This window comes from Salvelinus fontinalis, chromosome 10 (genome assembly GCF_029448725.1).
Source record: "Salvelinus fontinalis isolate EN_2023a chromosome 10, ASM2944872v1, whole genome shotgun sequence".
Lineage (NCBI taxonomy): Eukaryota > Metazoa > Chordata > Actinopteri > Salmoniformes > Salmonidae > Salvelinus > Salvelinus fontinalis.
The window spans coordinates 3,430,927-3,502,082 of NC_074674.1; the positions used below are offsets into that span (position 1 = coordinate 3,430,927).

A 71,156-nucleotide genomic window follows, 5' to 3' on the forward strand; every position below is an offset into this window, starting at 1 on the left:
TGTGTTGAGTTATTTTGAGGGGACAGCAAATGTACACTGTTATACAAGCTGTACACTCACTACTTTACATTGTAGCAAAGTGTCATTTCTTCAGTGTTGTCACATGAAAAGATATACTCAAATATTTACAAAAATGTGAGGGGTGTACTCACTTTTGTGATATACTGTATATTGTGAATCGTCCAAATTTCTGAAATAAAATATGGATATTACTTTTAGGCCATATCGCCCAGCCCTAGGTTACATGTAACTTTAGTACACTTCAATCCCTATCCATTGACACATTCCTATCAAAAGATAAATATTGATCATTCAGTGTGATTGACAGGAGAGATGATCAGAGGCAGAGTTTTTACCATCATTATTCATGTAAGGGCTAAGGTATGGATAGAGTTTCTCAGTGAAGGTGCAGCCAGTGATAGAGTAGATATGAGCCCTGGCCTCCATATCATAAAAGGAGACCTGACCCTCATAATCCATGAACACCACAACCTTTTGTGGCTTCTCTCAGGGAGAGAGTGACACATGGCACAAGCTGTGTATTCACTCCCATCCCTCAGGAACACAGTCCAATATTTTAAAACACTTTTTAAACATTTTATTTAACCTTTATTTAACTAGGCAAGTCAGTTAAGATCAAATTCTTATTTACGACGGCCTACTATGGCCAAACCCGGACGACGCTGGGCCAATTGTTCGCCGCCCTATGGTACTCCCAATCACGGCCGGATGTGATACAACCTGGATTCTTATGGGTCAGTGAGATATTCCCCTTCCTGTTGATGGACTTTATGTCCACTTCTACATCCCACTCAGTCTTACCCTTAACCTTCACCTCATAGGAAAATCTCCCTGACGAGAAGCCCTCCTTTCCCAATACAATGACAACATGATCAAACCTTTCTGGGTTGTCAGGAAGATCCTGTCTGATGCCTCCAACTCTCACTTGTTTCCGATCCTCAGACAGGATGACAGAAGGGTGTGCTGCATGAGGGTCCAGAGTCACATCCACTGCATACTGCCGAATCCTCTTCAGTTTGAATTCAGGCAGCTTCTTCATTTCTTTATTCAGTGTCTCTTCCAGCTGATACATGGCTCTCCTCACGGTTTCCACACACAGATCACTGTGAACACTGGTATCAGACCAGTCCTTGGTGGATGGAGGAGCACACAGGAATGGGGAGCTTTGGAGGTGGAGGTGGTCTTCAGTGTTTGAGAGCTGTATCAGCTCGGTGCTTCTCTTTAGCTCAGTGATTTCTTGCTCCAGCTTTAATGAACCCTTCAGCCTGCCTCTCTGTTGCTTTCCGCTTCTTTTCAATCACCTCAATGAGCTCAGCGTGGCTTCGCTCAATGGAGCGCACCAGATCAATAAAGACCTGCACACTTTTTGATATCTCGCTCTCTGCAACTCTCTTGCTGAGCTTTACTGATTGTTTGACCTCTATAACCTTCTGCAGTCGCTCCTGGATCATGTGCTGAACTTCTGCCTCAGTCCTTCCCAGCTGAGCCTTCCTCTCTCCACACTCTTCCTCTAGAGGGACAGTGTCATGAGTAATTTTATTTTATTTTTATTTTACCGTTATTTTACCAGGTAAGTTGACTGAGAACACGTTCTCATTTGCAGCAACGACCTGGGGAATAGTTACAGGGGAGAGGAGGGGGATGAATGAGCCAATTGTGTGGTCTGTTTTCAAGCACAAGACACAAAGACACATTTGGTCAGTGCTACAGAGCAGCTCCAGGAGTCTGTCATGCTTCTTACACATCATGTCTTCCAGGTTCTCAGCTTGTGGCTCTTTAAGGCTGCAACTCTCTGATGAGGCTCCAGGTGAGTGTCACAGTAAGAGGTCTGACACAGCATGCAGGACTTCAGGGCCTTGAGCTTCGTCTCAGCGCAGACATCACAGGGGATGTGTAGGAGTTGAGAAGGGCATTGTTCTAGGCTTTTGATAGCTTTAACTTGAACTGACTTCCTGAACTGAGCAACCAGCTCAGAAATGAAAGTATTGATGCAAAACTCAGGCCTCCTGTAGAATGTCTCCATACACATTGGACACTGGCATAAGTCATTACTATCCCAGTACTTTGTGATACAGGCCATGCAGAAGTTGTGCCCACATGAAGTAGAGACTGGCTCACTGAACACATCCAGACAGAGAGCACATCAAATTGTATTGGTCAAATACACATGGTTAGCAGATGTTATTGGGAGTGTAGCAAAATGCTTGTGCTAGTTCTGACAATGCAGCAGTATCTAACATGTAATCTAACAATTACAAAACTACCTAATACACACAAATCTAAGTAAAGGAATGGAATAAGAATATACAGTTGAAGTCAGAAGTTTACATACACCTTAGCCAAATACATTTAAACTCAGTTTTTCACAATTCCTGACATTTAATCCTTGTAAAAAAAATCCCTGTCTTAGGTCAGTTAGCATCACCGCTTTATTTTAAGAATGTGAAATGTCAGAATAATAGAGAGATTTATTTATTTCAGCTTATATTTCTTTCATCACATTCCCAGTAGGTCAGAAGTTTACATACACTCAATTAGTATTTGATAGCATTGCCTTTTAAATTATTTAACTTGGGTCAAACGTTTCAGGTAGCCTTCCACAAGCTTCCCACAATAAGTTGGGTGAATTTTGGCCCATTCCTCCTGACAGAGCTGGTGTAACTGAGTCAGGTTGGTAGGCTTCCTTGGTCGCACACGCTTTTTCAGTTCAGCCCACAACTTTTCTATAGGGTTGAGGTCAGGGCCTTGTGATGGCCACTCCAATACCTTGACTTGGTTATCTTTAAGCCATTTTGCCACAACTTTGTAAGTATGCTTGGGGTCATTGTCCATTTGGAAGACCCATTTGCGGCCAAGCTTTAAGCTTTAACTTCCTGACTGATATCTTGAGATGTTGCTTCATTATATCCACCTAATTTTCCTCCCTCATGATGCCATCTATTTTTAGAAGTGCACCAGTACCTCCTGCAGCAAAGCACCCACATAATATGATGCTGCCACCCCCGTGTTTCACGGTTGGGATGGTGTTCTTCAGCTTGCAATTATCCCCCTTTTTCCTCCAAACATAACGATGGTCATTATGGCCAAATAGTTCTATTTTTGTTTCATCAGACCAGAGGACATTTCTCCAAAAAGTACAATCTTTGTCCCCATGTGCAGTTGCAAACCATAGTCTGGCTTTTTTATGGCGGCTTTGGAGCAGTGGCTTCTTCTTAGCTGAGCGGTCTTTCAGGTTATGTCGATATAGGACTCGATTTACTGTGGATATAGATACTTTTATACCTGTTTCCTCCAGCATCTTCACAAGGTCCTTTGCTTTGTTCTGGGATTGATTTGCACGTTTTGCACAAAAGTACGTTCATCTCTAGGAGACAGAATGCGTCTCCTTCCTGAGCGGTAGGATGGTCCCATGGTGTATATACTTGCGTACTATTGTTTGTACAGATGAACGTGGTACCTTCAGGCATTTGGAAGTCGCTCCCAAGGATGAAACAGACTTGTGGAGGTCTACAATTTTTTTTCAGAGGTCTTGGCTGATTTCTTTTGATTTTCCCATGATGTCAAGCAGAGAGGCACTGAGTTTGAAGGTAGGCCTTGAAATACATCCACAGGTACACCTCCAATTGACTCAAATTATGTCAATTAGCCTATCAGAAGCTTCTAAAGCCATGACATACTTTTCTGGAATTTTCCAAGCTGTTTAAAGGCACAGTCAACTTAGTGTATGTAAACTTCTGACGCACTGGAATTGTGATAGTGAATTATAAGTGAAATAATCTGTCTGTAAACATTTGTCGGACAAATTACTTGTGTCATGCACAAAGTAGATGTCCTAACTGACTTGCCAAAACTATAGTTTGTTTACAAGAAATGTGTGGAGTGGTTGAAAAACAAGTTTTAATGACTAACATAAGTGCATGTAAACTTCCGACTTCAACTGTATACATATAAATATATGGATGAGCAATGACAGAGCGGCACAGGAAAGATGCAGTAAATGGTATAAAAAAAACAGTATATACATATAAGATGAGTAATGCAAGATATGTAAACATTATTAAAGTGGCATTATTAAAGTGACTCATGATCCATTTATTAAAGTGGCCGATGATTTCAAGTCTGTATGTAGGCAGCAGTGATGGCTGATTAATAGTCTGATGGCCTTGAGATAGAAGCTGTTTTTCAGTCTCTTGGTCCCAGCTTTGATGCACCTGTACTGACCTCGCCTTCTGGATGGTAGCAAGGTGAACAGGCAGTGGCTCGGGTGGTTGTTGTCCTTGATGATCTTTTTGGCCTTCCTGTGACATCGTGTGCTGTAGGTGTCCTGAAGGGCAGGTAGTTTGCTCCCGGTGATGCGTTGTGCAGACCAGGTGACAAGATGACAAGCCAAATTTATTCAGCCTCCTGGGGTTGAAGAGGCGTTGTTGCGCCTTTTTCACCACACTGTCTGTGTGGGTGGACCATTTCAGTTTGTCCGTGATGTGTGCGCCGAGGAACTTAAAACTTTTCACCTTCTCCACTGATGTCCCGTCGATGTGGATACGAAGGTGCTCACTCTGCTGTTTCCTGAAGTCACCTCCTCCCTGTAGGCTGTCTCGGCATTGTTGGTAATAAAGCCTACTACTGTTGTGCCGTCTGCAAACTTGATGATTGAGTTGGAGGCATGCATGGCCACGCAGTCAAGGGTGAACAGGGAGTACAGGAGGGGGCTGAGCACACACCCTTGGTGGGCCCCAGTGTTGAGGGACAGCGAAGTGGAGAGGTTGTTTCCTACCTTCACGACCTGGGGGCGGCCCGTCAGGAAGTCCTGGACCCAATTGCACAGGGCGGGGTTGAGACCTAGGGCCTCCAGCTTAATGAGGAGCTTGGAGAGTACTATGGTGTTGAGTGCTGATAGTCAATGAACAGCATTTATTTTAAATTGCACCTTTATTTAACCAGGTAGGCCAGATGAGAACAAGTTCTCATTTACATCTGCGACCTGGCCAAGATAAAGCAAAGCAGTGTGACAAAAACAACACAGATTACATTTAAACAAATGTACAGTCAATAACACAATAGAAAAATATATGTACAGTGTGTGCAAATGTAGAAGAGTAGGGAGTAAAAAGGCAATAAATAGGCGATAGAGGCGAAATAATTACAATTTAGCATTAACTCTGGAGTGAAAGATGTACAGATGATGATGTGCAAGTAGAGATACTGGGGTGCAAAAGAGCAAAAGGACAAGTAACAATATGGGGATGAGGTAGTTGGGTGTGCTATTTACAGATTGGCTGTGTACAGGTACAGTGATTGGTAAGCTGCTCTGACAGCTGATGCTTAAAGTTAGTGAGGGAGATATAAGGCTTCAGTGATTTTTGCAATTAGTTCCAGTCATTGGCAGCAGAGAACTAGAAGGAAAGGCGGTCAAAGGGAGTGTTGGCTTGGGGGATGACCAGTGAAATATACCTGCTGGAGCGTGTGCTACGGGTGGGTGTTGCTATGGTGACCAGTGAGCTGAGATAAGGTGGGGCTTTACCTAGCAAAGACTTATAGATGACCTGGAGCCAGTGGGATATGTAGTGAGGGCCAGCCAACGAGATCATATAGGTCGCAGTGGTGGATAGTATATGGGGCTTTGGTGACAAAACGGATGGCACTGTGAAAGACTACATCCAGTTTGCTGAGTAGAGTGTTGGAGGCTATTTTGTAAATGACATCGCCGAAGTCAAGGATCGGTAGGATAGTCAGTTTTACGAGGGTATGTTTGGCAGCATGAGTGAAGAAGGCTTTGTTGCGAAATAGGAAGCCAATTCTAGATTTAATTTTGGATTGGAGATGCTTAATGTGAGTCTGGAAGGAGAGTTTACAGTCTAACCAGACAACTAGGTATTTGTAGTTGTCCACATATTCTAAGTCAGAACTGTCCAGAGTAGTGATGCTGGACGGGCGGGCAGGTGTGGGCAGCAATCGGTTGAAGAGCATGGACTTAGTTTTACTAGCATTTAAAAGCAGTTGGAGGCCACGGAAGGAGTGTTGAATGGCATTGAAGCTTGTTTGGACGTTTGTTAGCACAGTGTCCAAAAAAGGGCCAGATGTATACAGAATGGTGTCGTCTGCGTAGAGGTGGATCAGAGAATCAACAGCAGCAAAAGCGACATCATTGATATATATAGCATTCTCACATGGGTATTTCTCTTGTCCAGATGGGATAGGGCAGTGTGATGGTGATTGCATCGTCTGTGGACTTATTGGGGCGGTAAGCAAATTGAAGTGGGTCTAGGGTGACCGGTAAGGTAGAGGTGATATGATCCTTGACTAGCCTCTCCTCAGAGAGGAGACTGGTGGAGGTGGCAAAAGCCAGAGCCTGAGACCAGCCTGAGACCAAAGTTGAAACCATATCAGTTATAGTTCTTGATCATTTCAGTTTTCGAATTATCATGGCAGTATTTGACAATTCTAACTTATCTTAAAACATGGTTTTACCTTTATGGATGACATAGCTACCCTCAACATTAAAGCTGCAATATGCTACTTTTTGGTAGACCTGCAAAATGCATGTAATAATGTGGGTTATAGATCTGTCATTCTCATTGAATCCAAGTCTAAGAAGCAGTAGATCTGTTCTGTGTGCACTATTTCTATGCTTCCCATTTTTAAGTTGAGTTTTTGCCTATTTTACTCTAGGTTTTGTACACCAGCTTCAAACAGATGAAAAGACAATATTTTGGGTTAAGGGAAACATGTTTCACAGCGGTTTAGATGGTACAATTATTCTCTACACAATGGCTGAAATTAGGCAAACTTAGAATTTTAGCAACCAGGAAATGGCAGAGCGATTTCTGCATAGTGCATCTTTACATTTTTGGGTGACATTTTGTCTACTATTGCAGATACCATAAGAGGACATAAACAAGATAAATTGTCATTGTCCTCTGTAATCACATGCAAACATGTGATTATGAATCAATGTTTTCTGTTCCTGGTGCCAAGCAAGTTGAGATTATTTTAAGTTTGAAAGACTGCAAGGTTAATGTCTTTCGTTTCACCATTGAGGAATGTTTGTTTCACTTCAGCAAGTGAGTTAAAATCTTCCTCTCCTCTGGTAATACTGCCATGAGCTTTCTTAGTGTCCAACAACCTTTATCTGCCCTTAACCTTGTTCCGAGCACCTCCAAAATAAAGGTCATGTGGCTTGGTAAGAAGAATGCCCCTCTCCCCACCTGTGTAATTACTACCTCTGAGGGTTTAGAGCTTGAGGTAGTCACCTCATACAAGTACTTGGGAGAATGGCTAGACGGTACACTGTCCTTCTCTCAGCACATATCAAAGCTGAAGGCTAAAGTTAAATCTAGACTTGGTTTCCACTATCGTAATCACTCCTCTTTCACCCCAGCTGCCAAACTAACCCTGATTCAGATGACCATCCTACTCATGCTAGATTATGGAGACGTAATTTATAGATCAGCAGGTGAGGGTGCTCTCGAGTGGCTAGATGTTCTTTACCATTCGGCCGAATGGTAAAGACGGACAATTTTTATATATATATATACTGCTCAAAAAAATAAAGGGAACACTTAAACAACACAATGTAACTCCAAGTCAATCACACTTCTGTGAAATCAAACTGTCCACTTAGGAAGCAACACTGATTGACAATAAATTTCACATGCTGTTGTGCAAATGGAATAGACAAAAGGTGGAAATTATAGGCAATTTGCAAGACACCCCCCAAAACAGGAGTGATTCTGCAGGTGGTGACCACAGACCACTTCTCAGCTCCTATGCTTCCTGGCTGATGTTTTGGTCACTTTTGAATGCTGGCGGTGCTCTCACTCTAGTGGTAGCATGAGACGGAGTCTACAACCCACACAAGTGGCTCAGGTAGTGCAGTTCATCCAGGATGGCACATCAATGCGAACTGTGGCAAAAAGGTTTGCTGTGTCTGTCAGCGTAGTGTCCAGAGCATGCAGGCGCTACCAGGAGACAGGCCAGTACATCAGGAGACGTGGAGGAGGCCGTAGGAGGGCAACAACCCAGCAGCAGGACCGCTACCTCCGCCTTTGTGCAAGGAGGTGCACTGCCAGAGTCCTGCAAAATGACCTCCAGCAGGCCACAAATGTGGACCTACAAAGCTACAGTTTTCTAACGTGAAGAGAAGACCGCTTCAGAAGATCTCTGATTGCGCCGTAACACCAGCTTGCCATTTGTCCTCAGGCCACGACGTGTTGAGTTGCCAGGAAGGTTCTCCTTGCTAAGACCAAGCAGCTCCACCACACTGCTCACCTCTACCACACTGCTCACCTCTGACCACAGAGAGAGTCAAGTCACCTTGAGACAGCACATTTCAAGTAGTCATCCCACCTTGTTCCCTACCTCTGACCTACAGTGTGCTCCACGCCAGAGCCTCAGCAGAACTATGCTTCATACCAGACCGTCTCATTACCCTCCTGAATATAAGACCAGATTAAGCTCATCTTTGATATTTAACTCTCTGTGCATGTCTAAGAACACCTCAGCTACAGCAACTGAGAGTCCAAAACACTAACAGGGCCAAGTCACTTGATAGACATTTAACCGCTGGTGACAATAACTCCCTCTACTCGCCACCCAGTAACACAAGATGGTTGTCATCTTCTGAGAGAATCAACATGTTGGCGAAGCAGCATAACTTAGCAGCCCAAGTTGGTTTATCAAAAGCCATCAGCCCACAGAGGAATCTGCAGACAAATGCCTCTGTTCAATCCAATAACCAAAGAATGTTCAAACACCATGCATATTTTACAGGTGTATATGACACAGGTCCCAACCTGGAAATTACAACTCATTCTCTCTCCAGCCTTAGCTCAGTCACCTCTTCACAGCTCCCCAGTTTCACTAGATCATATGACTAATCTCACCAGATCCTATGAGTGTACACACAGTGCCCCAGCAGACACAAAACATTTGATGACAGAGGAAAGAATAAGAGCGATTGGTTCAGAAATGAATGATAGTGAAATACATCATATCAGTCAGCTTAAACAGCAGACTTAAAAAAAAAAAAAAAAGATTTGTTTGCATTTCGTAATAGAAAGAATAGCTTGGATCTGCCTACTCAGGGTGCAACTCCTATCTCTGAGAGAGCTGAAAAAGAGCCCACTGGATACAGAAGCAGCCGCAAAGTAGATCAGATACTGAATCACCTCAGGATAACATTCAGTAGCAAACGTATTGAGGAAAAGAGCGTGTTGCTTGGTAGAAAAGGAAAAACGGTTCCCTCAACACTTGAGGGAGCTAGTGACATCAGTGAGAATAGAGGGACAGGGAAGGGCAGGGGTCCAGAGGTCGAAGAAGTGCTAAAACTAAGACTACAGAACAGAGGCTGCAATGGGCCGACAATGCCTACCATTAAAATAGCATCCATGAATGCCCAGTTAGATTTTCAAGACAAAGAAAGGAGCACAATATTAATATCAAATGCAAACCCATCACTATCAAAGGAAGAATTAAGTAGAACAAATTATCCACATTCACCCTATTTTAGTAGTCAATCTGTTGTAAAAGAATCCCAGATTGAATCTACAAGTTCTAGACCCAGTCATGTTAGCCTCAACACGGAGAATGAAGATGCCTTCTTTAACTCATTAGGTAAGGACAGTAGATCAGATAGGAGTACAACTGGCTGTTTTAAACTCACACAGCACTCATACTCGAATAGCACTCCAACCACTACAGATTTGGGCCTGAAACATGGCCGCTCCATCTCTGTCAACAACATTTACTCAAACCAAACATCAAAAAACAGGCGCATCTCCACAGGAACCGGTATGAACTCCACAAGGGACATAAGGAGTCTGGAGGATATCAGAGGGCCAGGGGACCTTAGTCGCTCACACAGGTCCCTTTCCAGAGCTTTTTCTTGCATACTGAGCCAGAGAACCTATGTTAGTCGAAATAGAACAGACCGCATCCTAAGCTCTAAGAGCCTGACATTGCCCCGGCCTCTACGGTTCAATGAGTCATCAATTTTGCCCACAGAGATTTCAAATTCACTTATCATTGATCAGACGTCACAGGTCCAGTTTGTCAGACTTTGAGGAGTATGACTCAGATACCACTACAGATGGAGGGTACTACTTGAGCAGTGGTGATTGGGAGAAAGAGTCAATACTCTAGCAAAGGGGGGATGTTTTGAGTAACATTGTGCAAATATTTTTATTTAGCAATTCACGTTTTAGTGAAAATAATTTCTTACAGGCCTCTGTATTGTTGAAAAACATGACTAAAACGTGACTAAATCTGTGCATTAATTGAATTCATATTTTAGGCAACTTAATCACATCTCTACTGTTGCAGGGCTCTATGCTTTTTTACAAGTTGAAAAATGTTTGCAAACACAAATAAATTGAAGAGCACAATGAAAAATATTTGAGGTAATAAAACTAGAATCTTACATTTTTCTAGTTTCACTGGTACTCCTAAATAAAAATTCCAGGTCGCACAGCTAGATGTTTAAGCGCAAATGCGAGTAAAATGCTCGCACCGTAGAGCCCTGCGTTGCACATATAAGCACAGTTAATATTTTTGTTTAAATAATTTAATAATGTATATTTTTTGTTAAGCCTATGTACTGTTGCTTTGCGTAAGCGGAACTAAAGTATGGATCCCAGTGGACTACACCGAGGATATTTTCATGGTACATTCACAGTCTGGAAAAAAGTTCGAGTGACATTAAAGGAATCTTGTTTAATTAAAAGCGTGTAATATACGGTATTCTTTTGTAATATCCAATCGATAATTGGTCTGTGTAAACAAATGCTTTTTCCTGTGCGTATTTCATCAAAATTCCTCAATACCCACGAGTCCATACATCGTCCAATCACACTCCGCCAAATCAAAACTTCACCCCCCGATCTCCACCCTTTTCTGAAGACAAGATGCTGCCTGCATAATTGGTACCCTACAAATATATATTAGTTTGCTAGTCTACTTTTAGAAATTAACTATGACGCGTAAAGATAATCTACTCAACCCTATACGGATTTTATTTCCGTTAGTTTGTATAGTTTTAATATTATCCACATGTTGTAGTGACTTTCCGTGTTGTCAAGCTAGTGAAGTCGGTCCTGAAAAATGTCTTGTTTGGGGTCCAGGGCTCGACCCAAAAGTCGTTTTGCCCGTCCGATACTTCATCATCCAGGCTGTCAACTCAGCTGGGAAAAATTTCTCCCTCTCTCCAGGTAAGTGTTGATAAACTGCAGAATTACCTCAAATCAATGAATCAACCGACTGAAGACGAAAGTTGAGTGACGTCGGGGGAGGTGCATCTGCGACAGCCGAAAGTAATGTGGTTTTCCAAAGCAAGGCTCAGATCAATATTTTATTTAACTAGGAAAGTCAGTTACGAACAAATTCTTATTTTTAAACCAGATTTTTACCTTGGGATTCAATCTAGCAACCTTTCGGTCACTGGCCCAACGTTCCAACCACTAGGCTACCTGCCGCCCCAAGAAATGCAGTGTTGTCATTGTTTATGGCAGCGTTGTTTATATTCCATTGTTTATAAAAATGTTTTCTTAATGTCGAAAAAACATTTATCCAACACCAATATCACACACTCGCAACCTGGAATCACATGTGTACAATCAATTAGTGAGGGAGAGCCTCAATCACATGTAGCCTCATTCTCTCTAGGCTACTCATGAATTGTAGCAAATTGGTTTCTGTTTCTTTCGCGTGGGTCAAGTAAAAACACCCTAATGATTGCTTGACAATAGCGCCTCCCACAATGCAGGTGATGGCTGCAGGATGAAATTGGTGAAGAGCAACTGCAGAAATTTGAAGTTAACTTCATGACCAATGATCTCATGATTTTTGTAAGGTTCATGCAGTGCATAGTCACTTTAACTCAACCTACATGTACATATTACCTCAACTAACCGGTGCCCCCTGTATATAGCCTCTCTACTGTTATTTTACTGCTGCTCTTTAATTATTTGTTTTAAAAATGTTTTAACTGTTCTGTTTTTTATTTACACTTATTTTTCTTAACTGCATTGTTGGTTAATGGCTTATAAGTAAGCAGTGGACAATTTTTATCCCAGAATGCAACACACTTTGAAAGGCTGTGACCAACGATAGTCACCGACTTGACAAAAGTGATCCGGTCGAACGCACCCAATTATTTCATATCTGTTGGATGTTTATCCCTAATCAAAGTTCTCTTTTGGGAAACTTTTTAGCAACCCATCCTTTTTAAGGCATTTTACCCCAATATCAATTGAGATCTCATATACAATGGGGAGTTTGTCATCTACCAAATACATGTTTTTGTTGCTCTAGCCAATGTTTTATTGCTGCACAAAATCAAACTCTTAAACAGTGTCCATGATTGGGGACCTTTTTATTCCCCTAGTTAGCTTAGTCTTTGCAGACTGAAAATTACTCCATCTCCAATTGACCCTATGGTTACATTATTGTTTCCATTATAGACGTGATCCATCTAACTAATTTTATTTCTCTTTACATGTAGGTAAAGACTCATTCAGAGTGAATATTGTCTCACTCTCACAGAAGGAGCATGTCCGCATCCACGTCCCCCTCCCCCTGGACAGAGGAGATGGTTCTTTTCTGATGAGGTACCGTCTATATGGCAGTATCCTCAAGGGACTGAAGGTCGAAGTACTCTACAGAGACAGTCACGTTGCAAAGTCACCTTACACCCTACAAGGTACCTATATCAGTCAATGGCTAACTTTCACAGATTATTTAAATGAAAGCAGATTAGTGTGATCATTTGACAGAAATTACATGTGAACTCCTCATCAGAGTACGCCTGTATGAATAATATAGGCTAGATCAGTGTATCCTCCAATACCCCCAACAGCACACATTTTTATTGTAGCCCCAGACAAAAATACCTAATTTAACTTGTCAAGTGCTTGATGATTAGTTGAAAAGTAGAATCAGGTGTGCTTGTCCAGGGCCATAACAGAAATATGTACTGTTGGGGGGACTGGAGCTGGGAAACACTTGAGTAGATGGCAGGATGTTGTAAATTTTATCTATTCTCACTGCTTCCACTTCCTTTGGTTGTATATACTCAGGCCCAGTCTATCATGAGTACTGTGACTGCCCAGAGCATGATGTTCCCACCTGGCAGAGCATTATGCAGTGTCCTGCTGAGGAACCCCAGATCCAGAGGGACTTCAATGCCTTCCCCTCCATTGACCTGCAGCGCCTCCTACAGGAAGTTCCCCGCCGGTTCTCCAACAGAGGAGGTCTCATTCACTATGCTGTCATCAACAACCAGGTGTACCGTCGCTCGCTGGGAAAATACACTGACTTCAAGATGTTCTCTGATGAGATGTTACTATCCCTAGCCAGGAAGGTAAAGAGTTGCTTTGTGGGGGGTTTTGTGTGCAGGTCTCTGTCCTTTCATCAAGAAGTATGATCATGTTCCTTTCTGAACTGTTTTGTGATACTTTGTCCCTTGCCTAAAACTCTCCTAATACCGTATTTTCAATATAATTGTTTAGTTCATTGTTCTGCATAAACTGAGCTCCCTTGTCTTTGTCTCTGAATTTGAATTGAAAGGTGAGGCTACCTGATGTGGAATTTTACATCAATGTGGGAGACTGGCCAATGGAAACAAGGAAAGCAGATGACGATCCTGGGCCTGTTCCAATCATCTCCTGGTGTGGCTCCACAGACACCCGAGACATCATCCTGCCCACCTACGACATCACTCACTCAACCCTGGAGACCATGAGGGGCGTTTCCAATGACCTACTGTCAGTCCAAGGCAACACAGGTAAGATGTATAACCTCATACACTATCCCTTAACCTCATTCTGCTTACTTACACCTCATTACTCACAATAATCTTATTCTGTTTCCTTGGTGTCTAGGTCCCCCTTGGTCCAACAAAACGGAACAGGCCTTCTTCCGTGGCCGGGACAGTCGTGAAGAGCGCCTTCACCTAGTCACTCTGTCCAAGAAAAACCCAGAGCTGCTAGACGCCGGGATCACTGGCTGGTTCTTTTTCAGGGAAAGGGAGAAGGATCTGGGGAAAGCAAATCTTGTTGGATTCTTTGACTTCTTCAAGGTGAGGGAACATTCTGAACACTCCAATCACCCAAAGCCAGCAGTTTTCCATTTGAAAACTGATTTTACCTGTGTGAGAAGTGAGAAGATAAAGAAATGTTAGCCGTTGTTGATTTAATTTATTTATTCAGAACTGTGACACCTTGAGTTCCCTCTCCCATTTAAAGTATAAGTATCAGGTGAACGTGGATGGCACAGTGGCAGCTTACAGGTTCCCTTACCTAATGCTGGGGAACAGTTTGGTGCTGAAGCAGATCTCACCATATTATGAGCATTTCTACACCCATCTGAAGCCAGGCACCCACTACATCCCTGTGAAGAGGAGTCTCTCTGACCTCATCCAAAAGATTGAGTGGGCTAAGGTAAGAAGGGAGAGAGTCAAATCCCCCCCAAAATTGTCACTTGTTACGTAAACAATATGCAGAGAGAAAAGAGAGAAAAAATAATAGAAAGATAACATGAGGAATAAATACACAATGAGTAATGATAATTTGGTAATATACAGTGAATTCGGAATGTATTCAGACCCCTTCACTTTTTCCACATTTTGTTACTTTACAGCCTTATTCTAAAATGGATTAAATTAATGTTTTCCCTCATCAATCTACACACAATACCCCATAATGACAAAGCAAAAAAGTTTAGACATTTTTGCAAATGTATTGAAAATAAAAAACATACTGTATTCAGACCCTTTGCTATGAGACTCGAAATTGAGCTCAGTTGCATCCTGTTTCCATTGATTATCCTTGAGATTTTCTACAACTTGATTGGAGTCCACCTGTGGTAAATTCAATTGATTGGACATGATTTGGAAAGGCACCTGTCTATATAAGGTGCCACAGTTGACAGTGCATGTCAGAGCAAAAACAAAGCCATGAGGTTGATGGAATTGTCCGTAGAGCTCTTGAGACAGGATTGTGTCGAGGCACAGATCTGGGGAAGGGTACCAAAAAATGTCTGGTCACTGAACAGAAACCAATGGCCACTCTGACAGAGTTCTAGAGTTCCTCTGTGGAGATGGGAGAACCTTCCAGAAGGACAACCATCTCTGCAGAACTCCATCAATCAGGCCTTTATGGTAGAGTGGCCAGATGGAAGCCACTCCTGAGTAAAAGGCTCATGACAGCCCACTTGGAGTTTGCCAAAAGGCACCTAAAGGACTCTGACCATGAGATACAAGATTATCTGGTCTGATGAAACCAAGATTGAACTATTTGGCCTGAATGCCAAGCGTAACATCTGGAGGAAGCCAGGCACCATCCCTACGGTGAAGCATGGTGGTGGTGGCAGCATCATGCTGTGGGGATGTTTTTCAGTGGCAGGGACTTGGAGACTGGTCAGGATCGAGGGAAAGATGAACGGAGCAAAGTACAGAGAGATCCTTGATAAAAACCTGCTCCACTGTGCTCAGGACTTCAGACTGGGGTGAAGGATCAGCTTCCAGCAGGACAATGACCCTAAGCACACAGCCAAGACAACGAAGGAGTGGCTTCTCTGAATGTCAATTTAAGAATAAGGCTTTAACTTAACAAAATGTGGAAAAAGTCAAGGGGTATGAATACTTTCCGAATGCACTGTAGGTAGGGGTAAAGTGACTAGGCAACAGGATAGATAATAAGCAGTAGTAGCAGTGTATGTGATGAGTCAAAAGAGTTAGTGCAAAGGGGGTCAATGCAGATAGGTTTGGTTAACTATTTAGCAGTCTTATGGCTTGGGGTGGGTAGAAGCTGTTCAGGGCCCTGTTGGTTCCAAACTTGGTGCATCAGTACTGCTTGGCATGCAGTAGCAGCGAGAACAGTATGACTTGGGTGGCTGGAGTCTTTGACAATTTTTAGGGCCTTTCTCTGACACTGCCTGGTATAGAGGTCCTGGATGGCAGGGAGCTCAGCCCCAGTGATGTACTGGGCCGTACGCACTACCCTCTGTAACGCCTTGCGTCGTATGCCAAGCAGTAAGTGCATGTTAAGGAAGGACATGCCAAGGAGTGCATGTCAATGTTTGTCAATATGCATTGCTACCATTTGTATGTTTGTCTGCTTGCAATGCGAATGCATTTTTTTACCATTAGGATTTAGCTGTTTTTTTTGTGGATATTTGATTAAGATAGTAATGTCTTTATTTTCCCTGCAGGAGAATGATGCTGAAGCACAGGCTATCGCTAAAGCAGGCCAGGCAATCGTAAGAGAGCTGGTACAACCGAACAGACTGTACTGTTACTATTATAGTGTGCTACAGGTAATTGCCTCCTGGGAGTGTTTTTATGCTATGCTTGCCAATGTTAAATCAGCTCATATATTAAGGTAGCATTCTTATCATTGATAAAAGAAACCCGGCTGAGGAAGTTCTTTCTTGTCATAACAGATGTACTCTGAGCGTCAGACAAGCCGGCCGACACAACATCCAGATATGGAGCTGGTGCCCCAGCCTTCAGACCAGAGTGCCCTTTGCAGCTGTCAGCGAGAGCCTCAAATAGATGATCCCAGACGGAAAAAGGATGAACTCTGATCAAAATACTGAAAGGAAAGGGGAGAGACCCTAGCTATTTCAATACAGAAAGTGCTTATTAAAGGAAGAATTACTGCTGTGATCAGGACTGCTAGCTAAGTGGATGTACCAACATTCATAGAGAAATATTCCATTTGGTTTGAGCCAGAGGGACCATGTCACAGCTCACTTTGCTGAGCCTGGAATATGACTGCTTTATTGACAAGACCATTATGCAAACATCTATTTCCACTGTTTTCACTGTCCTCTGTGATATTTTGTACTGCATTTTGAAATTGTATGATGGTCATCATGATTACATTTTTATAAAAATGTATATATTTTTTATATTTTCTTAGATTGCCTTTGGTGTTGTTAACCTCCTGATTGACCAAGATCCTTTGCCTTGGTTATTTTTTTTTTTTTAATATAACCTTTATTTATTAACTAGGCAAGTCAGTTATAAACACATTCTTATTTACAATGATGGCCTACCAAAAGACCCGCTACAGGGATGGGGGCAGGGATAAAAAAATTAAATAAATGAAATAAAAATATTGGACAAATCACATCTCGACAAATGAGACAAAACAACACTACATAAAGAGAAACCTAAGACGACAACATAGCATGGCAGCAATGTCCATTACTATAGATATTCCTTGGATGGGGACAATATAAAACAATTTGTTGGCATGATATACTATATGTAACAGAATAACTTTAAACCGTCCCCTCGCGAACCAGGGACCCTCTGCACACATCAACAACGGTCGACCACGAAGCATCGTTACCCATCGCTCCACAAAGGCCGCGGCTCTTGCAGAGCAAGATGCAACGCTACTTCTAGGTTTCAGAGCAAGTGACGTAACTGATTGAAACGCTAGTAGCGCGTACCCGCTAACTAGCTAGCCATTTCACATCCGTTACATATAGATTGATTGCTTTTTGGACTCTTCTAAAGCAGGTTAGCGTTTTTCGGCATAAATATTGGTCTGGAAGAGGCTCTGCAGAGTGGTCACTAGCTGGCACAGCCACAAAGTCATCAAATCTGCTAACTGCTAACCATAATGCCTAACCCTAACCTTAAATTAAGATCAAAAAGAGAAATGTTTTCATGAATTTGTACAATATAGCTACGTTTCACTTTGCGGTTCAACCATCTAGCGGAAATCGCTCAATTCTGCCTTCAGAGCAAGACTCGTGACAATAACCTATGATTGTGCAATTAAACTACATATTTGCTTCATAGTTACTGTTGCTTGTGGTCCATCAGTCTTGTCTATAACTAAGGCTAAAAATCAGAAAGATGAGGGGGCACCCGGATTTGAACCGGGGACCTCTTGATCTGCAGTCAAATGCTCTACCACTGAGCTATACCCCCTGCGCGTGTAAATGTATGAATATTTTAACATTTATAGCTACTTATTGAACAGCACATAGATGGCTATGCGTATATTGTTAAATTTACGTAGGGTATGCTTTAGTATTAATAGCTACTCGTTCAACAGCACAGAGATGGCTATGCTTAGATTGTAAAACTTACGTAGAGTATTACAACATTGACTTCACTTTGGACTGCTTGTGGTTTTATTTCCTAGATAATTTAAATGTTTTGACTAAAGTCTATCGCTACAGTTTTGATACAAACCAAGTATATTTTTCTAGTAGTAGCTCGACGCTAGCTAGTTGTGGTGATGTGTGTTTTGTCCTACATTTTTATTTTTAATCCCAGCCCTCGTCCCCGCAGGAGGCCGTTTTCCTTTTGGTAGGCCATCATTGTAAATAAGAATTTGTTCTTAACTAACTTGTCCAGTTAAATCAAATAAATCTAAAGTTTCAGAGCCTACACCGGAAGTAGGCAGTTAGTATTTGTTCATTTGAATGACAAGACAGCAGCCATGGTGAGCATTTTGAGTAGTTTGCTAGCCAGCTTTGTAACAATTTCTTATAACCCAGTATCATATAGCATATTACTCTAGAAAAGCTTTTCATACTGATCCCATTTCGAGAAGTCAAAAACAATGACCCTCTTGACCTGAAATCCAAGCCGATCCTTTTTCACCTTTGATTCCTATCCTTGTGATTGAATACCGACTGGTATTCAAAATCATTACAAATGATTTTACTCTTTACCAACCAAGTCTAGTTAATATCTTACAATCACCTTCATCCTAACTATCTAGATAAGTAGCTAGCTGACGTTAGCTAACCATTTACCGGTATAGTAGCCAGCTAGCTTTGTTTGGTCCATCCATACCAATGATCCATCATACTAGTTAGTTAGCCAGTTTTCTTGGAATTTGCTAGCTAGCTAGTTACCTTGCTAAATGTACTAAGCTAACAAAATGATTGTACATTTAATTGCTATCTAGTTAGTTTTCAGTGTCTTTGATTGTGTACTACACAGGCATCTGTCTTTCCCACACTTTATTACACTGTCATCTTATCCTAGGAGACTCGGCGATTGACTTCCTACAAAGGGTGTGTTCGTAAATTCACTCTGGCTATCAACTCCAATTTCAGTGCACTCTCGTCTAAGTGTGCCAGATTGCAGAATAATTTAGGAATTCCTACAAAGTTCCAACCTTGCCCTAGACACACTCAGTGGGAGTGATGAGAGCATCTGGTTTGAGGATGTTCTTAATGGTGAGTATTTGAATACTATAAAAAAAAAAAAGTTGCACACTAATCAATTATGCCCCTGATCATTTAATGGGTGTAGCACCCAACGTTTTGGCACACAGTGGCTTCTTCAATCCTGAAGAAAGCACAACACTGCATGCCGAAACGTTGGTTGCTACACCCATTAAATGTTTTGGAGCATAATTAGTATGCAACTTTATTTGTATAGTTTACTGTTTACTAGAGTATTTGAAAACTGACATCATTCAGCTGTTTTACAAAAGGTTGTGACTAATGTGGTCATATTTATATTTTCTTGCAGATCCAGCTCAATGTGAATTGATGGGAGAGCCACATCTCAGGATGGAGTACAAGTTGGGACTGATGTAAGAGTCTCCCAACTAGTGTTACGTTTGTCTGTGGTTTTATTTCTGTATTTTTAATAGTTTTTCTTACATGCCAGATACAATTGCAGTGTGAAATATGAATGTATGAGGATGGACAACATGTTGTTTAATGTAGTTTTTATTATTGGTTTGTGTTACGAAGCAGCACACAGGCGTTTTTAATAGAAAATAAGCAACTCACAAGAGTCGTACCTTCCTATACTGCAGTCCACAGAGAACATTACTCATGTTTATATAGTCAATTCATTTGAGTTCATCTGTTGTAGCAAACTCCATTTGACATTATCTTAACTATTAGGACAACACTGCTTCAACTTAGTAGGGAAGGTAACTAGGACAGTTTAAAGAAAACACTCAGTGGTAGCATTTATTTGATTTACAGCAGTACCAGAGTATTCTGCTTCATCTTTGCACATACAGTATATAACATATGTCTGCACTAAATGTTTTGGTTGCTTATGAGCATTTACTGATATAAAATGGTTGATAAAATACAGGTACAATAGATGTCTTTGTATAGGGTAATGACTAAAGGAGGAAAATAGTTATTAAAAAGCTTTCAGTACAATCTTAAATGTTTACATTGAATGAAAGTCAAAAAATGTCTATATGAATAAAACACTTTTTTCCTAACAATGTGCAGAATAAACAGTAAAACTTAAATGGATGCCGATAATATGATGTAGATATGGATCCATGATCCTGTCTGTCGTAAAACTTCAGTCTAGCTTCTCCTCCTGGAAGTAGTCTGCCTCATTGAGATGGTCCTGGAACTTCTCATATTCCTAAGAGAGAGACATGGGAGTGAAACAGTGAGTGATGGTCAGTAAAGAAAATCAGAGAGCATTACAAGTAAAGAGGGTTTACTGAAACAGGCATTAGATAACTCTTTCTTGAACTGTTGGTTAAGAGCTTGTAAGTAGGCATTACACGGTAAGGTCTACACTTGTATTCGGCGTATGTGACAAAGTTTGATTTGATGATGCAATGAGGAGTACTGTCATTTTCTGGAGAGTAAGTGGGTATATACCTCTGAGATCCAGCCACTCTCCTCCAGTTTTGTGAACACCCTTTTCACAGTTTCCTTCACCGGCTCCTCCTCGGCATTCTTTTCCTCCTCCATCACTGTCCGGCAGTGTTGAAACAAGTGGTACTTGAAGTGTTTCAGAGCATGATACACCTCTGTTCGGCTGGCACAAACAGAGCACACACTGAAAGCCTGTAATTTAGGAAAGACATGTAAGGTAAACCCGTTGTGGAAAACCCTCTCAGACGAACTGCAAACCTGACATTTCACAAAAGGTTAAATTGGTGCAAGGATAAGGATACATAATTATTTGATCTGATGTTGATCTGTTGTGATGTACTTTTTGTTAGGGTGGATTTTATGGGATGCCAACATCACGTACTATATACGTTCATCTGGGGACAGCGATGGATAAAACAAAGACTGTTGGTTTCTTCTCAGATGTAGTACCTGTGTGTCACTGGGCATGAGTTGGTCCTCTTGGAGGCTGTTGAGGTCATACAGTTGCCCCGAGAGACTCACACTGAAACTGCACTGTCGCTGGAGCTTGCATGCCTCACAAACACTCCCATGCAATCCTAACTTCATCAGCTGGACCTTGGGGTAACACTCCACCCGCTCCTGTATATGGACACAAAAACACATACCTCAGTTAGCATATATTGTTTTTTCACATAATGTAAAGAATGGAAGTCTTAGCCAAAGTACAAGCATAGATGTATACAGATCAGTGAATATGCAGCCAATGTTGAATGACTTAAGTTCTCTGAAATGTTTCTTCACCTTGTACCGGTCAGTCCAGCAGCTCCTCTGTTTTAGGTTCTCCAGGCGAGGGAGGATCATCCGCTCATCAAAGTGGAACAGTGACGCCATCATCTCCTGAGCATATCGCTTTGTCCGATCACCGCCTGCTCACAGTGATCAACCAATTAGATTCCCTACACTTGGATGATACAGTCAATTGGGGATGGTGTTAAAGACCCATTATTGTTAAAAAGAACACTTACCATAAAGAGACTTGAGAAAGGTTTCATCCAGGACGTTGATCATAAGGGCTTTGACGACCACTTGAAAGTGATTGAGCTGAGACCCAGTGATGACTAGCAAAAAGAGGAAAATTAATCATAACACATATAGTAGTGGTGATTTCAGGTGTAAACATTGACCCATGATATATTGTCAACTAAGACTCACACTGGCGTGGAAGAGAAACAGCCTTTTCATCTGACAACGACTCCTTGTCCCCTGTCTTTTTCTTATCCTCAACTATGAAGTCCTTCTGACTGTCGCTGTCATCTGCCGCCTCTTCTTCACTACTGCCCACCAATAATTCAGGGGCATCATCATTGTGGTCATCATCCTCATCACCACTAGCATCTTTCGCTTCTTTACCTTTCTCTTCTTCACCCGAATCCTGAATCTTTACAAGCGAACAAAACATTGGTTGTAAAACAATGTTAAACATTTCCTCAGTACCTTATGGACATTTTGTGGGTGTATGTGACATGAATTTGCACAATGGATCAACACTTAAAGATACTGCATGTTATGTTATGTCGTTTACATTATATATGGTGATAAGCTACCTCCAACGTGCCCCTGCGTTTCGGGACGCGGGACTTCATCTTCTTGGATAATGCCAGGAGTTGAGACTGGCGTTGCTTTCGTTTAGCTGCGGTCTCTTTGGCTTCAGCAAATTGTTTGGCATTTTGTGCAGCACTCTGGTCCTCCGAATCAGAATCTTGACTTTGCTGTTTAATGCGTTTTTTGGGAACGACTCTCCGTTTGGGTTTGGTTCCTACGTCGCTGTCAGAGTCGCTGGAGCTGTCAGCGAGGACGCGCTTCCGACGAGGACGGGATCTACCTTCGCTGGAGCTACTACCTTCACTCTGTTCTCCGCTGGCAGGTGTACTTTCGCTCCCGCTGTCCGAATTCTGATACTCACTCTCTGAGTCTGAGGCGCTGATGCTGGTCGTGCTCGCGCATGACTCCTCGTCACTGTCATCAAGGATAGACGACGGCAGACCGATTTGAGCCCTTTTCTTCTTTACTTCAGCTTTATTTTTTCGCATCGTCGCGAACACTTGACGCTTGTACAGGCTTTCCATAGTTGCTTACACAGTGCTGCTAAGTTAACAGACCAAATAAAAGTTAAATAAGGTTACCAACCCTGGCTCCCTGGCTGACGTTAGCAATTAGCTAGCTAATGTGAGATGCAGAACATGCTCATTTGTGTAAAATGTCGCCTACAAAACATTATCTATGCGAGCAACCGTATGTAAACAACGTTACTCTAAGTTGATACCAAGCTTTAATCTCGGCGAACCTTAAAAAAATGAAACATCCAATTGTATCTCGTGTGCACGTTTTGTTTTGTTTTTGTAGATGTTGTCTGTGCTTCTTCCCACTTCCGCTCTCCACTCAAAAAAGGGCTACTAAAATCATAGCGCCGCACCTGGGCATTCTAGAGAGAAACGACTAGGTTTTCCCTTACTGGCAGACATACTACTTGTGTCAATTAAATTAGTGATTTGTATTAATCATAGGCATAGCTAATGTGAATCATGCAAATAAGGTCATTAAAACCTTATTTATTTATTCATGCTTCAATTCAGAAATAAATTAGTAAATTATAAAACATCTTTAAAATATCTTATTTTATTCAGGAAAAATGGTAACTGTTCTTCAAAAATAAGATATTTGGAGAACAGAATTCTGTGCAAGAATCAAACAATGTAACACATGTCAGCAATTAGAAGTCTATTTTACATTTAATAATCAGCTAAAAATCATTTTAAGCATTTATTAATTTCATGACCAGATGAGAATGGCACCATCTGACCCAGCTGATAATAAGTACTCCCCCTTGTGATCAAAGACTACACTCTGGACAGCATCATCATGGCCCAATAAACTGGACACCTGAGTAGATGCCAGCTCCACCAGCTTAACTGAGCCATCATTACTGGCGATAGCCAGTGTTCGGCCTGACGGGCTAAAGGCCATTTGGTTGCTGGGATGTGGCCCAGTGTCCATGGTTATCATGGCTGCTACTTTCCTCACATCCCATAGTTTGACCACTCCGTATGAATCACAGGAGGCAACAGTGTTGCCCAGTGCATTAAAGGTGGCATGGTTGCAGGAGTGCTGGTGGCCATAGAAGGTCTGTGCACACAGGCCAATCCTGGCGTCCCACAAAGACAGGGTTTTATCAGCTGAACACGTAAGAAGAGTGTTGGAAAAGGGCAGGAAAGTAACACTGTTGACCGAGTCAACGTGGCCACGCAGCGTGCTACGACAGCGCTCGCTCTGCAGGTCCCACACCTTTGTAGTGTTGTCCATTGAGCAGGAGGCCACAAAGTCCCCACATGAGTGGAAGGAGCAGCCCCAAGTGGCATGGGTGTGACCATCCAGAGTCAGGATGCAGCGGCCTTGGGAGAAATCCCAGATCTTTACTGTTGTGTCTCCACTGGTGGTGGCCAGGCTACCACCATTTGGGTGAAAGCTGCAGCCAGAGAGCCAATCACTATGACCCTCTCCAGTCATGATCATGTCCCCCATGGGCATACCCCACAACCTCCAGAGCTGATCGTCACTGGAGGAGGCTACAATAAACTTGCGGGGGTGCAGGGCGAGACAGCTTATTGGCAGGGTATGGGCCTTCAGTGAGTTGGTGAAGCGGAATCCAGATGCTTTGGGGCAGTGTGAGGCCAGGGCTTTAATTTGGCCTAAGTAGGGGTTCACACGGCTGCTGACAGGAAACTCTGAGTCTTTCGGGTGTTTCTGAGCTGTGTTTTTAGTTGGGTCTTTGTCTTGGTCATAGAGGGCAATTCCATCATTCTGTAGCTGGACTCCTTTCCCAGACTTACTCTGATATTTCTCCTGTTGTGGGGGCAGACCTATGTCTCTGTTGGCTGAGCGGATTGTAGATGAGGAATGTACATTACACAGGGTGGCTTCCAGGCTGTTGGCCTGGCCACATGCTCTGTCCCTCTCTAAACTGATGAGCATCTTCTGTTTCAGCGCCACTTGGTACTTATCACTCAACTGCTTCAGTGCAGGCTCATATGACCCATAGTGCTTCTTCAGTCGTTTGATGTCTTCAACAAGCCTGTTCTTTTCTTGGACAACACGCTTATGCTGCAGACGATGGAAATCCCTCTCTTTCTGAAGCTTGACCAGTGTTTCGCTAGCTTTGGAAGCTGCCTGCCTGTAGCTGTCCCGCTCTCTCTGTACATTCTTCAGCTCGTTGTCTAGAAGTTGGTTGTGTGTATACGCGTCAGGCACAAACTCCACTAGCTCGGTTTTCAACAACCCCCTCTGCTCCATTTCGTACCACTCTGCTTGGAAACAATCCAAAGTTCTGCTCATGCCCATTTTGACAAGGAAGTTGCGGAGAAAGTCGTCCACCACTTCTGGAACGTGGGAGACGGGTTGCTTACCTGAGCTGAGCCTCTGTAACACTGACCCCGTTCCATCTGAAGCATCGCGCAATGCCCTTACCGCGGCCTCCAAATCCTCATCATCCCCCTCTGCCATGCTCCTTTCTTCATCGGCCAGAACTTCCTCATATTGATAATCGTCGTCTGAGTCATCTGGTATCAACACCTTTTCGAGGTAATATGGCCCATCGACGGATTCTTGCGCTGTTTCATTTTTCGCAGCCATTCTACCAACAACCGCTTTCTTGGTTTGTTTACCCGTCTCCATGGTCACACATTCTCGAACGCTGAGAGTTTAAACATCCTGTTTGCCAAGTGTCTATGGAAATTGATAAACCATTCAACCCTACAGGCCAGAGAAATGTGAGTGATTTTAAATCTAAAAAAAATTGAAATCTATTTTTTCCCCCAATCCTTTATTCCTCAACTACAACAATTACGCAGGAGTGCGTAAAATAGACAGAAACACACAATATCTAATGCTATTGCCATTGATTTGAATGCATTCAATGTGATAAAAAAAAGGTAATTATATAGCTAGGCCTACCTGTGTACTTCATGCCAAATTGCCAATAAAGAGAGCGAGAAATAGAAAGGGAGCGAACGAGAGAGAAAACGAAAACTGCGTTCGTTTCCTAACCTGCAATGGCAAAACAATTACAGCAGGTGGCATTCAATTCACGGTTGACGTTATAGCGCTACTCAATGACACACACCTTAGCACTGATCGCTGCACATTAAAACGTCAGTCCCCCTATATAACCTGTCCTATAATAATCTATATCCTACCTATAGGTTATTGTTCTTCCTTACCTAGGTCTATAACACAATTTTATCCATATGTCAAAGTGTCTGATCTAAACGTGCGTAAGAATTTAAATGATAAGGATTTTAATAGCCTAACATCGAAACGTATGGCAACAGCTCTTTAAAAAAGTAAGCTGTGATCTGGCTGGTTCTTGAAATTGAACTTGACTGACAATCGGGGGCTATTATGCTTATTTTTTCAGCTGGCAACCAATAGGAAGGCTAGAACACGTGGATGCGACAGATTTGGGACTGTGACAAGTAAAGTAGCCTTCAGATGTCAGTGTAGACGGGGGGTGAGAGGGGAGGCAGCGCGGTTGACGAACATACTTTTACGCAGTCAAGCTCAGTCCGGACAAGAGGCTCACCTGTGCGGTGAAAAACATGAGCCATCCAAGTGATAAAGATGCCTCTGACACAACCGAGAGTAAACCTAAATCCCCCATGCTCTCGTACTGCATCGAAAGCATACTCGGCCGGAGAAGTCCTCTCAAAGTCAGACTCACAGGAATGCAAAGTTTACCAGTGCTGGCTGGGAGAGTGGAGCATAATGCGTCTTTGGAAGGTAATATGTTGTTGGTTGACTTTCTCTGTAACACCTTGCACCCTACTCTGGGCGCAATATGCAATTAAATAATACATGTCCAAATGTAAACATGTCCAAATGTATATTGCATTTGCAGCTAATGGTTAAGATATAGCCCGTGCTTGACTTGGACTGAAATAGGTTCCGGTACTCATTTTGGGTGCCGGTAATGTTTATACAGTATTTAGGTGCAGGAGCTCCACGATACGTTTGAGCTAATAGTCTAAAAGAGGAACTCAAGCAGTAAAACCGGAGGTGCCGGTAGGCCTACTCAGCTCCCGCCCATGTCAAGCACTGGATATAGCGTTCAAAACGCATACGAACAAAACAACATGAGACACAAAAAAATAGGTTTGAGTTTTAAGATTAAAATTTGTGCAGCCTGCCCTTTGCATTTAACTTACATTTCATTAGACCCGCCTATGGGTTTTTAGAGAAGACTAGCCTATACAGGGCTATATAATAGTCTTATTAAACATATTGCATATTACGCTGTTGATTATTTATAAGTTCCTTAAAATAAACGGTCTGCCTTCACAGCCTCTCAGACAGATGCCGACATACACCTGCCCACCAAGTTGCGGCGTCTATATGGCCCAGCGGGGAAGTTCATGGACTCCAGTCGCGGAATTCGCGAGCATGAGGAGCAAAAAGACAGGGAGAGTCCTCTAGACAAAGCCCACGAAATTCTGAAAATCACTCAGGCGCCACAAGTTAACATCAGCCGCAGTAAATCATACAGGGAGAACGCGTCCCACAGTCCGACCGAGGAAGTACAGAACCTCGGGCGAGGGAAAGAGGGGCAGGGTGAACTTGGCGCCCCAAAATTCGAGGACACTGGCAAGGAGTGCATCTGCGAAGACGTAGAAATGTCCCCAAAGAACGGGGAGAGTTTGCACATCGATGGAGATGTAAAAGATAGCGAGGACAACGTGTGCCTTTCAGCTGGCAGTGACTCAGAGGAGGGGATGCTAAAGCGAAAACAGAGGAGATACAGGACTACGTTTACAAGTTATCAACTTGAGGAGCTGGAGAGAGCTTTCCAGAAGACGCACTACCCGGATGTGTTCACGAGGTAGAATTCTCATGTGCCAGCGCTTTTTTAAATCAGTTATTTTAACACTATCAAAATGTTAATCTGTTGCATATATGGCTAGGCCTATGGTTATGAAAATAAAATAAAAATTGAGCTTTCAGTTTGTGATAACCCAAATTGGGAGTCTAGATATGATTCGAAAGTTAGCCTTTTTAATGGTAAATCCTTGCATTGAGGTGATCAACATATAAATGAACATTGTTTGGCTAAGAAATGTAAGAATATCAAACATTTATTATCATTAATAGTAATATCAGAACAGTAATATTATTTATTAAATTGTTATGAATTATTATATAACAGTCATATTACGCACTATTAGCCTACTTTTTTATTAATAATAATAATACGTGTTGTACACTATAATTCACACATAACAAAACGAAATATTAAAAGATGTGTGTGTGCGAGGAATAGAATACCAATTAAATATTATAGAGTAGGCTATTATATTGCTTTAAATATTATATTCCTTTAAACCCATTGTAATGATCATCTGACAGTGACAAACTAATTTTCATTATTATTAATTATAATTGTGAAATATTGTGATTTTTTTACTCATGGTAATTGTGGTTGCAATTTTTTTGTAGCCTAAAATATTGTTCGAATGTGTTTAAATTATTGAGAGGTCAATTGAAGTTGGCTGCTGCAGATAGAAAGGTTTGTTAAATGGTGGAGCTATTTGTTTGAATAATTGCAACATATTTGTGAGACAGGATTTCTATTGATTCAAACAGCAGAATTTTGAATTTTGATAGCTATTAATTGTCATTGTTTATTTTCATTATAAGAAGCCTACACAGAAAGTAGGCTAATCCAACAATATTTCATATTTTATATAATGTAATTTCTATTGTATCTTTAGGCTTGTATTATTGTCATCATTGGATTTGTATGTTTAAAGCGATGATACTGAATATTATTTGCCATTTTTTCTTCTTTCAATTTAGGGAGGAGTTAGCGATGCAGTTGAATCTCACCGAGGCGCGTGTGCAAGTGAGTCTAAATTATTATTAGTTCATATTTTACATCATTATGACCATATTTATTTTCGATAACATGCAAGAACATTATATGATATCCTATAATAATGTGCATTATAATATAAGTGTAAAGTCTATGATAGACCTAATTGCATATTATTGGTATTATTATTACGTTAAGTAATACAGTTCAGGGGAAAATTATTTAAAAAACACACCAGAAAACGGAATTTGCTTCAGGGCGTTCATGACTTTATCGTGCACTTAATATCAGTTCAAACAGCCAGTATTGACGTAAGTGCCATCCTCGCATAGCGGTGGCGGGTAATGCTGTTTGATTTCCCATCTTCTTATTGTAATAGTCCTGCATTGATATGATGATGTCTCGCACTTCAAGTCAGATAGACGCCGTTATAGATGCTAGCTACCGTACCATCCTCCTTTTAGGACATTGCTTACATTTTGAAACTCGAGTCTCAACCTTAGATAACAGACTAAGCATTCAACCCCCAGATGTCACTCGCTTCAGCTGTAGATTAGCAAATCATATTTTGGAGAGGTGATAAAACCTCGTAAATTCCGTATGTTTCGTTTTATAACCAGTGTATAACCAGTCTGTATGGAGGGGAATCCTCCCTCTCTGTTCTCTTCACTGTCGACAATAATTGTTTTACTTTCAATTTTAACAAAACATGCTTTATTATCATGTCCAAATTACAATTTCAATAAGTAACACATACTAAATAGATAATACTAAGTATGTTACCAAACATTTTGAAATACTAACCAGAACCACATAACTCTAACCCCAACGCTAGGCCTAATTGTTTTTCTTCTCCTCCCTCTATCTAAGGTGTGGTTCCAGAACCGTAGAGCTAAGTGGCGGAAACGAGAGAAATCTGGGGTTCAGACTCACCCCCAGGGCCACCCCATCTCTGAACCCCTGGGTGCAGCACACCACCTAAGTCACTACCTGGAGGGAAGTCCTTTTTCGCCCCACTCTCACCCCTCCCTGGACTGTCCCTGGACAGCTGCTACCACCTCATTCCAGGGTCTAACCCACCCCCTCACCAGCTCTTCCTCCCCCCTGGGATTTGGCCCCTTCCTGGGAGCAGCCATGTTTAGACACCCCACCTTTATTAGCCCCTCCTTTGGAAGGTGAGCACCATCAGCACCTCTATTAGTAAGGCTTCATCTGATTGAAGTGGTTACTTTGGACTAAATGTATAATTAATTATTTCTCACTTCTCTCCTTCCCTGACATCTTCGGTATCTATCTCTTCCAACCTTCCCTATCGCTCTTCTTCCATTGACAGACTCTTCTCCAGCATGGGTCCCCTGACACTCTTACGCCAGTCCATACCTGCAGTAGAGGCCCCAGTCCAGCCCCCAACAGCCTTGTCAGAGGCCTCCCCCTCCTCACCTGTGGACCGCCGGGCCTCCAGTATCGCAGCACTGCGCCTCAAAGCCAAAGAGCACTCAGCTCAGCTGACACAACTCAACATCCTACCTTCCAGCACCACTGGGAAGGAGGTGTGTTGAGAGACAATAAACCCCCTCCAATTCCCTCTACATGGAGCAGGAGTCATGACCAAAGGAATAGCAGCTTTGAAGTGGTAGGCTATAGCACAACAAGGCCTCATCTTTCCGAGTTAGTTGTCCCAATGTTCTGTTACTCCAGACTGTCCACAACATGCTTTCCTCATAAACTGAGGAAGAGAGAAGAAATACAAATAGTGAACTCCCTGCCCTTTGACCCTCAGGAATGACCCATTAGCAGCCTCGCACAGGGTGCTACAGGCCACCAAAAGAACAGCTCTAGGCCCTGGAGAGGTTTAAAAGGAGAGCAATGCTGTAGATCATATAAGCCTAATGTATATTTAATGTATTGATGATATGGTGTTTGTTGGTAGATAGATTTTCGCAGTCTAATTAAATTACTTGGGTATTCAAGTTATTATTTATGATCAATCATGTATGAGCCAGAAGCAAGTTTTCAGGAGGAACATTTTACACACATATATATATTCTTTCCTGGTTTCAGATGAATCAGTTGACAAAAAACTGTCAAATGGAAAACTTTGCACCTTTGCTTGCTTTTAACTGTGTTGCAATGAAATGAAAAATGCTAAATGAAATCATTCTGAGGACAGAATTGAGAGGTGTATTCAACAGCATGAAACAGTATTAACAAGCATGCAAAAGAGAAACAGATGTGTCTCCAAAAATACTCTTGCCCAGTATGGATTGATGTAGCCTAGTTTATAGTCCCACTGATGGAGCTCAAGAGCTGGATTCAACTCTTAAACAGGGACAAAGGTGTAGATTAAGGGATTTATGTGGTCATATTTATTTTGCAACAAAACGTAGACCGGCATTAAAAAACATAAAAAAATACAGATTTTATTTTCATATGTGGTGCCGAAGCCTACCAACTCATTAGATTTAGTGTTTCCTCTTGATCTCACGTTCGGGAGCCCTACCACTGGCTATTAACTCGATAGCAGTTACCGTGCCTTTTTTAAATATATATTTTTGAACCTTTATTTAACTCTTCTGCTCAATTTGACCCCGTCCATGCCGCTGAACCAAATCGCGTGAAATTACCTCTCGGATTAATTTATCTTTTTATTGAAAATCCCTCGCGTCTTTTACTTACTAATCTCGTCTAATTTAAAGGACACGATAAAGCGATTTTTAAATAAAAGGGTCACTGGAAGTAGCTTTATTTCCTTTTCCACCAGCTGGATTCCCTTTAGTATAGGGGCATTGTTACAAGGGCTAACTCTTTCCCAACTATCTTTCCAAGTGTTTTCCAAGCGTTTACATCTCTGTGTATGTGTGCGCGCATTTTTAGCCATTTCTTTCCCCTTTTCAAATAGCATGGCGTAAAAGTTAACCCAAAGAAACAGTTCGAAAAATATTTTAAATATTTTAAAATGTAACATTGTTTTCATGATACCGCATTTCGTCGGCATCTCAAGAACGCATCTTTAAAAATGGACAATAACCCGATTAGTGAATCCTGTTCCAGGATGAATAAACCTTAAAAATCGACGGGAGATAACGTTGAATGACTGATCGATTTTGAAAAGCAAAGAATGGCTGAAGTATGGCACTCATTGTGCGACTTGCGTTAATTCCCTTGCAGCTCATTCTCCCTCATCCAATTAGAAGACTTTATTTATTAAGCGGTTTGTCATCTCATAGCTTTCCATTCAGAGCAACAAGGAAATCACGTTGTTAAAAGGCTGGGGGTTCCATTATTCCCTGAGGCAGCCTACTTACATATTCGACAATGTCATGAATAATGGCGAGAGAATAATAGTCCAGGATAGGCCTACACCAATCCCCCTTCAAAGGACTATCAGCAACACAGTAAATTGAATTTCATTGAGTAGCCTAATCCAGGCATTACAAGGAAACCCAGAGGCAAGAAGAAAATAAGGAACAGCCAAACACCTGTCATATTGTGATGGGTGGTTGAGAGGCTTTGGCTAATAAGCCCCAAAGAGGGAAACAGGCCATGCTGAAACACTCCTCTGAATGCCAAGATGTTTTTGAACACATTTGACCACACACAAGTTGTTTAATCAGACTAAAGAACAACGGCACATGCAGGCAATGAAACAATAAAGGCCAACAAGTTATAATTTGGATAAACAGAGGGAAAAAATTAGTAGCCACCAATTTTAAGTTGTCACTGTGCAACGCCTCAAATGCCAGGCATTTTGTTGGATCACAAATTAGTCTATCAATAAGATAAAAATAAACTCACTGAGAGAGAGAGTGAGTGAGTTTACCCACTCTGTAGATGGCATATTGACTTTTCCCTCCAGGCTGGAGAAAGGGGACTATTTACTTCACCTCACAGCTGTAGGGGAGTTACAACCAAACTTTGACTTACTGCCATGTGGGCAGAGAAGGAGGAGAGAGGGAGAGAAAGGAAGAGGAAGGTGGACATTGGGGAGCTGGCTCAGAGATAGAGAGAAGTGTACAAAATATCATAACAAATTATATTATATTATAGAATTTTTTTTGATTTTCAATAAACTTTCAAATGGCAAACTTTGCACCTTTCCTTGCTTTTAACTGTGTAGCAATGAAATGAATAAGGAAATCATTCTGAGGACATAATTGAGAGGTGTATTCAACAGCATGAAACGTACAGAGAGCACGTGAGAGAAAAAGTTTACCCACTCTGTAGATGGGTTATTGACTTACACAAATATATATCAGAACAAATTAGAACTCTATTATTGAATAAACATTTTCCGAAATTTGTTTTTAGAAATAATTTAAAACCTTCCCATTTACGTATTCTGAAGGTACACATTTGATGATATCAACAAACAGAGGGGGAAATGAGGTGAATCTAAGGAAAGAGGAAAATATGTAAAGAGGAAAATACATTTGGAAAGACGGAAGAATAATTGAATAGGGATAAGCATGAATTTAAAACATAATAATCAGTTTAGAAATTAGTTTATATTAAAAATATATACTTAAAAAAAAAAAATCAAGCGCCTTATAACGCCCATACCTTGGTGACAGGGCTTGGGACAATGGCCATCACACAGCCAGGCCTTATTCCAAGCATTGGACAAATACTGCTCAACTAGCACAGATTGAGAGTCATGGGTGAAACTCTGAGAGATGAGCACACGATGATAACACAAAACAACCCAATACAAGAGAAAGTAAAGAGAAAACAGGGAAGATAAAGAGGAGGATTAAAGGTAATCAAAACAAAAGAAATCATGCCATCAATTGTTCAAGATTAGATTTTTTATCTTTCCGATTTGTATTTGAACAATCTGAGGAGTGGAGAGGTAGATAGATCATTCTAAAGCGATGGAGACTGTATGAGGCATCTTTTTCCCTTGAACACATTCACCTGAAAGCACCACTGGGGCACAGCAGGAGCACAGCAGGAGCCATATCACAAGTCAAATGGCATGCCTTACAGCATGAATAAGAAAGATGGAGAGGAGAGAGAAAGGCTGAGGAAAGAGAGTACATTATTTTGAAAATGAGAGCTAAAATGACTTAGCCAAGAAAGGAGAGTAGAAAATAGCAAAACAGAAAGATAGAGAGAGAGATGAGGAAAGAGAGCGATAGAGAGAGAGAGATGACGAAAGAGAGCGAGAGAGAGAGATGCTGTGATAATCTCTTCTACAGGCTGCACAGCCAGTCACAAAGTGTGTCAGCTTCAGTGAGTGCTAACAAGGTGTAAATACAATAACAAGCATGTAATTAAGTGAGCATGATGAAGCTAATGGAGATAACACATTCCATTTGAGCTGCTTATGAATATTCTATTAGATGTTATTAGGCAGCTGGAATAGCTGTTAATTTAATCATCACTCCGAGCAGAGAAAAGTTCTTTGTGCGATTGTAATTGCAGAGAATTAATAATTGGTTTGACAATTGTGCCAGTGGATTCACAATGGTGCAGGGCTCAGGGGGTGGGCTGAGTGAGTCCCAGCAAGACATGGAGCCTGAGAGAAAATGAGCAGAGCAGATTAAGGACCATTTTAGGTTATCAATGTGGTAAATGACATGTAAATATGCATGTAATCGCACAGACCACATGATAGGACATGAGTATGAGGAGTTACAGATACAGGGCATGAGAGAGCGCAGTAGCCGGAGTGGGAATGAAAAGTTGTTCACAAGAGAATCCAATCAAAGTCGACAGAGAATCTGTTGATATTAGATATTCAATCGTCTGCGTTTTTTACGTTTCACCGAATAGCTCACACTGTGTTTTAAATTGCCTCCACATTTAACTTGGTAGACACCAATCAGGCAGAGAGGATTGTGGTCTACATGTAGATTAGCTGTGAACGCCATCCCCCCTGAATCTCCATCCTCTCCTCCTTCTGACATTTCTCTCTTCATTTCTCTCTTCATCCCTCTCTTCATCCCTCTCTCTTCGCTGTTGCCTGTCCTATTCAGAAATCAGAGCTTATTCCCGAGCTATTGAATTTAAAGAGGAAAAGGGAACAAATGTGCCTGAATAATTAAGGGGAAAATGGGTTTAAAAGGTTGCCTTGCATTGCAGGTGAGAGAACACATCTGTGTGGTATCTATGCTTTTGCAGGTCTGTTCTCAGATGACCAGCAGCCAAATCTGTTAGGAACTAAATGACAGAGGTCTGATCAGTGAACCACAGAACAGAGGCCAATCATTAGGTTCTCTGGTCTCATCTCAACAGCATTGGCAGAGATATTCATAGGGAAGAATAAATTAAATGTCCAATTGGGTCACATTTCATGTTGGAACAAGTTGTGCATTCCATTTTGAGTGTAGGAATGCACATGTAGTTATCATTACTTTTAGCCTAGCTGCTTAAAGTGTTGGGTGCTACATGACTAGAAGGTATTGCAATAAGGTATTGCATACTTTCAGCTATGTGGAATTGTATGAGTGAATCAGTACAACGTCTAATTGAAGGGTGGGAAACGCCATGGAGTTTAACATGCAAATGCATTTTCTAAATCAGTAGAGGTGTGTGTTTATTCGTCTTGATGTGTGTATGTCTGTGTGTGTGTTTTCTCAGAATTATACGTGTGAACTGTTGCGTGCTGCTGAACGGTGGCCCTTGAATCAGGGGGAATAGAAATAAATTGATGAATAAATATATACAGCTAACCTTGAATGCCTAAGTGGTGTCTGAAGAACAGAGAACGGAGAAAGAATCATGTTAGCCTCTCCCCCGGAGTCCAGCCTAGACAGATGAGCGTTCATCTATTGATTACACATCTAACCAGCCTCCCTGCCTTTCGCTACAAACTCCCAAAGTGTTCACTAACATTTAAACAAATCCATTCTAAGAGGGTCCCCTTTTTCAATCAAGTGACATCAATCATGGCAACGTGTGATGATAACGATCCCTTAGGCCTCTCAGTGCTCCGGCCCCAGATGAAAATACCAGGCCTGAAGCTTGTCTTGAGCGTTCCAAACGAGGCCTAGCTGGCCAGCTCAAACACATGCTCCATATCCCATTATTTATGAAGGGCTATCCTTTTGCCCTCTCGTCAATTACTCTCCCTATCATTTCCCAGAGTCTGAAGACTGTTTTCAATCAACACGGGCCGTCCAGGCAGTGTGATGGCGCCCTCTTTCCCGCTGTCTCCTTATCCTGCTCCTAGGACAGTGATTGGTCCAATTTGCATTGTGGATGCGTTCTGATTGCGACCACTGTAAAGTGAGGGCTGTCAAAATGTCCAGAGGAATATATAGGCGCATCATTTATTCTCCTCCCCAAAATGACCACCACTTGAGAAAACATTTCAACTGGCTGCATTGGACAAAATGGACAGTCTGAGGGGTTAGGAATTGTAAGAATGGATTCTACAGAAATGACTGGATGAATAGCTGAGCTGCTATCAGAGCTATTCTCAACCTGTATAAGTGCTCTATCATCAAAATGGTTAAAGTCCTTTTGTGATAGGTTCAGCATATTCCAGCCATCAACAAATGAGCTGGACCAGAAGCTTATTCCAAAAGCCACAGAGGAGCTCATTACAAATTGATCATAATAAATATTGTTATGGAGGAGCAGAGAGATGGATCCTGTGATGTTCCCTATGAGAGCAGGGGAGACCTGTGAAAACCTTTTGTTTTGTTTGTAAATCCCTCCGTAATTGCCATAACTCAACTCAACACCTGCCACTGTTGTTCCAGTTATACACGTGAGCGATGGAGAAAAGCAGAGAAATGACCTCCTTCATAATCATTTGTTTTGATAAGATATTGTGTGAGAAGCTGATGAGCAGTGACTGTCAATTTGATTCGGCATTATTCTTTCTGCTAATTGTCATTATTGGGCCTGCACCGTTGTGTCCCCATAGTAGTCATGCAATTCTTGCATGAATAACACTTTAGGGGAATTAGGAAGAGGTGTGAATGGTTTTAATACTCTTGTTTGGCTTGGCAACTGTTGACCCACGAACTGTAGCCTGTCAGTTCAGCAATGCACTATTAATGAACCCTTCCCCTCCATCTCCAACACACATTATCACATTCCATGACTCCTATTTGCTGATCTGTTGTAAGCCTAAAAGCTCTTTTCACAGCAAAGTTGCAGATTTTTCAGCTTGAGCAACGCTGGACTTAACCATCTGTGAAATTACTTCTTTATCAGAGCAATCCAATGTTCCCCCTCCTTTGGCTACAAGCCCCTAAAAGTGCCACTCACATTCCAGCGACTTTCAATAAATTCCCAGATTTTCCAGAAATCCAGGGCTGGATTTCCTGCTTATTCCCTCCTCATTCCGGGAATGCCAACCGGGATTTTGGGACTACCAAACAGGATTTTGGGACTACCAAACAGGATATTGGGACTACCAAACAGGATTTTGGGACTACCAAACAGGATATTGGGACTACCAAACAGGATTTTGGGACTAACAAACAGGATATTGGGACTACCAAACAGGATTTTGGGACAACCAGGGAATTTATTGAACCCTACACACCCACATGGATGCATTCCCATTACACCATCACATCCATGTTGTAAACTGTTTACCAACACAATGGCCAAGATTGAAAACAAACCTTAAAACTTCTGTCCAATACCTAGCATTATTCAGTCCACATTGGTATTCAGTCTAATAGTTCAAACAGAATGCTTTGCTACACCTAAAATCAATTGTTGACTAGAGGTCAAGCAGCATGATTCTGGCCACACAACTTCCATTGTAAACACATCAACAGTTATGTCTGCAGCTGCCGTAGAGAAACGAAAATCCTAAACAGGTTTGTTGAAGCTTAACAAAAAGAACCAATTTGAGTTAATTTAATGGGCAAAAACGAGAATGGAAAGTAATCCACAAAGCAGGTCGCCTCCTGAGTCAATATACTGTATGTACATCTTTATAAGGAAAATAAGGAAAAGCAGGGAATTGGGAAACAAAGCCATTTAACTGAAGCACCAGTTGATGTCTCCACTTTTTGTTGCGAGTAATTTGTTCCCATTGAAAGGTATAATTGTCAGCAATTTGAAGATATTCATGCTAAATTTTTGAAATTAATTTCAATTGGAAAATGTAGAAATGTCAGCTCTCGTGAAAGGGATTTGATTTCTATTATCCATCCTCAAAAGACTATGATTCCCAAATACACATAAGCAAAATCATTTGTGTTCCAGAAATTCAGTGCTTAAAGGGCGATTAGGCGATAAATGGATGCTCTTTGAAATGGAGTGAATGTGCTGGGCTCCATCTGAATGGAGTGAATGTGCTGGGCTCCATCTGAAAGGCACTCAATTATCCCTGATTGCTCCCCTCTATAAAGTATCACAGAGAGATACCTGCTATTGCTGTAATTTGTGGGAGAATTAACATGCTGCAATTTGAACTGGAGAAAATAGGAAACTGTGATGCACATCAATACAACTGAGGAAGAAAAGGGAAAAGTGAGGGGGAGATAAAATAGGGGGAGATATAGGAGGGAGAACAATAAAAAGATGAGGGGGACAATCACTGTCCACAAAACCCCAGTCCTCTTGGACAAACATGCAGCTCAACAACCCCATAACAAGTCCACCAATCAGTCTCTCTCTCTCACTCCGTCTCTCTCTATCTCTCTCGCGCTCTCGTGATCTCTTTCTCTCTCACTCCGTCTCTCTCTCTCTCTCTCTCTCTCTCTCTCTCTCTCTCTCTCTCTAGCTCTCTCTCTCACCTCTCTCTTTCTCTTTCCCCCCCTCTCTCACTCTGTTGCTCTCAACTGTCTATCTCAAATCAGTATCCATTGTAACAGCTTGAATAGTATCATTATAAACCAGAGGTTTCTTTCAAAATCAGTAGAAACCATTGAATCAATCCCGTCTACTTGGAGCAATTTTAGTCCATCAGGATAGTGGGCAGGGCAGGGGGGAGTGGGGCTGATCGTCCTGTGATGGGGGTTTCATAATACACTTTATAACAGAAGTGCATGTATAGAAGAACCTTTACTCAGATCTAATTGGCACCTGCCTTTCCCCTGGCAAAATGAGCTAAAGTCACACTGGTATGACACTCCCACTCACTACCGCAACTAATGAATCACTATTCCTAGCTAGGTATGGCTGTAGCAGCATGAACCTTTCATGGTTAACCAGCAGAACAAACACAAATTGATCTGGGCAATATTTGTCCTTTTTTAAATATTTATTGAGGCAAATTACTCAACAGAGGAGAAATCAGTGCCATGTGAATGAAATGAAACAAGGAATTGAATCTCTCGATCATATTTTTATTTTTATTTTATTTTTATTTTACCGTTATTTTACCAGGTAAGTTGACTGAGAACACGTTCTCATTTGCAGCAACGACCTGGGGAATAGTTACAGGGGAGAGGAGGGGGATGAATGAGCCAATTGTAAATTATTAGGTGACCATGATGGTTTGAGGGCCAGATTGGGAATTTAGCCAGGACACCAGGGTTAACACCCCTTCTCTTACGATAAGTGCCATGGGATCTTTAATGACCTCAGAGAGTCAGGACACCCGTTTAACGTCCCATCCGAAAGACGGCACCCTACACAGGGCAGTGTCCCCAATCACTGCCCTGGGGCATTGGGATATTTTTTTAGACCAGAGGAAAGAGTGCCTCCTACTGGCCCTCCAACACCACTTCCAGCAGCATCTGGTCTCCCATCCAGGGACTGACCAGGACCAACCCTGCTTAGCTTCAGAAGCAAGCCAGTAGTGGTATGCAGGGTGGTATGCTGCTGGCAGTAGTGGTATTTAATGATGATCCCCTCAACTCTCATACAATGTGGCAGGTTTCTCTCCCTTTCATTTGACCTGGGTCATCTCCTACCATGTCTGATATCTGACCACTAGCTACAATCCCACTGCCTTCAATAACGGATTCACACGTCCCCTATGCTAGAAAATGGTAACTAAACTCAACTGTAAGTCCAGGCTGTGGGTATATAGACATTTGATATAGTTGTTTTTCTTGGGAAAGTTTAATGACTACTATACAGGCAACACTTAAATGGAAAGATGCCATATGATGGCACTGCAGCCTATATCATTTAGTCAGTTATTATGGTTGGAAATGAGGATGTCAGAGAAGTGGGGAAGGGAAATAAATCAATTCCACCAGGTGACAGCTCATTTCGAGGATAAAGCTCTACCAATTACATAATTATACCAGTCAATTTCTAATCCAATGAACACAGACACCTCCGCAATGAATTCCAGGTAATTTAACAAAACAGAGCAGGGCTACAAGGGCTCAACCAACCTGTCTCTCTTTGTTGCTCTTGTCTCTATATACTGTATCTGTCTGTCCCTTGGTAGTTTTGGTCAGCCCTCTCCCACCCTGGCCCTAACCGATGACAAGTAAGCCTAAAGAATAAGCCCTCTTTTACATTTTCTGGTTAATCAAGGGCTTTATATTCAGCAATTCAACCTATTATTTATCACAGATGATCACTTTCCCTCCTCTCCAGTCAAACCTCCCCACCCTACCCTTCCACCAGCCGGTTACCATGGGTGACCCGCATGGTGAGCGTAATTACAATAATTTGTGAAACGCCATGGCAACCTCCATTAAAGCAGGGTAAATACCAGGTCTTTGTGCAACACTGTTATTTCTGCTAGCGACGCTGGGCCAGACTGGGGAGTGAATGTATAAATGTATATTTGCCTTTGCCCCTTGAGAATGTACGCCTGCTAATGAGGACAGTAGTGAGGTGTCCAGGACTCTCCACCTCTCAATTCATTAATGCCTCTGTTTGGACAGGATTCTAAACAAACAATGCCAATTTCTTATCTGTAGCCATGTTAGCCTCAACCCCCCCATCTTTACTTTCCTCCATCTATAAAATACAAACAGACCCCTGTATTTGTCCAGTCTTCTATTGCTAAGAGGACTTCTTTATTACAAGACATGTGGCCCTGGGTTATTGGCTTGGGAGGGGTTAGGACAGGTCAGGCCTAGGTTAGGAGGTGTATAAGGTGTTTTGTTCTGTTTTCCACAATGTATTTGTTCAAACTAGACTCTCATTAAGGGTGCTTTACCATATTGGGCTAAACATTAATAATTTTAATTCTCAAGAGGGTGCCCTGAGCATACCTATAATGTGTGATCTTGTTATTGTGAACAAAGTAATAATGGATGTATCAATAGAATCACGTTTCAAGTAAGACCCAAATGCAGACTGTCGATGTAACAATATTTATTACAGCAACAGGGGCAGGCAAACGACAGGTCAAAGCAGGCAGGGGTTGATAATCCAGAGTCGTGGAGCGAAGGTACAGGACAGCAGGCAGGCTCAGGGTCAGGTCAGGCAAAGGTTGGTAATCCAGAGTAGTGGGGCAAAGGTACAGGACGACAGGCTCAGGGTCAGGGCAGGCAGAAAGATCAAAACCGGGAAAACTAGAACGCAGGCACAAACAAGAGACAGGAGCAGAGGGAAAACCGTTGGTAGGCCTGACGAAACAAAACGAACTGGCAACAGACAAACAGAGAACACAGGTATAAATACACAGGGGATAATGGGGAAGATGGGCGACACCTGGAGGGGGGTGGAGACAAGCACAAAGATAGGTGAAACAGATCAGGGCGTGACAAATAGACATTGGATTATGCAACAAGTTTACATTTGATAAAAACTGTGTAGTCTCGTAAACCCAACACTAAGCAAAAGCAGTGACTAGGGTACGGTTTCAATGATGGACTCCTTTGGCATAGAGGAACTATGTCACTACCTACGTCGATAAGGGAAGACAACAAATCCGGGGACTCTCCCAACAAATCACGAGGCATTTATGCCAGAACGTCACAAATCGAAACCAAAGTTAGCAGGAAAAACCTTTGCAGTGGTTTTATTGAAGGTAGTTGATGCAACTCAGCCACTCATTGCAAATAACCTCCATAATCTACATCTTGCTACAGTAGATACTATTTAGTATTTTAGAGTAGTGACGTAGGCCGTGAGATGCCTAAAGAGTCTGTCCTTGAAACTAGACCCTAGTCACTGTGTTGCCAAGGGTCAGGTTTTAGAGACTTCTGAAAGGTTGTCGATCTTCCAGCGTTGAAGGTTGTTGATCTTCCAGCAGGACAACAACCCCAAACACACATCAAATGCACCCTGGAATGGTTCAAGAATAAACACTGGACTTTTCTGGAGTAGCCAATGAAGAGTTCAGATCTGAATAGCGTCCATAACCTATGGCAAGAGCAGAAAACAGCAGTTGGTGGAGGGCACCGTTCAAAAAGTGTTAGTCTGCAGTTATCTTGGCCAAAGGCTGTGTAACCAAGTACTAGCTCCAGGTGCCAATAATTTTGTCCAAGCCATTTGTCTTTATTTTATAAATAAAAATTGTAAACATAAGTTTACAGAAATAAAATTGGTTCTGCAATGTTAAAAGTAAAAGTATTTTTCAAATTCAACTTATTTTTGTAAATGTTTTACTGTAAAGGGAGATGTAGATAGTGGGAAAGCAATAAACCAATAAACCAATAAAATTGGTTCTGCAATGTTAAAAGTAAAAGTATTTTTCAAATTCAACTTATTTTTGTAAATGTTTTACTGTAAAGGGAGATGCAGATAGTGGGAAAGCTCAGATATTTGACGAGAGCTTCATTAGTCTTCCTTGTATCCTCGATATGGGTCAAGAGATTATCCTGATCAGATCACATGGGTCAGGTCACATGAAAAGGTCAAATGATCAGATCACATGGGTCAGGTCACAAGATCAGGTTGCATGGGTCAAGACAAACTTCTGTCCCTGAACATGATTTGTCTGTGGTTTATGAGTGTCCTGTAATCCTCTAGATCTGTGCAGTGTGACGTGTTCTGCTGTGTACCAGGCCACGTTCAGTGGGCTACAGCGTTTATCTCCCAGATGCCTCTAATTCTCTGGCTAATTAGTGGATATTTAGAGCTGTCTCCATTATCAGTGCTGTAAGTGCAGAGGAAACCCAATCCACTGGTTTGCAAACGGCTCTCTTAATTGGATGGAGGAATTCCAAAATGTTTACACATCACTCTGTATGAACGGGTAATGGGCCTGTGATAAAATGGGGGTTTAACAGATGGTGCAGTTTGGGTTGTGTGTCGCAGGGGTTAAAACAAAAGCATTTTAGTTAAGTTGTCCATGAGGGGCCTGAACAACCCACAGGCACAGCGTAACACAACCATGCATGCACACATGCACGCACATACACACACAGTTAACTTCCCAACTTTTCTGTATCTGCTTGAAACTAGGAAATGGTGTGCACTGTGATGAACTCTAGCAGCTGCTAAGAGAGACTTGGTGCCAGGATTCCTGACAACCTCAGGAAAAAACACATTTAATTAGAACTTTTATTCAGTAATTCATCACTGCATCAGAGTAAGCCACTATGATTTCCTTTAAATGGAGGATAATTCAGTGAGAGGGTTATAAACAGCATTTAAATGGGACTTGAGATCCACACACAGGCAGAGTCATAATAACCACTAATGACTGCTAATCAGGAAACGCTTGTGTGGCAGACAAGGCCCCCTTTCTGCCCCCTCTCTGCCCTAACAGCTGCAATAAATGAGAGAGACACACAAACAGATATGAGGAAGAGAGGGAGGAGAGAGAGAGAGAGAGAGAGAGAGAGAGAGAGAGAGAGAGAGAGAGAGAGAGAGAGAGAGAGAGAGAGAGAGAGAGAGAGAGAGAGAGAGAGAGAGAGAGAGAGAGAGAGAGACTTATCATGATGGGAACTCCAACTGTGTGATAAATTCACATTACTTAATTTTGTACTGGGTCATTTTTACCACAGCAACGTGTGGGCATCAGAGAACTATGCAGTTGTATCCGAGGGTTATTGGTTACAATCATTTAATTGGCCGCAACCTTCACTCTTAGAAAAAAGGGTTCCAAAAAGGTTATTCTGCTGTCCCCATAGGATAACACTTTTTGGTTTCAGGTAGAACAATTTTTTGGTTCCAGGTAGAACTCTTTTGGGTTCCAGGTAGAACCCTCTGTGGAAAGGGTTCTACATGGAACCCAAAAGGGTTCTTCAAAGGGTTCTCCAATGGAGACAGCTGAAGAACCCTTTTAGGTTCTAGCACTTTTTTTTCTAAGAGCGTAAGACAAATAAGACAACGGACTGGGCAGCTCATATTCAGCTGTATGACACGTGTGATGACACATAGTACAGTATGTAAGTGGTAGGACAGGTAGAGAAGTGTACGTGTGTACGTAACGTGATGTGTAACTCTTGGTGTACAGTACATGATAAGCATGTGTGTAGACTGTGTAATTTGAATGTATTTACGTACAGCATGTGTATTATGTGTGTGTGTTCGCGCACATGCATGCGTCTGTGTATGTGTATTGGCTTAGCATGTGTCATGGTGTGTGTATGCGTATGTGATTAGCATGTGTCATAGTGTGTGTGTATGTGATTAGCATGTGTCATAGTGTGTGTGTATGTGATTAGCATGTGTCATGGTGTGTGTATGCGTATGTGATTAGCATGTGTCATAGTGTGTGTGTATGTGATTAGCATGTGTCATGGTGTATGTGTATGTGATTAGCATGTGTCTTAGTGTGTGTGTATGTGATTAGCATGTGTCATGGTGTATGTGTATGTGATTAGCATGTGTCATGGTGTATGTGTATGTGATTAGCATGTGTCTTAGTGTATGTGTATGTGATTAGCATGTGTCATGGTGTATGTGTATGTGATTAGCATGTGTCATAGTGTGTGTGTATGTGATTAGCATGTGTCATGGTGTATGTGTATGTGATTAGCATGTGTCTTAGTGTATGTGTATGTGATTAGCATGTGTCATGGTGTATGTGTATGTGATTAGCATGTGTCTTAGTGTGTGTGTATGTGATTAGCATGTGTCATGGTGTATGTGTATGTGATTAGCATGTGTCATGGTGTATGTGTATGTGATTAGCATGTGTCATGGTGTGTGTGTGTATATGATTAGCATGTGTCATGGTGTGTGTGTGTATATGATTAGCATGTGTCATGGTGTGTGTGTATATGATTAGCATGTGTCATGGTGTGTGTGTGTATATGATTAGCATGTGTCATGGTGTATGTGTATATGATTAGCATGTGTCATGGTGTATGTGTATGTGATTAGCATGTGTCATGGTGTGTGTGTGTATATGATTAGCATGTGTCATGGTGTGTGTGTGTGTATGTGATTAGCATGTGTCATGGTGTATGTGTATGTGATTAGCATGTGGCATGGTGTGTGCGTGTGTGTGTGTATGTGCGTGTGACCTCTGCAGCAGAGGGATGTGGACAGGTGGGTGACATGGTTCTGTGGTTCAGAAATAAGGGCGCTAATCTGGGGCATGCAAACGGAGATTCTGCAGCTCTGCGTCCTGTCAACAGCAAGCCCAACCCCAAACTCACCCCTCGTCCCTGGCTCCACCTGAGACAAGGACACAATGCGGCTATTTCTGTGTGAAGCTCGACTCCACAGAACGGCTTATGGGTCCCTTTTTATAAGCTGAGGGAGGGAGAAGAGGCCTTATCTAATACCAGAACAGCCCTATCGCTCTGCTTGTCATTCCTCCTCGCAAGGTCAGCTTGGATTCTGAGGTTAGGTGATTGGATATGAATGGTCATAATGGCAGGGGTCATGATTCTCAGCTTAAAGAGATCAGAGGGAAAACAACTGCAAAAATACAATCCATAAATAAAGAGGCAGATTCCAATCTAAATTCATCATGATCAACCTAGAGTTAATCAAACAGTCTGCTGCCTGCACTGGGATCTGGTGGAGCTCTACTCAGCTTGTGATAAGTGGCTGTGGTCTGGGGTCATGAAAATAACTGAATGATCTGTGTGACTGTTGCTGTTCCAACAGGTGGGTTATCACCTCAGAGCACAGACACTGAACACTGTCCTAGAAGACTTCTCTGGTGGTGGGAGACCACTGCAGCAGAGCTGTGAGTTATTATTCTGATTACTCCTGATTGTTCTGCCTGTCTACAGGAACAGTCTGGCATTACTCCTGATTGTTCTGCCTGTCTACAGGAACAGTCTGGCATTACTCCTGATTGTTCTGCCTGTCTACAGGAACAGTCTGGCATTACTCCTGATTGTTCTGCCTGTCTACATGAACAGTTTGTTATTACTCCTGATTGTTCTGCCTGTCTACAGGAACAGTCTGTCATTATTCCTGATTGTTCTGTCTGTCTACAGGAACAGTTTGTCATTACTCCTGATTGTTCTGCCTGTCTACAGGAACAGTCTGTCATTACTCCTGATTGTTCTGCCTGTCTACAGGAACAGTCTGTCATTACTCCTGATTGTTCTGCCTGTCTACAGGAACAGTCTGTCATTACTCCTGATTGTTCTGCCTGTCTACAGGAACAGTTTGTCATTACTCCTGATTGTTTTGCCTGTCTACAGGAACAGTTTGTCATTACTCCTGATTGTTCCGCCTGTCTACAGGAACAGTTTGTCAATACTCCTGATTGTAGTGCCTGTCTACAGGAACAGTCTGTCATTACTCCTGATTGTTCTGCCTGTCTACATGAACAGTTTGTTATTACTCCTGATTGTTCTGCCTGTCTACAGGAACAGTCTGGCATTACTCCTGATTGTTCTGCCTGTCTACAGGAACAGTCTGGCATTACTCCTGATTGTTCTGCCTGTCTACAGGAACAGTCTGGCATTACTCCTGATTGTTCTGCCTGTCTACATGAACAGTTTGTTATTACTCCTGATTGTTCTGCCTGTCTACAGGAACAGTCTGTCATTATTCCTGATTGTTCTGTCTGTCTACAGGAACAGTTTGTCATTACTCCTGATTGTTCTGCCTGTCTACAGGAACAGTTTGTCATTACTCCTGATTGTTCTGCCTGTCTACAGGAACAGTCTGTCATTACTCCTGATTGTTCTGCCTGTCTACAGGAACAGTCTGTCATTACTCCTGATTGTTCTGCCTGTCTACAGGAACAGTCTGTCTTTACTCCTGATTGTTCTGCCTGTCTACAGGAACAGTCTGTCATTACTCCTGATTGTTCTGCCTGTCTACAGGAACAGTCTGTCATTACTCCTGATTGTTCTGCCTGTCTACAGGAACAGTTTGTCATTACTCCTGATTGTTTTGCCTGTCTACAGGAACAGTTTGTCATTACTCCTGATTGTAGTGCCTGTCTACAGGAACAGTCTGTCATTACTCCTGATTGTTCTGCCTGTCTACAGGAACAGCTTAGCTACATACTCCACACAGCTCTCATTCATGGTTTACTGACTGTGGTCTCCACACCTTCTTAGGGTGGTCACATGGTGCTGGGCAGAGGTGATATTTAGAGACCAAGGAGAAAGAGAGAGAGAGACAAACAAAGCAAATGAGAGAGAGACCGAATGAATGAGAGAAAAATATTAATAGACAAACAGAGGGAGAGAGAAACTTTTGTGAGTGTAATGTTTACTGTGAATTTCGGATAGTTTTTTTCACTTTTGTTTATTGTTTGTCATATGCTTTGGCGATGTAAACATGTGTTTCCCATGCCAATAAAGCCCCTTGAATTGAATTGAGAGAGAGCGAGAGTGAGAAAGAGAGAAGGAGAAGAAATAGAGCGATTACCCAAAAAATCTCTATCCCCCTAATGAATAAGCAGTGATGAGAGAGCAGTGATGACTACAAGGCTACAGTTCCACTTGTCTTATTAAGGTCTCTATTTAATTAGATCTGCTTTAGCTGACATCCGCATAGCAGTTGTTTTGGTGGTGTCTGGGTTGGAACTGCGTTAGAGCTGACAAATCCACAAGCGGTTCCTGGCATTATAGCTAAAGTGGACATTGCCATTGGCTTCACAGAGTCACATTAACAGAAATCCAATGCAGCCTTGTTTACTTGAGCATAATTATTTCTAGATAACACAGTTTTTCGTTCTGAACTTCTAACACGAATGGGGCGGCTATGGCTTCCTGACAATGATCGCAAGAGCAGCTGCTCACCGATTTGATGTCTCTAACTCAGTTCCACCTCCAACACTGCCAAAACATCCGCTATGCGCGTGTCTGCTATCGCCTGTTAACACCTGATCTGATTGAATCTAGGCCTAGATTTTTGAGTGCTGTTCTCTGTGTTGAGTTTGTCACAGAGCTCATTAACCTTTGACCCCGGGGCCAAAGGGTGAGACAGTGTTTTGACAGGACTGACAGCTGAGGGACTGGGGTGGGGGTGTCAGTGAAAGACAAGTAGTTTGACCATGGCCTAGGAATGCTCCCCAGGGTGGAGGTTGGAGGGGCTCAACTTTAAACGCAAGCCAACGGACACATTTCAAGCCAATCAAAACATAGGACGCCATGAGGTTAGCTTCTACACGTGACACATAACCCTTGCAACGTTGCCTCTGTGTACTACTGTGCACCTCCCATAGTCTGTTCTTGACTTGTGGGCTGTGAAGAGACCTCTGGTGGCAGGTCTTGTGGGGTACGCATGGGTCTCTGACAGTGGTGTAAAGTACTTAAGGAAAAATACTTGCAAGTACTACTTAAGTACTTTGTGGGGTATCTGTACTTTATTTTACTATTTATATTTTTTGACAACTTTTACTTTACTACAAGAAAAAGAAAATAATGTACTTTTTACTCCATACATTTCACCTGACACCCAAAAGTACTAGTTACATTTTGAATGCTTAGCAGGACATTCACGCACTTATCAAGAGGACATCCCTGGTCATCTGATCTGGGGCACTCACTAAATACCCATGCTTGTTTGTAAATTATGAGTGTTGGAGTGTGCCTCTGGCTATCCGTAAATTTAAAAAACAAGAAAATATTGCCATCTGGAATTTGCAATAATTTATGCTTTCACTTTTATGTTTGATACTTAAGTATATTTTATACTTTTATGTTTGAAGTATATTTTACCAATTACGATTACTTTTGATACATAAGTATATTTAAAACCAAATACTTTTAGACTTTCACTCGAATAGTATTTTACTGGGTGTCTCATTTTTACTTGAGTCATTTTCTATTAACTCAAGTATGACAATTGAGTACTTTTTCCACCGCTGGTCTCTGAGCTGTGTGCTAGTAGTTTAAACAGACAGCTTGGTGCATTCGATATGTCAATACTTCTCACAAATACAAGTAGTGATGAAGCCAATCTCTGTTCAGATCACTCAAGGAGCACACAAGGAAATAGTCCTCACTCACACAAAAATCCAATGGGGAAACTGAATGCCATTGTCTCCAAAGCATGGGATATTCATAGACACTTACACACTGTCCCTCAACTGGCTGCCCGTGGGCTGAATATGCTCTGTGGGTGACTTAATTTGCCCCCCCTTCCCCCAAGTTTTCTGAGAAAACATATTTAAAATTTTTACACCTGTTAGCAAGGTTTGAAATTGTTATGTTTTCATAAAATCTTATTTATGTTTGGGCTTCTTTGCAGTCTACAAATTATTTGTAATTCTGTTCCGGCCCCCTGACCAGCCGCTCAAGAAAAAAATTGTCTCGCGCCTGTCACGTTCCTGACCTGTTTTCCTTGTTTTTGTATGTGTTTAGTTGGTCAGGGCTTGAGTTGGGGTGGGCATTCTATGTTATGTGTTTCTATGTTGGGTTAAATGTTTTGCCTGATATGGTTCTCAATTAGAGGCAGGTGTTTGACGTTTCCTCTGATTGAGAACCATATTAAGGTAGGCTGTTCTCACTGTTTGTTTGTGGGTGATTGTTCCTGTGTCTGTCGCACCACACGGGACTGTTTCGTGTTCGTTCGTTTGGTTAGTCTGTTCCTGTTCTTCGTGTTATATTGTAAGTTCTCAAGTTCAGGTCTGTCTACGTCGTTTTGTTGTTTTGTAATTTTTCAAAGTGTTTTTTTCGTGTTCGTCTTGTCTTTAAATAAATTCATTCATGTATTCATCTACCGCTGCGTTTTGGTCCGATCCCTACTCCTTCTCCTCATCCGAGGAGGAGGAATTAGACAGCCGTTACAGCGCCTGAATCTACAGTAGTTGATGATCCCTGCTGTATGCCATGGTCATCAAACTATATACATTGTGTTGTTCCTAAATATGTAGAAAATACACCAAATTCATACTTTGACTAAACTGCTACGATCAGCTTTTCTCTCTTTGCTTTTCTCTATATCAGTTGTAATAATTGGTTTATTTCAATCAGTGATATCCGTTTTCCCTGAACATGATGTCTAATTCTCTATCCCTCAGTCTCCCCCTCTCTCTCTTCTCTCGCTCTCTTCCCCTCCCCCCTCCCCCCCCCCCCCCTCTCTATCCCCCTCCCTCGCTCTCTTCTCTCTCCTTCCTGTCTCATTTACAGCTCAGCCTCTGTGAGCATGTCATTCTGATGTCACTTGAAGGTCAGTAACCAGGCCTGGAGGCCGGGAGGGGCATGCCGCAGTGTTGGGATCATAGAACTGAGACTCACCCTGTTCTGCACCCTTAAGTCCCCAGAAATCCCACCTCTTATACAACCGCCTGAAATCACTTCAGCAGCCAGCGAGGCCAGCATTCTGGACCTGAAACCTCTGAAAATCAAGACCTACCTCATCCCTAACATACCCTTCCCCTGGCCGGGCCTGTCATCTGCTGAACACACATCTTGACAATGAGGGGACTGCCTGGTGCATACCCCAACACATTAGAAACACACACAGACATCACTCCACCTCCTAACAATGTGGTATAACCTATACATCCACCTCATACCATACAAGCACCAGCACTATCCAATAACCCTCATTTAATTTTGTCCCATTAAGCGACAGCCCAATCCTTAATGAGTCCGACCCCATTCCTGTGTAGCCATGCCATGTCAAATACATACTGTGATTTTCCAGTAGCCCCCCCCCATCACAATGCATGCACCTCTCCCATTATGTCTTGTTCCTGAAATATCAAACGACACGTTTTGTGGTTCTGACAACAGAGAGTACATAATTTGGGAGTGCAGACGAACATGTGCTTGGGAAAATGTTTACTCAGATCATATCTCTCCTCCACACACCTCCACCCCTGCCTCCCCTCCTGTCCCAGCCCTGGGTGAGTTATTGCCATAGGCATGGTCCACATTTTCAAACAGAGGCAGGCCCACGGACAGATAATGGGTCTAATTTAACTCTGTGGCCGGTGGCCAGTGGCCAAGAGGTCAGAAGTCAGACTTCTCACAGTGCTCCACAGTCCAGTGGCACAGAGCCATTAGTCATAAACTTAACTTAATTAAATCTCACTACACTGCCCTGTTTGGGGAGAAATAACTGACCCACATTACCCTGGAGGGATTGCATTTACATTTTAGTCCAGAGGGACTTACAGGAGCAATTAGGGTTAAGTGCCTTGCTCAAGGGCACATCGACATATTTTTCACCTAGTCAGCTCAGGGATTCATACCAGCAACCTTATGGTTACTGGCCTAACGCTCTTACACTCAACCAGGGTCCTAGACCTAGGTTACCACCAGATAAAGCCCAATTCTGGATCACTGGAGACATCAGGGTACATACAGCCTGTGGTGGTGATGAAGTAGATACAGGTGGTGTGACGGTCTTGCTTGGCTGTATGCTTATGGCTGTGTGCTGCAGCACAGAGTTAGCTCCTGGATGGCTCTCGTATCTAATCCGGCAGTCGGCTAGTTCAACATCTTTGTGTTGCTGGGTCAGAGAGGGTTGATTAAGCCTGGCCCGAGGTGCTAATTGTTTCACACTGAATGTTTTCTAAGTAGAAATAAGAGCAGGGTCATAATGCCTCAATAATCATTGCTGTTTGTGTTGTATTCTTGGCCTTACTACACAAACCTTTGGCCTTCTGAAGTAGGCCAACTCATTGGGGAACATTTCAGTGCCAAGAGTCCATTCAATTCACTTAGATGGCAGGTTAACATTTAACTTGTTTCCAAGAAGCAAGTGGAACCACCATTAATAAAAGTAGGGATCCATGTTGGTTTAAACACTGTGGAAAGATCTAGTTCACCATCAACAATAGAATGTAATTGTGATATCTGCTTCCCTGCATGCCCAACATCATTGGCATGCTTTAGAGCAGCTGGTCTCCAACAGGTCGATCGCCAGCTACCAGTAGCTTTGAGCCCACATATGATTAGCTTGCCAGAAAATTCAAAAAATACAAGCAATTTTTCATGTTTTCCACCGCAAACTAACATAAACAAATCTCCTAAGGATCAGACAACCACAAGCTCCCAGCTACTAACTAATCAACACAACATTGACACTATCCCACCCCTGGTTAGCCACTATTGGCTTAAAAAGCCAAACGTAACACAATATTTTCCAATTAATTTACAGCAATATTGCCCCTGTCTGTCTGTGTGGTGTGTGCATTTATTTATCACTCCGTGTGTAGCCAGCCAGTTGATGTGATAACAATCTTGTGGGTTGACAGAAATACTTTCACCGAAACCTTCTAAATGAAATGTTAAATTAAGTAGGCTTACCTGGCAGAAGTATACCATGAGTAAGTATATCATTTGTATATATTATTTGTTATTAGCTTACTTTGCCATGAAATGAGCAGCAGCAGTACAGAACCATCACTAGACCTGCACATTAGATGGACATTCCTCACTTGCTAGATGTGCAAATAAAGGTCCAGATATATATTTGTCAGTTTTCTTCCAGACGTAAAATAATGGTCTTCTTGTCACAAACGTTGTTGTAAGAATCGGACCAAAATGCAGCGTTGTTTGGGTTCATTATCTTTATTACGTGAACCGGCAAAAAGCAATAAAGAACAAAACGAACGTGAAGCTATGCAGTGCTCAAGGTAACGATACACAAACAAGATCCCACAACAAACAGGTGGGAAAAGGCTGCCTAAATATGATCCCCAATCAGAGACAATGATAGATAGCTGCCTCTGATTGGGAACCATACCAAGCCAACCTAGAAATAAAGAAACTAGAATGCCCACCCTTGTCACACCCCGACCTAACCAACATAGAGAATAAAGGATCTCTAAGGTCAGGGCGTGACAGTACACAGTACCCCGCCGGGGACTCCGGACCGTGGATCGTCGCCGAAGGAACCGAGCCGTGGATCGTCGCCGGAAGCTCCGGCCCGCAGATCGTCGCCGGAGGAACCGGACCGTGGATCGTCGCTGGAGGCTCCGGACCGTGGGATCGTCGCCGGAAGCTCTGGACTAGGAACCCTCACTGGAGGCTCTGGACTAGGAACCCTCACTGGAGGCTCTGGACTGGGAACCCTCGCAGAAGGCTCTGGACCATGGATCATCACTGGAGGCTCCGTGCCATGGATCATCACTGGAGGCTCTGGACCATGGATCATCACTGGAGGCTCCGTGCCATGGATCATCACTGGAGGCTCCGGACCATGGATCATCACTGGAGGCTCCGGGCCATGGATCATCACTGGAGGCTCCGGACTGGGAACCGTCGCTGGAGGCTCCGGACTGTGGAGGCGCGCTGGAGACATGGTGCGTAGAACGGGCACAGGACGTACTGGGCCGTGGAGGCGCACTGGAGGTCTGGAGCGTAAAGCTGGCACAACGTGTCCTGGACATATGACAACCTTCGCACGGTAAGTACGGAGAGCTGGCACAGGACGTACCGGGCTGTGGAGGCGCACTGGAGACACAGTGCGTAGAACCGGCACACATTGTACCGGAACGATAGTGCAGAGAGCTGGCACCGGACGTACTGGGCTGTGGAGGCGCACTGGAGACCTGGTGCGTGGAGCCGGCACAGATGGTACCGGACAGATGACACGCTCCTCAGGACAAATACGGGGAGCTGACACAGGTGGCATCGGACGGCTAACACGCTCCTCAGGGCGAATGTCTTGCCTCCCCCAGCCAAACCAACAGCTCCTCCGCTTCACTCTCTTCACATTTCGCCAACCACTCCTCGAAGGTCTCTATCTCACCCCTCCGTTCACTCTCTCTCAATCTATCCAACTCTTCCTCCATGGTCTCTGACTCACCCCCCAGCGTTGCCGATCACCCCGTGTGCACCCCCCCCTTTTTTTTTGAGGCTACTTCTTGGGCCTACGTCGTGACCGCGAACCCCGGTGTCGTCGATGTCCCTCCTTCGCTGCTTCCGCCTGCTTCCATGGCAGGCTTTTCTCTCCTGATATTATTTTGTCCCAAGTCCAGGATGTACTCCACTCCTGGCTTTCCTCCCGGGCCCAGGATCCCTGCTCCTCCTGGGCACGCTGCTTGGTCCGTGGGTGGTGGGATCTTCTGTCACGAACGTTGTTGTAAGAATCGGACCAAAATACAGCGTGGTTTGGGTTCATTATCTTTAGTACGTGAACCGGCAAAAAACAATAAAGAACAAAACGAACGTGAAGCTATGCAGTGCTCAAGGCAACAATACACAAACAAGATCCCACAACAAACAGGTTGGAAAAGGCTGCCTAAATATGATCCCCAATCAGAGACAACGATAGATAGCTGCCTCTGATTGGGAACCATACCAAGCCAACCTAGAAATAAAGAAACTAGAATGCCCACCCTAGTCACACCCCGACCTAACCAAAATAGAGAATAAAGGATCACTAAGGTCAGGGCGTGACACTTCTGATGTGATTTAATCATTGACATAGACTCAGAACATCCAATTTCCTGTTTTCTCTATGAACAATTGTAATTTTGAGAGTGAAAAACTAGCACAAATCCAAAACCATGAAAACTAAAACAGAAAACATAATTTGGGTAAATATAAAACAGAATTCACAGATTTTTTAGCCCCCCCATTTACAGATGTTTATTAACCATTATTTTACGAGGTACATTGACAGAAAACATAGTGCACTACTTCCTCTTGTACACTAAAGACCGGGGGAGGGGTTGAAGGGGAGAGAAAAAAAGGAGAATTTGTATATTTGAAAGCTAGAAAAAAAATTGTACTTTGTGAAGAAAAAAAAATCTAAAGTAGCTCTCATGCTAGACAAGGTTGGAGACCCATGCTTTTGAGCCACAGGGATATGGCAGCTTGCCACCTCAACTCAAAAACTCCACAAGGGTTTGGGGGTGGGGGCGCCAGGCCTTCTTAGAAGAAAACCACTGCCTGAACAGTAGCTAGACATGCTAGAGCCGACCCTATTCTCTCAATTTTAAAACAAACACTGAAAGAATGTTGCTTTACAAATGATCTTTTACTACTGCAATGTAATGGAACTAATGCTCTTTTTCTGAGATATGGGTGCCTTGTGGCTGTCAAATAGTATATGTACACTACCGGTCAAAAGTTTTAGAAGACCTACTCATTCAAGTTTTTCTTTATTTGTACTATTTTCTACGTTGTAGAATAATAGTGACGACATCAAAACTATGAAATAACACATATGGAGTCATGTCGTAACCAAAACAGTTTTGCCAAAAAGTCAAAGGGTCTGAATATTTTACGAATGCACTGTATTTGATAAGATTCCACCAAATCTACTCCAGCCATTACCGCGAGCCCGTCCTCCCCAATTAAGGTGCCACCAGCCTCCTGTGCTACACACATACAGATTCACTACTTCCACACTACCCACACAATCACGTATGCCTGCATGCATTTAGGACAGAAAATGTGGCTACCTATGCCACAATCATATGCAAAGGTAACTGAACTAAATGGCTATTCCCCTGTAGCACTCACTTCTGTCATCATGAAGTGCTTTGAGAGACTCATCAAGGATCATATCACTTTCACCTTACCTGTCACCCTAGACCCACTTAAATTTGCTTACCGCCCCAATAGGTCCACAGACGATTGAATCGCCACACTGCAAACTGCCCTATCCCATCTGGACAAGATGAACACCAATGTAAGAATGCTGTTCATTGACTATAGCTCAGCATTCAACACCATAGTACCCTACAAGATCATCATTAAGCTTGAGGTCCTGGGTCTCAATCCTGCCCTTTGCAATTGGTCCTGGTCGCCCCCAGGTGGGGAAGGTAGGAAACAACATCTCCACTTCGCTGATACTCAACACTGGGGCTCCACAAGGGTGGGTGCTCAGCCCCCTCCTGTACTCCCTGTTCACCCATGACTGTGTGGCCACCTCCAACTCACCTCCAACTCAATCATCAAGTTTGGCGTCGACAGAGATGGCCAGCGCTGACAGAGATGGCCGCCTCGCTTCACGTTCCTAGGAAACTATGCAGTATTTAGTTTTTTTTACGTGTTATTTCTTACATTGGTACCCCAGGTAATCTTAGGTTTTATTACATACAGTCGGGAGGAACTACTGAATATAAGAGCAACGTCAACTCACCATCATTACGACCAGGAATATGACTTTCCCGAAGCGGATCCTGTGTTTTGCCTTCCACCTAGGACAATGGATCTGATCCCAGCCGGCGAACCTAAACAACATCGCCGTAAAAGGGGCAAACGAAGCGGTCTTCTGGTCAGGCTCCGGAGACGGGCACATTGCGCACCACTCCCTAGCATACTACTCGCCAATGTCCAGTCTCTTGACAACAAGGTTGATGAAATCCGAGCATAGGTTGCCTTCCAGCGAGACATCAGAGACTGTAACGTTCTTTGCTTCACGGAAACATGGCTCACTCGAGAGATGCTATCGGAGTCGGTGCAGCCAGCCTGTTTCTTCACGCATCGCGCCGACAGAAACAAGCATCTTTCTGGTAAGAAGAGGGGCGGGGGGGTATGCCTTATGATTAACGAGACGTGGTGTGATCATAACTACATACAGGAACTCAAGTCCTTCTGCTCACCTGACTTAGAATTCCTCACAATCAAATGTCGACCGCATTATCTACCAAGGGAATTCTCTTCGATTATAATCACAGACGTATATATTCCCCCCCAAGCAGACTCATCGATGGCCCTGAACAAACTTTATTTGACTCTATGTAAACTGGAAACCACATATCCCGAGGCTGCATTCATTGTAGCTGGGGATTTTAACAAGGCTAATCTGAAAACAAGACTCCCTAAAATCTATCAGCATATTGATTGCGCAACCAGGGCTGGTAAAACCCTGGATCATTGTTATTCTAACTTCCGCGATGCATATAAGGCCCTCCCCCGCCCTCCTTTCGGAAAAGCTGACCACGACTCCATTTTGTTGCTTCCAGCCTACAGACAGAAACTCAAACAAGAAGCTCCCGCGCTCAGGTCTGTTCAACGCTGGTCCGATCAATCTGATTCCACGCTTCAAGACTGCTTCGATCATGTGGATTGGGATATGTTTCGCATTGCGTCCAACAACAACATTGACGAATACGCTGATTCGGTAAGCGAGTACATTAGAAAGTGCATCGGCGATGTCGTACCCACAACAACTATTAAAACATTCCCAAACCAGAAACCGTGGATTGATGGCAGCAATAGGTCCACAGACGACGCAATCGGAACCACACTGCACACCGCCCTAACCTATCTGGACAAGAGGAATACCTATGTGTGTCACGTCCTGACCATAGTTCTTATGTGTTTTGCTTGTTTTAGTGTTGGTCAGGACGTGAGCTGGGTGGGCATTCTATGTTGTGTGTCTAGTTTGTCTGTTTCTGTGTTCGGCCTAATATGGTTCTCAATCAGAGGCAGCTGTCAATCGTTGTCCCTGATTGAGAATCATATATCGGTGGCTTGTTTTGTGTTGGGATTTTGTGGGTGATTGTTTCCTGTCTTTGTGTTTTGTCTGCACCAGAAAGGACTGTATCGGTTTGCCACATTTGTTATTTTGTTTTGTAAGTGTTCACGTTTATTTGTCATAATTAAACATGTTGAGCACTGGCTACGCTGCATGTTGGTCCGATCCCTGCTACACTCTCTCTTCTCGTGAAGAGAGGGAATGCTGCCGTTACAATGTGAGAATGCTGTTCGTTGACTACAGCTCAGCATTTAACACCATAGTACCCTCCAAACTCGTCATCAAGCTTGAGACCCTGGGTATCGACCCCGCCCTGTGCAACTGGGTACTGGACTTCCTGACGGGCCGCCCCCAGGTGGTGAGGGTAGGTAACAACATCTCCACCCTGCTGATCCTCAACACTGGGGCCCCACAAGGGTGCGTTCTGAGCCCTCTCCTGTACTCCCTGTTCACCCACGACTGCGTGGCCATGCACGCCTCGAACTCAATCGTCAAGTTTGCGGACGACACTACAGTGGTAGGCTTGATTACCAACAACGACGAGACGGCCTACAGGGAGGAGGTGAGGGCCCTCGGAGTGTGGTGTCAGGAAAATAACCTCACACTCAACGTCAACAAAACAAAGGAGATGATTGTGGACTTCAGGAAACAGCAGAGGGAGCACCCCCCTATCCACATCGACAGGACAGTAGTGGAGAGGGTAGTATGTTTTAAGTTCCTCGGCGTACACATCACGGACAAACTGAATTGGTCCACCCACACAGACAGCGTTGTGAAGAAGGCGTTGCAGCGCCTCTTCAACCTCAGGAGGCTGAAGAAATTTGGCTTGTCACCTAAAACCCTCACAAACTTCTACAGATGCACAATCGAGCGCATCCTGTCGGGCTGTATCACCGCCTGGTACGGCAACTGCTCCGCCCACAACCGTAAGGCTCTCCAGAGGGTAGTGAGGTCTGCACAACACATCACTGGGGGCAAACTACCTGCCCTCCAAGACACCTACACCACTCGATGTCACAGGAAGGCCATAAAGATCATCAAGGACAACAACCACCCGAGCCACTGCCTGTTCACCCCGCTATCATCAAGAAGGCGAGGTCAGTACAGGTGCATCAAAGCAGGGACCGAGAGACTGAAAAACAGCTTCTATCTCAAGGCCACCAGACTGTTAAACAGCCACTACTAACATCGAGTGGCTGCTGCCAATATACTGACTCAACTCCAGCTCACTTTTATAATGGAAATTGATGGAAATTGATCAAAAATGTATCACTAGCCACTTTAAACAATGGCACTTAATATAATGAATATGTATATACTGTACTCTATATCATCTACTGCATCTTGCCATCTTTATGTAATACATGTATCACTAGCCACTTTAAACTATGCACTTTTATGTTTACATACCCTACATTACTCATCTCATATGTATATACTGTACTCGATACCATCTACTGCATCTTGCCTATGCCGTTCTGTACCATCACTCATTCATATATCTTTATGTACATATTCTTTATCCCTTTACACTTGTGTGTATAAGGTAGTAGTTGTGGAATTGTTAGGTTAGATTACTCGTTGGTTATTACTGCATTGTCGGAACTAGAAGCACAAGCATTTCACTACACTCGCATTAACATCTGCTAACCATGTGTATGTGACAAATATTTTTTTTGATTTGATTTGAAGTTTGCAGACGACACAACAGTAGTGGACTTGATTACCAACAACGACGAGACAGCCTACAGGGAGGAGGTGAGGGCTCTCGGAGTGGGGTGTCAGGAAAATAACCTCTCACTCAACATCAACAAAACAAAAGAGATAATCATGGACAGGAAACAGCAGAGGGAGCACCCCCCTATCCACATCGAAGGGACAGCAGTGGAGAGATGGAAAGTTTTAAGTTCCTCGGCATACACATCAAGGACAAAATGGAATGGTCCACCCACACAGACAGTGTGGTGAAGAAGGCGCAACAGCGCCTCTTCAACCTCAGGAGGTTGAATAAATTTGCCTTGTCACCTAAAACCCTAACAAACTTTTACAGATGCACAATTGAGAGCATCCATTCAGGTTGTATCACAGCCTGGTATGGCAACTGCACCGCCCACAACTGCAGAGCTCTCAAGAGGGTGGTGAGGTCTGCACAACGCATCACCGGGGGGCAAACTACCTGCCCTCCAGGACACCTACAGCACCTGATGTCACAGGTAGGCCAAAAAGATCACCAAGGACAACAACCACCCGAGCCACTGCCTGTTCACCCTGCTACCATCCAGAAGGCGAGGTCAGTACAGGTGCATCAAAGCTGGGACCGAGAGACTGAAAAACAGCTTCTGCTCAAGGCCATCAGGCTGTTAAACAGCCATCTCTAGCAGAGAGAGGCTGCTGGCTACATACAGGCTTGACATAATTTGTCACTTTAACAAACGTAACACTAGACACTTTAATAATGTTTATATATCTTGCATTACTCATCTCATATGTATATACTGTATTCTATACTATCTATTGCATCTTAGCCTATGCCGCTCTATCATTGCTCATCCATATATTTATATTTATATATTCTTATTCCATTCCTTTACTTAGTTCTGTGTGTATTAGGCATTTATTGTGGAGTTTTGCTACACTCGCAATAACATCTGCTAACCATGTGTATGTGACCAATAAGATTTGACTTGATATGATTTGATATGGATGCATATAGCCACAAAATCACATACAAACCCTCCCTTCTACTCATCGTTCCTTCAACACATGTAAATCCCTCTATACAATACCATACAATAAAAATGATTCATGTGGTTAAGGGTTGGAAGTGGATTACCCATACTACCATCTTCAGAGGTACAGACCTAATGCTACTCCAACAGCCAGTCAAATGGCAAACAGGCCACAGGGAACTACAGTCTGTCTGAAGCCTAGCATCTCCTTCAACAACATCTCCCTCTCTACAATCACACATTGGTCCTGGGGGACAGATCCCCTTGCCCAGGAGCCATTAAGCCATACCGTGAACAAGGCTGGCCGAAATATGAGCACCATTGTTGAGAGCTGGGCGCTGTCTAGTTTCACATTTCTCAAGAAAGGTCCTGTCGTCACTGCCTCTCCCTGACTATGGCATAGAGGGAGGGGTATGGAGGGCCATGGAGGGGTATGGAGGGGCATAGAGGGGTATGGAGGGGACTCTGGGGAGGCTGGGCCAATAGGATCATCTCATTGTTCATTTGATAACCTTGAACAGTTGTGTTTAATTGGATAAGCTAGTAGAACATTTATAATCTAGCTAAATGGCCCGGCTGTTAAGTTAACCATCATTTGTTGATTTGAGCGCTAAGCTGATAATTGAGAAAGCTGGAAAAGATGGACAGTGTTCAGTTATCTAATCTGATTTGATCTGATAACACCACCAAACGCTTTACTGAGGACACTGAACTAACACAGGGCGACCAGTCAGATAATGAGGACCAGAGCACTTGATTTGTCCCATTTGATCCAGGCTCAGCAGCCCCAGTACTGTCTGTCCCCCATAAGCCATCTATTAATCAAGGAGAGACACGCAGCTGTTTGACACCCCCCATTCTTCCCTCGCAGGGCCTCCCAACGCAATAGAGCAGATAAAAGGATCCCCCCACATCCTCCCCCTACAGAACAGGTGTCCACTGGGGTGATGTCACTCCCACAGACCAGGCCCACCAAGACTGACTGACAACCTGGTCATGTCAGCAGCAGCAGGGACCAGCATCAATGGTCAGGACTTACTAGATGCTTGGTTTCATTATTCATGTATTTTCTGAGGTCTCAAGATTTCAGTTAATGTTCAACCAGTCTACATTCAACTAGTCTACATTCATCCAGTCTACATTCAACCAGTCTTGTATTTTTGTGTTTCCAATTGCCAGCTGGTGCCATACTTTCCAAAGGCATTGCTTCTTGCACAGCTGTAGACTAGTACTCTACTGCCCTCCACTGGTCTGAAACTTCAATGGAGGGAGACAAGATTTACACTTGGAACTGGCACATTTAATTCAAACAATGTGAAGCGAATGGTGTGCTTAACTAATAACACATGCATATGGCCTGAACTTTGCAGAAATAGTTATTTTATCATCCATCACATAAATACTGAATTACAAGCCCTCAAGGAAAAGGGTATGAAATCATGGTCTGTATTACAGTATGCTGGAGCTGGAACTCAGGCCCACAGATAGTTCTGCCTCCATGACATCCTCTACTGATTCTACATACCCATCCATCCTAGACAGTGTTCTAAACTTCTGAGAGGCCTTACTGATAATTAACATGCTTCAACCTCAACAACATAACTGTAATTGACCACAACCCTGTTGTGGAGAGGTCAAAACAGAGTTGGTTCATTGAGCCTTGCTTACGTGATGACTGATGATAATCCCGTGTGGCTCAGTTGGTAGAGCATGGCACTTGTGACACCATGGTTGTGGGTTTGATTCCCATGGTGGACCAGTATGGAGAAGAAAAAATAAAGTATGAAATGTATTTACATTTTAGCAGACTCTCTTGTCCAGAGCAACTTACAGTAGTGAGTGCATACGTTTTCATACTGGTCCAGCATTGGGAATCGAACCCATAACCCTGGCGTTAAGCACCATGCTCTACCAACTGAGCCAAAGGGGACAATGTATGAACTCATTACTGTAAGTTGCTCTAGATAAGAAACTCTGCTAATTGACTAAAATGTAAAAATGTCATGATTAACCTTGCCTGAAGACTTGTTAGCTCTTTAAGCTAAGGCCTGTAGCTCAGTGGGCTAATAAAACCTGTTTTCTCCATGTGCTGCTGATTCAGGCATAAGGGCATAGTGCCTTTATGCTTGAGTTGATTTGGGAATCTTGATAAAGTGGATTTACGATCAAAGGCGTGTCGCATGGCCAGTAAATGACGTTGTTTGAGTGAATGAGTTTTCACCAAACATTGCATAATCAGTGGAGTTGATAGATAGGCACCTTGAAGCTGCCTCATGAACAACTTGTCCCACTATTATGTTTGGGTCAAAAGGTTGCCTCAGTCAGATCATATTTAGGAGCAATTTCTATGAATGAAACTAGGAAATATCGTGTTAAAAATAAAATTACATTATTCCATGAGACAAAGTTAAACATCTATTTCAAACGGATGAGCCAATAATGAGGCTGATAACAGAATGAGGACATTAACATATAAACTAGGCCTACACCAAAAAATAAGAGGACAGTCCGATTGTAAAGGTCTGTTTAGGCCTACATGGGGAACTCCTGATCCACCCTGTGTCTTCTACAGAGTTGATGACAGAGCTGGGGCCTGAAGTGCCCTAATACTCTTACCAACTTGGCTTGAACTTTGCACGTTAGATTTTCGCGTCACCGGGGTCAGACCAGCCAGCAACATGCAAACTTTAAAACTCCCTCATAGATTGCAGAAGTGTAACACTGACAGGGTTGGATGACGACCAGGTTGACGAGGCACCAGTCGACAGGTAAACAAGGCAACAGAACATTCAGCATGGTGGGAAGGAGACGCGGCTCCAGAGCCACCAGGGGGTCACAGCAGCCCCAACAGCAACGCACGGGGGGACCCCGCAAGGTGAGTCAGTCAGACTACCGAGAGGTGGCATATCAAATAGTTCAAAATACAAATGTAGCCTATAATGTACTTGTATAACATAGGCAGCTACAAATTATTCCTCAATAAATGTTATGATATTTTCACTGTAAATGTTAAAGCATTATGGGAATGGTATAGCTCTTTGAATGGTAAATTGATCTCTACCGTCAATGAAAGCATTCTTAATCATTAACATGGATTTTTTTTACCTTTGTTAGTCTTTTCTCAAATCATGGGCAGATTTCAAACAGTTCAGGGTTCAAAGTGTACTGACAACTCTACAGATAATTCCTAGTAACCATATACACTCCCACCCACTAGCTCTCACATGCAGAGGCCAGAAATCCCTTATATATTCAAACGCTTATTAAAGCCCTGATGATTTCCATAACTGTGAATATACACGCCTTTACTTATGTACAGACATCCCTTTCCATGAGGTCAGTTACAGACGTAGGATCTTAATTTGAGACAGTTTGCTACAACAGGAAAATAACCCTGCAGCAACAGGAAATATAATTATTATGTGGATTATAATTAATGGAATATTTTTTGTAGAGGTTGATCCACTTTTCGTTAGGGCAAAGTCGGACATTTTAAAGTGAAAATGACAAAATTTAGAAGCCTTTTTGACTTCGAATACACTACCAGTTTGCATTTCCTGCTGTGCCGGAAAATTCTCAGCAACAAAAGAGTGATCAAATTAAGATCCTACATCTGTAACGCTTTCTTATTCCATCTCAGAGTCTGAGAGTGCCAGCATTATTTGCCAAGGAAGCAGGATATGAGTCTGAGGTCCCTCATGAAAAGCTGACCATCGCCCAAGCCAAGAGAGGCACACCAGGTCAGTCATCTACTCTATGGTCTCACCAGGTCAGACCAGTCACAGGTGAGTCAGACTAATCAGAGGTCAGTGTGACCACCAGTTTGATCACTCCTGCTGGGATTAGTGAGGAATGACAAGGGAAAGAGGAGACCTGCTCAGTTGCACAACTGAACGTTTTCAACTGAAATGTGTCTTCTGCATTTAACCCAACCCCTCTGAATCAGAGAGGTGAGGGGGGCTGCCTTAATCGATGTCATTGGCACCCAGTTGTTGTTGGGGGTTAACTGCCTCAAGGGCAGAACGGCAGATTTCTACAGGGATTCAAACCAGCAATCTTTTGGTTACTGGCCCAATGCTCTTAACCGCTAGGCTACCTGGGAAAAAGGATAAGAAGAGGTAAGAGGTAGTCAACAGAGGGAGGGATGGAGACTGGGAGAACATGGAGAGCGACAGATCAAATTAGCGTTTTTCTTTTGTTATAGCAATCCGGCCGGTCCGAGTCTATGCTGATGGGATCTTTGACCTCTTCCACTCTGGACACGCTCGCGCTCTGATGCAAGCCAAGAACCTGTTCCCCAACACACATCTCATAGTGGGAGGTAAATAATACCTTTTGAATTTTAAAGTACCTTTAAAATAGATCACAGATAGTGATTGGATCATATTGATCAGATCACGAAACTCACATTTTAGCTGCACAAGGTGTAAATTTGGTTTTTGTGTGTCTGTCCTCCCAGTCTGCAGTGATGAACTCACACACCGGTATAAGGGCTACACAGTGATGACAGAGTCGGAGCGCTACGAAGCCCTGATACACTGTCGCTATGTGGATGAGGTGGTACGGGATGCTCCCTGGACCCTCAGCCCTGACTTCCTGAAGAAACATAAGGTCAGCACTTCTGGACAAGGGTCACATATACTGCACATCATTGTTTCTCAACCAGGGGTATTAGGTCCTATCAACAGGGGGTATTAGGTCCTATCAACAGGGGGTATTAGGTCCTATCAACAGGGGGTATTAGGTCCTATCAACAGGGGGTATTAGGTCCTATCAACAGGGGGTATTAGGTCCTATCAACAGGGGGTATTAGGTCCTATCCACAGGGGGTATTAGGTCCTATCAACAGGGGGTATTAGGCCCTATCTACAGGGGGTATTAGGCCCTATCTACAGGGGGTACTAGGGCCTATCCACAGGGGTACTAGGACCTATCCACAGGGGGTACTAGGACCTATCTACAGGGGGTACTAGGACCTATCCACAGGGGGTACTAGGACCTATCCACAGGGGGTACTAGGACCTATCCATAGGGGTACTAGGACCTATCCACAGGGGTACTAGGACCTATCCACAGGGGTACTAGGACCTATCCACAGGGGTACTAGGACCTATCCACAGGGGGTACTAGGACCTATCCATAGGGGTACTAGGACCTATCCACAGGGGGTACTAGGACCTATCCACAGGGGGTACTAGGCCTATCCACAGGGGGTACTAGGACCTATCCATAGGGGTACTAGGACCTATCCATAGGGGTACTAGGACCTATCCACAGGGGGTACTAGGCCTATCCACAGGGGGTACTAGGACCTATCCATAGGGAGTACTAGGCCTATCCACAGGGGGTACTTGAGAAGACTCATAAGACCATAAGCTTACTGGTAAAATGTAAATGAGGGGGTACTTCAAGGGTTCTCTGGGCAGAGAAAAATGTACTTGGTGGTACAGTAACTGAAAAGGGTTGGAGACCATTGCTGTACATTACTCAATATTACTAACAATCAGCCCCAAAATTTGATATAGAGCATGTCCCTTTTTTTCTGTTATAAAATCACCTTAATGCTATCCTGTGATTTCACCAGATTGACTTTGTAGCACATGATGATATCCCATACACCTCTGCTGGATCAGAGGATGTCTACAAACACATCAAGGAAGCAGGTAACTAACTGATCTGCTCTGAAACAGACATTAACCTGTAGCCAATCGAGATTGTGTCTGTGTGTGTTTGTTACAGCCTACTATTTGTCACTACCTGTGTCATCTTGACTGTGTTTGAGCACTGTTCTCTCTGTTGGGTTTCAGGGATGTTTGTGGCCACACAGAGGACAGACGGCATCTCTACATCTGACCTCATCACCAGGATAGTGAGAGACTACGACCTCTATGTCCGACGCAACCTGCAGAGAGGCTACACAGCCAGTGACCTCAACGTTAGCTTCATCAGGGTAAGAATGACATCATAATTACCTTAGAACAATGAATTAAGTTGGAATAAACATATGTTACATTATCCTGCATTTGTGGAAGATGAATGGTTGCTTCACTATTGGTAGTTGTGGTTGATAAACACTAGACCATCTTTAGCTGATTCCCTACAGCCAACCGCATGTCTAACTTGTGCAGGAGAAGAAAATACGTCTTCAAAACCAGGTGGATCGTATGAAGGAGACGGTGAAGACAGTAGAGGAGAAGTCCAAGCACTTTGTGCACTCGGTGGAGGAGAAGAGCCAAGACCTCATCCACAAGTGGGAGGAGAAGTCCTGGGAGTTCATTAGTAATTTCCTGGAGTCGTTTGGTCCAGGTGGAGCGTGGGTAAGTTTACCTTTAGCCCACAATAGATAGATACTATGTTAGGAAGCATGAAAGGTCAATAGGGGAAGATGGTTAGTAATGATCCCATTCCTCGAAGTAAGTGACTAGACAATATGAACAAGTCGTTTAGGAAAAAAAACACTCAGTTGACAAACAATAACAAAACATATCATGCTGTCTCTCTCTCTGTCTTTCCCTCTTTCGATCTCTTCCTCTCTCTCCCTCTCTGTGAGCAGCATGTGATCCAGGAGAAGAGTGGGCGCATGCTCCAGGCTCTGTCACCCTACGCATCGCCCGTCGCCTCGCCCCGTGGCTCCCCCAGCAGCAGCCCCACCAGAGGGCGCTCCCCATCGCCTCCCTCCTCTCCCTCCTCTCAATCCCCTCGTTCTCCTCGTTCCTCCGCCACCTACCCCAAGGGTGCCTCTGCCCATCCCTCAACTTCCCTCAGCAGCACGAGTGAGGGGGATGACGACGAGGAAAAAAAACACTCAGTTGACAAACAATAACAAAACATATCATGCTGTCTCTCTCTCTGTCTTTCTCTCTTTCCATCTCTTCCTCTCTCTCCAGGCTCTGTCACTCAAACACTCAGTGTACAGGTAACTGCCGAAATAAAGGAAACACTTGAAGAAACAATTGACTAAATGAGAGATACAGGACAAGGGAAGCTTGGTCTTTACATCCTCAAAGACATGCTTCTGTCAGCTGTAACTATTTTCAATGTGTCAATAATCATGCGTATTTCAAACATAGACAAAGATAGATTCAGATTTTTGACTTTGTAGATGTAACTGTCAAAATAAAGGAAACATTTGAGTAAATGAGGGATACAAAGTATATTGAAAGCAGGTGCTTCCACACAGGTGTGGTTCCTGAGTATATTAAACAATTAACATCCCATCATGCTTAGGGTCATGTATAAAAATTCCCAGTTTCCCATTTAGTTGGCTAACATGGCTAGAAGAAAAGATTTCAGTGACTTTGAAAGAGGAGACTCAAATTAGCATAGGGGGTTTAAATGGTGTGTGGGTGTGTCTCAGACATCTGATCTCAAACCAATTGAACACTTATGGAAGATTCTGGAGCGACGCCTGAGACAGTTTTCCACCACCATCAACAAAACACCAAATTATGGAATCTTTCATGGAGGAATGGTGTCGCATCCCTTCAATAGAGTTCCAGACACTTGTAGAATCTATGCCAAGGTGCATTGAAGCTGTTCTGGTGGCTCGTGGTGGCCCAACGCCAGAGTAAGAGACTATGTTGGTGTTTCCTTTATTTTGTCAGTTACCTGTACATGGTTACTTTGTCCACTGTGTGTGTGTGTAAAATGTCACCCATAGTCTACCATGTTTTTGTTATTTTATTGTGTAGGTCATAAGGTAACTGAATGCACTGTGATAACTCCTTTAGTTGAAACTCCATTCTCACTTCTGATTCCTGAACCACACAAATACATACAACTAATACCACTATTTCACTGTCTAAACCAGGCTTTATTTTTTTTTACAAATACTTAATAGCAACATGCTTAAATGTGTGTTCAGTTGTCTATGACACAGTGCATTCGGAAAGTGTTCAAACCCCTTGACTTTCTCCACATTTGGTTACGTTACAACCTTATTCTAAAATGGATTGAATCCAGTTTTTTGTTGTTGACGTTTTTGCAAATGTATAAACAATTTAAAACTGAAATATCACATTTACATAAGTATTCAGACCCTTTACTCAGTAATTTGGGAGTTTCTCCCATTCTTTTTGCAGATCCTCTAAAGCTGTCAGGTTGGATGGGGAGCGTCGCTCCACAGCTATTTTCAGGTCTCTCCAGAGATGTTCGATCGGGTTCAAGTTCAGGCTCTGGCTGGGCCACTCAAGGACATTCAGAGACTTGTCCCGAAGCCACTCCTACGTTGTCTTGGCTGTGTGTTTGGGGTCATTGTCCTGTTGGAAGGTGAACCTTTGCCCCAGTCTAAGGTCATGAGCGCTCTGGAGCAGGTTTTCATCAACGATCTCTCTGTACTTTGCTCCGTTCATCTTTCCCTCGATCCTGACTAGTCTCCTAGTCCCTGCTGCTGAAAAACATCCCCACAGCATGATGTTGCCACCACCATGCTTCACCGTACGAATGGTGCCAGGTTTCCTCCAGATGTGACGCTTGGCATTCAGGCCAAAGAGATCAATCTTGGTTTCATCAAACCAGAGAATCTTGTTTCTCATGGTCTGAGAGTCCTTTAGGTGCCTTTTGGCAAACTCCAAGCGGGCTGTCATGTGCCTTTTTACTGAGGAGTGGTTTCTGTCTGGCCACTCTACCATAAAGGCCTGATTGGTGGAGTGCTGCAGATATGCTTGTCCCTCTGGAAGTTTCTCCCATCTCCACAGAGGAACTCTGGAGCTCTGTCAGAGTGACTATCGGGTCACCTCCGTGACCAAGGCCCTTCTCCCCTGATAGCTCAGTTTGGCCGGGTGGCCAGCTCTAGGAAGAGTCTGGGTGTTTCCAATCTTCTTCCATTTAAGAATGATGGAGGCCACTGTGTTCTTAGGGACATTCAGTGCTGCAGAAATGTTTTGGTACCCTTCCCCAGATCTGTACCTCGACACAATCCTGTCTCGGAGCTCTACAGACAATTCCTTTGACCTCATGGCTTGGTTTTTGTTCTGACATGCACTGTCAACTGTGGGACCTTATATAGGCAGGTGTGTGCCTTTCCAAATCAGGTCCAATCAATTGAATTTACCACAGGAGAACTCTAATCAAGTTGTAGAAACATCTCAAGGATGATCAATGAAAACAGGATGCACTTGAGCTCAATTTCTAGTCTCATAGCAAAGGGTCTGAATACTTATGTAAATAAGGTATTACTGTTTTTATATTTGATACATTTGCAAACATTTCTAAAAATCTGTTTTCGCTTTGTCATTATAGGGTATTGTGTGTAGATTGATGAGGTAAAAAATGGATTTAGTCAATTTTAGAATAAAGTTGTGGAATAATTGTATACAGTAAAAAAACTATTTTATGACAAATAGTTTCTATTAAATACAAACAATCCTTTCTGAGAGTATTTGACCTACTCAAATTTCCTAAATCAATTTTATTTTATTTATTTATTTCACCTTTATTTAACCAGGTAGGCAAGTTGAGAACAAGTTCACATTTTCAACTGCGACCTGGCCAAGATAAAGCAAAGCATATACACATATACATATATAACATATATATAACAACACAGAGTTACACATGGAGTAAAACAAAAATACAGTCAATAATACAGTAGAAAAATAAGTCTATATACAATGTGAGCAAATGAGGTGAGATAAGGGAGGTAAAGGCAATAAATAGGCCATGGTGGCGAAGTAAATACAATATAGCAAGTAAAACACTGGAATGGTAGATTTGACAGTAGATGAGTGTGCAAAGTAGCAATACTGGGGTGCAAAGGAGCAAAATAAATAAATAAATACAGTAGGGGAAGAGGTAGTTGGATGGGCTATTTATAGATGGGCTATGTACAGATGCAGTGATCTGTGAGCTGCTATGACAGCTGGTGCTTAAAGCTAGTGAGGGAGATAAGTGTGTCCAGTTTCAGCGATTTTTGTAGTTCGTTCCAGTCAATGGCAGCAGAGAACTGGAAGGAGAGGCGGCCAAAGGAAGAATTGGCTTTGGGGGTGACAAGTGAGATATATATATTCCAAAACTGTCAAAATATTGTCTGTGAGTATAACAAAACTGATTCTGCAGGTGAAAACCTGAGGAAATCTAACCCGGAAGTGATAAATAAAAAAAAATCTGTTTCCTGGCCCGTCTTTCTTCCATTTAAAGGGGTATCCAATGGCTTCCTCAGGCTGTGACCAGGCTTTAGACATAGTTTCAGGCTTTTATTTTGAAAAATTAGCGATATTTTTCAAAACTAGTCAGGTGTCCTCTGATTAGTTCCTGCGCGCGAGAGGGGTAGCTCTCCATTTTATTTCTCTCTTTTTTTTATTTTTTATTATTATTATTATTATTATTCTTTTTTTTTGGGGGGGGTGGATCAGCTTAATATTGCGGAAAGAATGTTGCTTCCAATGTAATTGTCTGCATCATTTCCAATCCCCCATATTTTTTGGGGTAAATATATATATCCATTCACGTATGCATACATATACACATATATACATACACATACCTACATAGACATACATACTTTTTTAAAAGAGTATACCTTTATTATTATTCCCCGCAAACCCTACCACCGATCCCCCAATTGGAGTAAACTGATAAACATTTCTGTTTTTACCTTCAATTTATACATCTTATACACATTTTACAGACACAGTCTACTTTATAATAGTTCTCTCTTGTTTGTTCTTAGTCCTTCCTCTATTTCTGTTGTCCATCCAGTTTGATTTCCACTTGTAACTGTGCCATTTCACAATAGCTCCGCACCTATACACATTTCACAGATCCCGTATGCCCTACATTGTTTATCTTGTTATTAGTCCCACCCTTCAGCTCCACTCAACCTTTCCCATCTATCTTCCAACATCATCCATTTCGGATTTTTATTTGCCATATATTTTTCAACTGTGCTGTGATGCTTCACAAAATATTTCCTATTCTCATAGCTTCCACGGATTGTAAATTAAAAATAAACATTTTTGCTAAAATAATTATTATATTATTGATTGATTGACTATGGCTTTTCAGATCCCCCAGTATTACTATCTGTAGCGTTAGTTCTACGCAAATGTTGCAATTCTTCAACCATTCCTGGACCTGTGACCAAAAACGAGCTACATGCGGACAATACCAAAATAAATGGTCTAATGACTCTGCCTCCTCACAGCAGAATCTACAGAGCTGGGAAGATTGTATCCCCCATATATATAACATTCTATTAGTTGCAAGAATTTTGTACAATAATTTAAATTGAAAAATTCGAAGTTTTGAATCTGGCGTTGTTTTGCGTATCAATTCATAAACCATGTGCCATGGAATGGGTACATCGAAAATCTCTTCCCAACTATTTTGCAATTTATATGGCACAGCTG

At 42.8% G+C, this 71,156-nt stretch overlaps 5 protein-coding genes, 1 long non-coding RNA gene, 1 other non-coding gene and 1 pseudogene across 7 annotated transcripts; 4 read left to right on the top strand and 4 right to left on the bottom strand.

The window, feature by feature from the left end:
• Positions 1-308: 308 nt before the first annotated feature.
• LOC129863151 (zinc-binding protein A33-like) lies at positions 309-2,164 on the bottom strand (annotated as a pseudogene).
• An 8,518-nt stretch (positions 2,165-10,682) lies between these two features.
• poglut3 (protein O-glucosyltransferase 3) lies at positions 10,683-16,926 on the top strand. Its single transcript, XM_055935368.1, has 8 exons — positions 10,683-11,225; positions 12,518-12,715; positions 13,092-13,375; positions 13,582-13,798; positions 13,896-14,092; positions 14,259-14,453; positions 16,225-16,329; positions 16,456-16,926. The coding sequence occupies exons 1-8, from the start codon at positions 10,991-10,993 to the stop codon at positions 16,597-16,599; spliced, it is 1,575 nt and encodes a 524-aa protein (XP_055791343.1). The 5' UTR covers positions 10,683-10,990; the 3' UTR covers positions 16,600-16,926.
• Positions 16,927-17,890: 964 nt separating this feature from the next.
• On the bottom strand, positions 17,891-17,962 carry trnac-gca (transfer RNA cysteine (anticodon GCA)). The gene has a single exon. It is a non-coding gene; the product is annotated as a tRNA-Cys (tRNA).
• A 392-nt stretch (positions 17,963-18,354) lies between these two features.
• LOC129863406 (uncharacterized) lies at positions 18,355-20,273 on the top strand. The gene is made up of 3 exons (XR_008760960.1): positions 18,355-18,482; positions 19,034-19,227; positions 19,526-20,273. It is a non-coding gene; the product is annotated as an uncharacterized LOC129863406 (long non-coding RNA).
• LOC129863404 (coiled-coil domain-containing protein 82-like) lies at positions 19,713-23,039 on the bottom strand. Its single transcript, XM_055935369.1, has 7 exons — positions 22,224-23,039; positions 21,832-22,057; positions 21,645-21,737; positions 21,421-21,545; positions 21,088-21,258; positions 20,641-20,829; positions 19,713-20,395 (listed from the first exon to the last, which is right to left on the bottom strand). The coding sequence occupies exons 1-7, from the start codon at positions 22,743-22,745 to the stop codon at positions 20,330-20,332; spliced, it is 1,392 nt and encodes a 463-aa protein (XP_055791344.1). The 5' UTR covers positions 22,746-23,039; the 3' UTR covers positions 19,713-20,329.
• Positions 23,040-23,146: 107 nt separating this feature from the next.
• LOC129863402 (sperm-associated antigen 16 protein) lies at positions 23,147-25,473 on the bottom strand. The gene has a single exon (XM_055935367.1). The coding sequence runs from the start codon at positions 25,345-25,347 to the stop codon at positions 23,449-23,451; it is 1,899 nt and encodes a 632-aa protein (XP_055791342.1). The 5' UTR covers positions 25,348-25,473; the 3' UTR covers positions 23,147-23,448.
• A 207-nt stretch (positions 25,474-25,680) lies between these two features.
• On the top strand, positions 25,681-32,591 carry LOC129863405 (aristaless-related homeobox protein-like). Its single transcript, XM_055935370.1, has 5 exons — positions 25,681-26,451; positions 27,013-27,547; positions 28,522-28,567; positions 29,408-29,712; positions 29,871-32,591. The coding sequence occupies exons 1-5, from the start codon at positions 26,271-26,273 to the stop codon at positions 30,094-30,096; spliced, it is 1,293 nt and encodes a 430-aa protein (XP_055791345.1). The 5' UTR covers positions 25,681-26,270; the 3' UTR covers positions 30,097-32,591.
• Positions 32,592-62,474: 29,883 nt separating this feature from the next.
• On the top strand, positions 62,475-66,631 carry LOC129863152 (choline-phosphate cytidylyltransferase B-like). Its single transcript, XM_055935086.1, has 8 exons — positions 62,475-62,683; positions 63,449-63,548; positions 64,013-64,129; positions 64,268-64,419; positions 65,393-65,471; positions 65,616-65,758; positions 65,937-66,125; positions 66,362-66,631. The coding sequence occupies exons 1-8, from the start codon at positions 62,543-62,545 to the stop codon at positions 66,629-66,631; spliced, it is 1,191 nt and encodes a 396-aa protein (XP_055791061.1). The 5' UTR covers positions 62,475-62,542.
• Positions 66,632-71,156: the final 4,525 nt, after the last annotated feature.

Coding starts and splice junctions, on each gene's coding strand:
- poglut3 (XM_055935368.1), top strand. CDS start 10,991: ATGACGCGTAAAGATAATCTACTCAACCCTATACGGATTTTATTTCCG. Junction 12,716..13,091: donor GTCACCTTACACCCTACAAG/GTACCTATATCA, acceptor GTATATACTCAG/GCCCAGTCTATCATGAGTAC. Junction 16,330..16,455: donor ACTATTATAGTGTGCTACAG/GTAATTGCCTCC, acceptor TTGTCATAACAG/ATGTACTCTGAGCGTCAGAC.
- LOC129863152 (XM_055935086.1), top strand. CDS start 62,543: ATGACGACCAGGTTGACGAGGCACCAGTCGACAGGTAAACAAGGCAAC. Junction 65,472..65,615: donor CAAACACATCAAGGAAGCAG/GTAACTAACTGA, acceptor GTTGGGTTTCAG/GGATGTTTGTGGCCACACAG. Junction 66,126..66,361: donor TTGGTCCAGGTGGAGCGTGG/GTAAGTTTACCT, acceptor CTCTGTGAGCAG/CATGTGATCCAGGAGAAGAG.
- LOC129863404 (XM_055935369.1), bottom strand. CDS start 22,745: ATGGAAAGCCTGTACAAGCGTCAAGTGTTCGCGACGATGCGAAAAAAT. Junction 21,738..21,831: donor TGTTTCTCTTCCACGCCAGT/GTGAGTCTTAGT, acceptor TCTTTTTGCTAG/TCATCACTGGGTCTCAGCTC. Junction 21,259..21,420: donor GCTGGACTGACCGGTACAAG/GTGAAGAAACAT, acceptor GTCCATATACAG/GAGCGGGTGGAGTGTTACCC.
- LOC129863405 (XM_055935370.1), top strand. CDS start 26,271: ATGAGCCATCCAAGTGATAAAGATGCCTCTGACACAACCGAGAGTAAA. Junction 26,452..27,012: donor GCATAATGCGTCTTTGGAAG/GTAATATGTTGT, acceptor CTGCCTTCACAG/CCTCTCAGACAGATGCCGAC. Junction 29,713..29,870: donor ATTAGCCCCTCCTTTGGAAG/GTGAGCACCATC, acceptor TTCCATTGACAG/ACTCTTCTCCAGCATGGGTC.
- LOC129863402 (XM_055935367.1), bottom strand. CDS start 25,347: ATGGAGACGGGTAAACAAACCAAGAAAGCGGTTGTTGGTAGAATGGCT.